The following is a 71,037-nucleotide window of genomic DNA, read 5'->3' as shown; positions in this document are numbered from 1 at the left end:
TTCAGTTTTCAGTAATAAGCGGTATCCAAACAGACCCTTAACTTATTTTTGCTATTATTCATCTTATTTTTGCTACAATTCATGGGTTTCATTATACTTTTAGTATAATTTATAGATTCTACTATATTATTTCAGCTTCTTTTTAGCATTATCTACAGTACTTTTAGTTTTAGTTAAATAAGTTATTTCCAAACAAACTCTAAATACACTCAGAGTCTGGATTGAGTTTGAGAGCCACTTGGATCTAATAGTTAAAAAGGTAAAAGTTATCAAAAATAAAAATAAAAAACAAAAAGAGTCGAAAAAGTTGTTATAAAAAATTAAGTTAGAAAAAGTAAAAAGATGGAATAGCTATCCAAATCCACCTAAGCCTAACCCTTAAATAAAATAAATAAATAAACCTTTTTAATCACGGTCATAACTTCAAATTTAAGAGATTCTTTCTTCTAAAAATAAAATAAAAGATTCTCGAGAAAAAAAAAACTTAAATTTAAAATAAAATAAAATAATAAATTACAAATTTCCCTCACTAACTTGAATAAAAATATGGGTAAAATTGTTGTGAAAATATTAGTGATTTATTGAACAAATTAGGAAAACACTTGCAAGATATGGGATAGGTTCAAGTTTAATTCATATTATTATACCCTATAATAATCTGCAAGATATGTTGGTAGGTTCAATGTTACTGGGATGTTACGACATTTTAAAGCAAGTGTACATGCTCTCATTTGATATATATTCAATTTCTGATATGTTGGTAGGTTCAATGTTACTGGGAAAGCAAGTGTACATGCTCTCATTTGATATATATTCAATTTCTGATATGTTGGTAGGTTCAATGCTCTCTCTCTCTCTCTCTCTCTCTCTCTCTCTCTCTCTCTCTCTCTCTCTCTCTCTCTCTCTCTCTCTCTCTCTCTCTCTCTCTCTCTCTCTCTCTCTCTCTCTCTCTCTCTCTGGGGAATAGTTTTACTTCTTGAGGGGTGACAACAATTTTAGCTAAAGTGTCATTGATTAATTTCTATGTGTGCTTTATTCAAGTGAATCTTTTGTAATCATTCATTTTCCTAGAGTAAAAGATTATTATAGGCCAATAGGGTAATGATTATCACACATTTGCTATTGTACACTCATCATACACACACTGCCACATGAACTGCAATTGTGTTTTGAAAACACAATTTTAAATAGAGTGTGCGGCATAATAATATTTTCCTTATAAAATAATTCAGGAAACATCATAAATAGGGAATAGTTTTTCTTCTTTGGAGGTGGCAACAATTTGAGCCAAACTATGATAGATTTCCTTTTCAAATCCCCTTTCGTTGAACCAAAAACACAAATTAAGCACAAATTTCAGAATGTCACTGCCCACTACCCAAACTTTATTTTAAATTCTATTCAAACTAAAAGTCTATTATAATTTTTTTTTTTTTTTAACTTTCTTCCCTAGAAAAATTTTTTTTTAAAAAAATTCTACACTAAAACCCAAAATCCCACATAACACAACACTTTTTTCCCCTCAAGTAGCATCTTATGTTTTATTAATTATTTAAAAAAATTATTTAATTAAATTTTAGGATATATTTCCTTGAATCTAGAGATAATATTAAATTATAATTTAATTTAGCTAAAAATTTATCATCTAAGTTTTAGAAATTTAAATCCTGGTCCAACTAAAAATCTATTATCAAAATTTTCAAACTTATAATATATTCACTAATGGTCTTTCCATAGAATTCTTCCTGCACCCCACGTTTTTTTTTTTTTTTTTTTTTCAAGTTGGCAACTTACTCATATATATTTGTATATGATAGTTTTGATTAAATAAATTCATCTTACTTATTGTTATTTGTTCTCAAATTTTCATGTATGGATATTATGTCAAAGGAAGTCTACTATAAAGAAGCAAAACAAAGAACACCCATTTAAGTTCTTGGTTTCTGTTAGCTAAGGTTTTTTTAAATATTTTTAAATTCTCAACTTTTGAACTATTTTGTTTGTTTTAGGTTTTGGTTATTCTATGTGAATGTTCAAATAGTGTATAAAACACCTTGAACATTTAGACCTCCAATTTACAAATTATCAATTCAAGCTTAATATCAAACAATATATGTGCGGAAAATGAACATAAACTTATAACAGAATTGATAAACAATCTAAACCAAATAAAATCACATCCACAGCAGAAATTAAATGGCAAAGATTAAGAGAAGAGAGATGCAAACACAAGGACAACACAACGATGTGTTATCAAAGAGGAAACCGAAGCCCTCGGCATAAAACTTTTCCGCCGCCTTCCAAGCGGTAAATAATCCACTAAAGAATGAAGATGGGATACATGAACAGCAGAAGACCCTCCAAGTCTAATCTATCCAGTGTACCTAAACCCTCCAAGCCATAGTTTTCAGAACTGGACCGGACCGAGGGGTTGGACCGTGAAAATCGGGAACCGGGATGAAAACCGGTTTTTTAAGCATAAAGAATTAGATTTTTTGTTAATTCCGTAAACTGCTAAAACCGGAGTTGGACCTCCCGAACCAGTGAGAACCGTGCGATCCAACCCCTTAGCAATTTAAAAAAAAAAAAAAAAAAAAAAAAACTTAACACAATTTTATTCTACTTAATTAAATTATCCATCTCTTACAATGAATAAAAAAAATTATAATTAAAATTCTTCAAAGATATTCAACTTTACTTCAAAAATTAATCATAAATTTTAATATTTTCATGGTTATTATTTTATTTTATTAACTTTCTTATTTAATTATTAAATATATGCTTAAAAATCATTAAATTTCCCTCACATATATAGATATATTGTCAATTTTGTTAGTTTTATAAATTTAATATCTATATTTAGGCTTTAATTAATTGTTAAATTAATTATGACGTCATCACGGTTTGACCTTAGTTTGACCTCAAAAACCTTGAACCTCTCCCTTTTACAGTTCAATGAACGGTCTGGGTCTGAAAACTTTGCTCCAAGCTTCTTGTTCCAATGAGGTTACGTCGAATCTTTGTCTTCTTTAACTTACCGGATTCCGCTATAACCCATAGCATCAACCAATATCAATTTGTCCCTTCTTAATTGCTTCCCAAGCACCAAATAGCCTTCTCACAGATATAGGTATGGTGAGAAAAGATTTTGGCTAATGTACCTCTCAAGGATGTAATAATGGAGAGGGTAAGAGTTGAGGAATTTGAAGAGTCACTATGTAAAAATTGTGAATGAGTCAATCTTGTTTTTCTCTAGGGTTTCACTCTCAAAATTCTCTCTGGAAGCTCTCAATATTTCATGGGTATAAGGGGTATTTATACTGAGGTGAGAAAGGAATGCGATAAGTTAGTTTTTCCATAACAAAGTGAACTGGTGACTTGGCCTCGTGATTTGACTGAGTCGCGAGCTAACTAAATGGTCAGTCTGGATTTTTTGTCCTGTAGTGCTACAGTTGGCATGACAATTCAGCTTCTCTTCATGCTTCACTCGTGTGCATCTTCTAGCGGCTTGCAAGCCATGAGTCACCCGCGAGATCCAACCGCGAGTCCCTGCTTCACTGCATAGTCTTGAGCATTTCTTCACACTCTCTTACACACTACCCTTACATGATTCCCACCTAAACACAGGGTTACTAATTACTAAATTACAAGCAAATTTGGTATAGAATAAAGCCAACAAGATGGTTGATTAAATTCAACCTTACACTATGTATTTAGTTTGTAAATGTTTTGATTTTCTTCAATTGACTATCACAACAAAAAATTTGGTTCAAAAAATTTTAAAAAAAATTAAAATTGAGACTATTTTTCAGAAAATAATTTTTACATTATACATGTTTGGCTCTCACTTTTAAGAACAATTTTTAAAATACTAAAAACAGAAAAATGATGTTTGGGAGACCATTTCTATTTTTGAGAATTTTTTTAATAAAAAAGAACATGTTGAACCTATAGATTACTGTTTTTTGGGATGATGATAAGAGAATAGAGCTAATGTATTTATTTATTTATTTACTTTTAATAATAATAAGATTCAAATTTGAAGTATGATTTTTTTTTTTTTTTTTTTTGGTGTGATAAAGATAAGCTCCTTAATTTAAGAGATAGAAGGGTTTGGACAAATCTGTGGGGTCCAATGTTTTCAATTTATTTACAATTATACCATTAAAATTTTTTTATATATCTTGAAAACATCATCTCTGTCATTTTCAAAATCCTGTTTTGAATAAAGAAAATAGGGTACAATTTTATGAAAAATGTATTTAGAGAATATTAGCCAAATAATATATTCAAGTGTGGGACCTACCATTTTATAGCTTTTAAAACAAGAAATTATATTTAAATTTTCTTACCAAACAGGCCCTAAGTTCTTAAGGTTGGAGTAGGATTCAACCAAACGTTGGACAGTAACAATACTATAATTAATTTAATAATTAACTAAAATATAAATTAATAGAACAAATTTGTAAGAATGAGTAGTCTTTATTTATTTATTTTTGTAAAAAATATTTATCCATATTTTCACAACTTACATAAGAATAATAGAAAATTATAAGGCATGAGAAATGAAAATTAAAAGTACTATTAATCCACCACTCCACAACCTTTGTGGCTACTGTGAAAGAAGAGTAATGTTACGGTCACAAATTATTTTACAATATTTTTACAAACTACTGATATGACCAAACTTTTATTGGTTTTCATCTAGGCCCACTATTAATATCATTTTTTTCATTTACCAATAATCACTCACTACATCAGCAGTTTGTAAAAATTTTTGTAAAATAATTTGTTTCTCTAGCATTATTTGTGAAGGAAGGGACACGTGTACATCTACTCCACCATTTTCGCAAAGTTAAATTTTCACATGTAGGAAGGCAAGGGAACAAGATTGCACACTTATTATTAGCTAAACATGCATATGGCCTTTTAGATTTTATAACTTAAATAGAGAAAAATCCATGTTTCTTAGAGCATGCTCTTGCTCATGATGTAGTGACTTTATTTTCATCTGAATAATAGTTACAAGCTTTTAATTTTTTTTTTAAGTACCATTAATCCTTCAAGTATATTACATAAATTAGTGAAAATAAATTATAATTTTGAAATTTCACATTCAGTCATGAGAAATACATAAATCCACAATGAATATGCTATTAATTATAATTTCTTGTATTCTAATCCATTGGGATTTGAATTCTCTTGCAGCCGAGTTGTATGTTGCTGTATTGTTGGCTAAAGCATGTGGTTTGTACTTTGTATTTCTGATGCTTGTATTTGGTTGGAAGATTTGGCTGTTAGTTTTATACAGGCCATACTTTCTAATGTGCTATTAATAATATATATTTCTAACCTTATATATATATATATATATATATATATATGAAAGCTATTAATAATATATATATTTCTAACCTTTTCTAACAAAGATTTTTTTTTTTTTTTTTTTTTTTTTTTTTTTTTTTTTTTTTTTTTTTTTTTAAGAATCAGCAAATGATATGAAAGCTGATTTTAAGTTTTTTATTAAGATTTTTTTTTTTTTTTTGAGAAAGCCTTTTTTTTTTTTTTTTTTGATAGTAGTTTTTTATTAAGAGTTTTTTTTTTTTTTTTTTTTTGAGAAAGCCTTTTTTTTTTTTTTTTTATATTAAGAAAGTTTTTTTTTTTTTTTATAAGATAGGAAGAAAGAGTTGATTTTAAGTTAAGTGTGCCATCTTATTTTCCTAACATAATACGCATATCTTTTTTTTTTTTTTTATATATATATTATAAAAATACTTATAAATTAGATCAAAAAATATTGGGGTTTCATTAGATCAAAAAATATTGGGGGTTTCCTTATTAGAGTTCTTTTTTTTTTTATGAAAAAAGAAAAATGCGGTGAGCGTGGATCGAACACGCGACCTTCAGATCTTCAGTCTGACGCTCTCCCAACTGAGCTATCCCCGCCGCCTACGTTCCTTATTAGAGTTTAGTGAGTGAGGAATGAGGATGGGTAAGCTTAGTGCAACGCGTGGAATTCCTGGGTTCGACCCCTGGCGTAGGATATATATATATTATAAACACGGTATCAAAAGAAACTAGCCGTTGGTTCAAAAATTCAAAACGGCGGTGCTAATCCTAATTAACAGATTTGGGAAACTATTTTTTTGCCAATCAATCCTAAACAGATTCGGCAAGTTGGGAAACATTTTATATATATATGGTACAAAGGTTGTAGATTTAGCCGACTTAAATTTGTTTGTGCTTCTGGTCTGAATTAGTGTAATTGTAGAAAAAAAACTGGTTCTTGGTTATGAGCATTGAGATGGTTAAGGAGGACATGGATCTAAATCTGGATCTGGGTGTGGGTGTGGAGGAAGAGGAGGAACATTTGGTGCCCGGTTCTATTGTTGAGGTGTTGTACGGTTTTTCTTGGAAATCAGCAATCATCATTGCAACACCCAAAAACGAGGACGACGATTGCTTCTTGGTTCGGCTACTTGGGGACGAGTTTGGGGGCTTTTCTGCAGTGAAGGACGTGCAAATCAATAAATTTCTTATCAGGATGTGCAGGAGAAAGGTGGTCCGTGAGTGGCTGACATGCTTGCTATGTGTTTGTGAAAAGTCTGATTACGTTGATGAGGATGAGGACGAAGAAGAGGAGGATGGCTACCAATGCCAAGAGGAGAATTGTGGGAGTTACATAGTTTATGCTGGAAAAAGAAGAAGGGGGGCAAAGAGATCAAAGTTACCATCTCATACACATTGTTCTCCGCTCAAAAAACCCCGGAAGGAGGAGGAGGAGGAGGAGGAGGCGGCGGTGGAAGAAGAGGAAAGAAGAAGAAGGCTGCTGGTGTATATATTATCATTACCGCGCTCAAGGAGAACATGGCTATGGGATAATGAGATTGAGAAGTATACGCCTTCTCGCTGTGAATGCAATTTATTTTCTGGGTCTCATATTCATGGCAGTAGCGATCACAATTTACCATCACAACCAGTGATGGATGACAAGTACATACCTGATGAGTCTTATTCCTCTGGGTGTGCATCTTCTTCTGTTGCTAGCTGTTCAACTTCTACCCAAAATGTTTCAACCTGTGGCTGTGTCAAAGACATTGATCGTGACAGTGATTATTATTTTAGTGATGCCGAATCTTCTTGCTGGTGAGGATTTAAGGGATCTGAACAACTCAAGTTAGATCTTCCCATGTTAACACGGCATATTCCTATTAGTTGTTAGTCAATTTTGCACAGTAGTAGTATTTTTCTTTTCTTTTCTATTTTTTTTTTTTTTTGGGGGGGGGGGGGGGGGGGTGGGGGGTCTTTTTTCAAGAACATGGAATAGAAGATTGTGCCTTGTTTCTTTATCAATTAATGGTAATGCTATCTTCATTTTTTAAATCCAAGGAGGATCTTTACCTCTCATTTTATTTTTTGTTCTGTCCATGTCCACTACTAACTTGTTTGAGGCCATTTTTATTTTTTACTTTCCTGGTTCAATTCAATGATTATACATATATGGAATGGAGCTTCAGTCTGAATTAGTTTGTGCTTCTAGTCTGAATTAGTGTGATTGTGGAAGAAGACTGGTTCTTGGTTATGACTTATGAGTTGGTTGAGGAGAACATGGTTCTAAATCTGGAACTGGGTGTAGAGGAAGAGGAGGAATATTTAGTGCCGGTTCAATTTATAAAAGTTGCAATCTTCTATGTATTTAGAATGATGTGCACAAATAGTATCACATGGCAAGTACCAATTTGTCCATCACATAACATATTTGACATGTGTCAATGTATTTAATATATTTGCCATGTTTCAATAATAAATGGACATAAAAAACTCACCCTTAAATGTTCCCCATTAACCTACCAATTTGTTCATTCATGGAGGTTTCTAAAAAAAAAAAAAACCCTAATGTATGCCAATAAACGTCTTGTATGACAACCGGTTAGCTCTATGAATCTATAGTACAATTGTAGTGGAAAAAAACGGGAGCTATAATTACCATGATCAAATAGGAAAAACCAGAAAACAATAAAGTAATTGTTTATGAGCCTGACAATTAATTGCTCTTATAAAATTCAAGAGAACAAAAAAGGAAATAAATAAAACCTTTTTTTAGAAAGAATAAATACAGCTTAAATGGGTCTTATTCATTTTATTTGGGAATAACAAGTAATTATATATATAAAAGCTAGATCTCATAACTGATAAATGCACACAATGATGACAAGTGATGCAATCTTCTATCTATTTAGAATGATGTGCACAAATAGTGCCACATGACAAGTAGCAATTTGTCTATCACATAACACATTTGATATGTGTCAATGTATTTAATATATTTGCCATGTTTCAATAATAAATGTACATAAAAAACTAACCCTTAAATGTTCACCATTAACCTACCAATTTGTGTATTCATGGAGGTTTCTTAAAAAAAAAAAAAAAAACAACAACAACAACAACTACTAATGTATGCCAATAAACTTCTTGTATGGCAACCGGTTGGTTCTATAGTACAATTGTAGTGAGAAAAAAAAAAAAGAGCTATAATAACCATGATCAAATAGGAAAAACTGAAAACAATAAATTAATTGTTTATGAGCCTGACAATCAATTGCTCTTATAAAATTCAAGTGAATAAAATAGGAAAGAATAATGCTAGAGATATAAATTATTTTACAAATTGCTGATGTGGTAAGTAATTATTGGCAAAAGGAGAAATGATATTAATAGTGAGCCTAGATGAAAACCAATAAGAGGATGAAAACCAGTAAGAAGTTGGCCACATTAGTTCTTTCTCACCTCTCTCCTTATATTGTATTTTTCCTAGTCATGCCTCTCACAGTTTTTTTTAACAATTGCTCACTGACTGTTTTCACACATAACACGCATACACTTAGCTAAATTGAATACTCAACTTGATCTAAAAATTGATTATTAATTTTTAAGTTCTGTACATTTTTAGTATATGCTATTTTTCTTGATCTCTAAACTGCTGAAAATTAGAAATAATTTTTTTTTTTGGAGAGATTGAGTTAATAAAAAAAAAAAAAGTGCAAAATGAAAATAAAATCACTTTTGATTTGTCGAGGGCGAAAAAGTTTCATTTTCGACAAATGAGATTTATGTTGGGTTGAGGGGTCTAAACCAAAACTTGACAATGGGCTTGCTTGGGATTGATAAGAGTAGCCCATAAACAATCCCTACAGCAAACACGTCAGCACGGTTAAAAAGTATGTTGTAAGAAATAACCCAGCAGTAAAATGTTTCTGTAGAAAATGACCTAGTGATAAGGTGTTTCTGCAGAAAATAGTCTAGTAGTAAAGTGAGATAAAACATGATAAATCTCTAGCTGTTAGCTACTTTATAGATTAAGGAAAATATCTACACTTTCAGACTCATCATCTGTTAGCTCTGGAGAGGAGTCTTCTAATACAACAATATAAGGGAAAATTCTATAGTAACAGTTACATCATAACCATTAATAGTAAATGAATAAGTAAATATCATAGATTCCATTATGACAAATAATGAGGAAAACTTAGTGTGAGATGAAGGGAGAGAGAGAGATCCCAACTAGCACAGCAAGATCATTATGGTGCCAAGACATTCTCGTGAATATATAGTGAGTAATGAGTAGAGAGAGTTATTTGTGAGTAGTATGAGTAATGAGAGGGAGAGTATAGTAAGGCTACTGGAGCTTTCTATTGGGGGTAGATAAGTATTTATAAGTAGAGTTATGAGAAGTGTCTTTGAGCTAGGAGTTGGGGACTTAGTTTCTAGGCTTGAAACTAAGAACTCAATGCTTTTTTCAGAGCTTAGAGAAGGTTTAAACAGAGAAGTTTAGGGAAAAATCTTTTCTGGTGTATGTCTTAGTGTATCTTGGTGTCCTTAGTGTGTTAGTGAAGCATTAATGGAGAGTTTCATTTATATTTGGGTTTTATATTTGGGTTTTAGGGAGTAATTAGTAAATAATCTCTGCTAAATCTTTCCCAATCCTCAAAAAATCCTTAGAGAATCATTCCTGGGATTTTAGTTAATAGTGGTAAGCTCAACTTTTAAAAGGTTCTTGTTGTTTTGGGTAATAACAACTGGGATTCTGACTTAGCATTGAATGCTGATTGGCCTTGGCTGATGGGATTAGAGCATGCTTTAAGCTAATGATCTTGGTTATGCTATAACTAGAATCAGAGCTCCCTAGGGCAGATTGGATCACCCTAAGCTAGGTGTCAACCTTGGAGCCCTTGTTGGGAACTCTGCTGAGATCCCCTTGGTGCCCTCCAAATCACATTTTCCTAAGTTTCCCTATTTGGGATTCATGTGCTTGTTCCATGAACCAGAGAATACACGTTTTTAGTATGAAAGTGAATTGATTTCAAGTTGTTTCAGGAGCTTTAATGGCCTGGTCATGGCTACTCTTGGTTCTTGACTGAATGGGTGGAGAAAAAAGAAGTGACAGCTGGTTGAAACTTCCCAACTTTCTGTCACATCACTTACATCTTTATGTCACTTGAGAAATGATGAGATTTCAGCTTGTGAAGAAAGGGTTTAACCCCTGATGGACATGTGTCCTCTTCTGATCTGATTGGATAAGTTGGGACTTAATGGGAATGGACTTCAGCTGTTTAGTTGTGCTGAGATTTGTTTGGTCACCTCATGTGAGCTTCAGCTACTGGAATTTGTGTGTGAGCTGGGCTAGCCCAGTTGGGCTTTGTAGTTAAGCTTCTTTGGGTTTAGTTATTCCTATAAAATGAATAGTTTTGTCATGGGTGATATATATGGGCTTTCATAAATCTTGTAAGAGAAGTATTTTTTTAAAGGATGAGTAATTATATTTCCCATGAGTGAGGGATTTATATATGTAAAACAAGTGTAAAAAAAAATAGTATTTGAGCTTTGTAAGTATATGCCAAAATAGCATTTAAGCTTTGTAAAGTAGTGCTAAAATAGCATTTGGGCTTTGAGCATAAAGTAATTGTTTTTGCCAAAATATTGCTTTGGTCTTTGTAAAATAGTTGCCAAAATATATTTGGGCTTTTGTAGGAATAGTTGCTAAATTATTATTTGGGCTTTATAAAATAGTGCCAAATTATTATTTGGGCTTTTAGAGATAGTTGCCAAATTAATATTTGCGCTTTGTAAAAATAGTGCCAAATTATTATTTGGACTTTTAGAGATAGTTGCCAAATTAGATAGTTGCTAAATTAGAATTTGGGTTTTGTAAAATATGAGCCAAATTAGCATTTGGGCTTTGTGAAAATAGTGCCAAATTAGCATTTGGGCTTTGTAGGATTTTGCAAAAATATTGCCATGTAGCAACGGACTTAGTAGAGGTGCCGCATCGTAGCGGGTTTTAGAGATGCCACATCGTAGTGGGCTTTAGAAGTGTTGTGTAGTAACTGGTTTTGTAAAGATGCCGTGTAGCAACGGGCTTTAGAGGTGCCACATTGTAGCAGGTTTTAGAGATGCCGCATCGTAGTGGGCTTTAGAGGTGCCGTGTAGCAACGGGCTTTGTAAAGATGTTGTGTAGCAACGGGCTTTAGGGTGCTGTGTAGCAACAGGTTTTGTAAGAGTGCCGTGTAGCAACAGGCTTTAGGGTGCCGTGTAGCAACGGGCTTTTCAAGGGTTTTGTTGGGCTTTTTGGATTTTCCCACAAGGTAAGTGCTTTTGGGCTTTTTATAGAGACGGTATAATTTTGTGGTTCAATATGGTAGCAATATGGTGAGTATTTTTGTGAAAACCCAAATTGGATAATATGTGAGCTATACTGAGTAATATTAGTGAGAGGGCCCAAGGCAATTTATGGGCTTGTGTATGGAATATTTGTGAGAGCTCAATAACATCGAGAATATTTGGGTAATATATATATGAGGAATATTTATGTGAGTTTAAAATAATGTGCGGGCTCATGTGGATATTTTGTGAGTGGGCTAATGAAATTAAAGCCCGAAAATTTATACCTCAACATGATTCAAGTTCAAAAATCTTTGATTGACTTGAAAACCTTGGAATTTTGATTATGTTTTTGTTCATAGCTTTTTCTCTACTCTTGAGGTTGATTTGAGTTCACAAAACACCTTGACACATGAAAATACTTTGCATGCTGAATTTTTATATCACGAGATTTGAGATCTATATTGTATAGTTTAAATTGATCATCCCTAGAATTGTTTGCATGCATTTGTTCGTGGATCACATAATGTCAAGTTTGCATATATTGAAAGAGAGAATATTTGTATTTATGTGAATCCTTACTTATTTAAAATTTTAGTTTGTATTTCTTTATTTTTTCTCCCAACTCCTAAATTTTTCCCCAAAATTGTTTTTCTGAAAAATTGTTTTATCATTCCTATATTGTTATAGGGGGGAAAAACTGTTTTTAAAACTATGTTTTTATTAGGAGGAGTTGCCTCTATTTTCTATAGAGCTTATTTCTTTTATTTTTCATTAATTGTCTATTTTCTCTTGACCTCTTTTGTGAATGTTTTCTATCTACCCTCTAATTAGGTTGTCTTTGTCAATATGTGACAAAAAGTGGGAGAGAATTGGAGAAATTTGGGATTCATGTTTGAAAGTTAATTTTTAACAGGTTTTAACTTTTTTATTTATTTAGGGGGAGATGAAATTGTATTGAAAGGGAAAGAAAAGAAGTTTTTGATGTATCTAATTGAAGGGGAGAGTTAGTTTGATTTATTGTTGCATATATGCTATTTCAATAGCTTTTGTAGGTTTATGTACTTTGGGATGTTTGTACCCATTGCATATGGTTTATATTTTCTTAGTTGTGTTCAACAAGTTAATATCAAACTATTTGTTGTATGTCTCACATGCTTCATGCTTATATTAATTACAATGTATGTTATAGCATCATGATTCATATTATATATCTGTCTTTATTTCCAAACATGCATTGATGTGCTCTCTTGACTGTTTTAGGAAAAGATAGGTACATTCCAATCAAGATCTTCTGCCAACTTATGGGTTAGGAGTCTTAGATTGGGATTTGTGATTTATTTGGACATTTTATTGTCTATGGGAATTATATTTCAGTTACTGAGAGTGTAGCTCTTGCCGACTTAAATTAGCGTGTGCTTCTAGTTTGAATTAGTGTAATTGTGGAAGAAGAATGGCTCTTGGTTATGAGATGGCTGAGGAAGACAGAGATCTAAATCTGAATTTAGGCGTGGAGGAAATGGAGGAATATTTGGTGCTTGGTTCTATTGTTGGGAAAATTATTGAATACATCCTGAGTACCATAAATGCATACTCCCCCCTTCTCACATGAATCGTGGGTCCCACCATGAATTTAATTTGTGGGACTCGCAATTATGTCAGAAGGGGGAGTACGCATTTATGGTACTCCGAGAGTACTTAATAATTTCCCTTATTGTTGAGGTGTTGTACGGTTTTTCTTGAAAACCAACAAAAATTAAGGTTTTAAAATGCAAAAAATTCAAGAAATGGAAATAGATGTATTGAACAAGCTCTAATCCAGGATTCTGTTATTGCTACTATTAATTGAATAAAAGTGCCATCTTCTTAAAGAATTGGTTTATATATTGATACAATATGTTGTAGATGTTCCATAAAAGAAATTATTGGTACATGTTGATGTGGTTAGGAATCGAAATCTATCAAACACATTTGAAGAAAAGTTGCAAGAAACTTTTGGAATAGAATGGGAATTCTGAGGAAGCATCAGGATTTTTTTAACCTTCCTTTGGAAGATTGGCTTACAAACAACTGTTCTTCAATTTTTTTTTTTTTAATGAAAACCATATAAAATTTTTAAACATACCCTACATCATTCATTTGTGTTCAATATCATTCTACCTTAGTTTACTCTTTACTTTCTATTGATTTTCTTTAAACATTCAAATGCAATCTTAAAGCATTTGACTTATTGTAATGGTTAGACAATTATAGTAACTTTGCAAGATAGCCCCTAAATTTTTCGGAAATTTATTAAATACTCTCAGAGCAATGCTCTCCCCTTTCACATAAGGGGTGGGACCCATGTGTGAGATCCACTTTTCATGTGAGAGAAGGAAGCATGGCTCTGAGAGTACCCAATAACTTCTTGAACTTTCCTAGTTTTGAATACTTTGGTAAGATTCTAGGTGAATAATGTTATAAAATTATATATATATATATAGAGAGAGAGAGAGAGAGAGGAGTTCAAGTTACGTCTATGTAATTTTGCAAGAGTTACACCATGTTTAGGTTGTATATTTCTGTGAGATCTGTTAATTTTTATTTATGTTGACAATTCATGAGCAAAATATAAGTTTTAAGTATCTTTAGAAGTTTATTTTTGAAGACAAAATTGCTGCAAAGTTCTGCAATTTAATTAGGTGCAAATCTAGAAATTTCAATCGATCAAACCTAATAAGTTTAACCAATTGAAAATTGTAGAACATACCAATCTGTAGATTTCAAGCCTAACAAGATCTAACAATTAAAAAAACTAGTTGTGGATCCCGCGCGTTGTGCGTGATAATATTTTTAGTGTGGACTAGACATTCAAACAATGTCTTTGTACCACACACATATATACAGACAATGCTATATACAAAAAGGAGTAGTAAAGAAACAAAGTTTAGGAAACAACAAAGTAATACTATATACAAACAATGTACAAAACATGTAACAGTTGCAAATGTATAATATGTAAGTTCAACAAAAAAATGTATAATATGTATGTTCAACAAAAAAATGTATAATATGTATGCTACTGTATCACACTAATCCAAAAAAAAAAAAAAAAAAAAATCAAGACATGAGTAGGACTCCAAGATCCTCATTGTCAAACTCCATCAAATATCCTGGATCTTGACCTCCATTGCAATCCTACCTCTTCTTCTGTAACTTTAATATCCTCTCTTCTATGGTATCTCTAGCAATTATCCTAACTATCTTTACTTCCTCCTTGTGGCCAATCCGATGAACCCAATCCACTGCCTGATTTTCAAGAGCTGCATTCCACCATGGCTCTAAGAAATAGACTCTAGAAGTAGCTATTAGGTTTTTCCCCATACCTGAGGCATGATGACTTGCAAGCAAAACTGTAGGTGCATTTGGTCTTGGATCTCCAAATTCTTTGATCACTTTAACCATTACCTCTTCATTAGTAGTCCCATCTAAAGACAAACTTCTAAAACTAGCAACTTTTAGCGGCTCTGCAAGTAACATCAGCATCTTACGAAACTGTGAAAATATTATTGACTTTGTAGCTGGGTTATCATCTCTTGATTTCTCAAGAAGTTATAGAAGTGATGAGACTTTCAAAGATGAATTACCTTTTGAAGAGGATGGTCTAGCATCATTAGCATCAGAAGTTTCAGGAGTTGCTGGAATTACCAGTTCTGATGGTTGAACTATTCTGCGACACATGGGCAAGTACACTACACCAAAATGAGTTTATTACATCAAGTATTAATACAACAAAAAAAAAAAAAAAAAAAATATATATATATATATATATAGTAGTATTAGACAAAATATTGCATTTACAGGTTAAAATTGTTGCAATAGTAACTCAAAAGTGTTAAATTATTGCATCAACAATAATAAATTGCAAGGACTTATCATTTTTAGTTGCAGTAGAAGCTTTAATACATAATGGAAAGTTGTTGCAATAACTTAAAATGAAGAAATTGTTGCAATAAATTGATATTAATTTATTGCAACAAAAATTTTGAACTAATAGCTTATTGCTACGAAGTTATAATTGCAATAATTTAATATAAATTCTTTTACAATTTATTGCAATGACAAACATGAAACTGCAATGAAAATATCATTGCAATAACCTTATATCAATTATTTATAATCTATTAGTCTATAACAATGGTAAAATGAAGTAGTTATCTATTACAACGAAGATAAAATTACAATAATTTGATCTAAATTATTTTTTTTCCAATTATTTGCAATCTATTGCAATAAAATTCGTGAAGTAATAGTCTATTACTACATGATATTCAAAGCAGTAAATTGTTTATTGCAACAAAGTTGTAATTGAAATTTTTGGAGTTTATTACAACAAATTTTTGTTGTTGCACCAACCTATACTTCAAATTTTATTGCAATATATTGTGTCAACTATTGCAATGATTCTTTTCGCTACAATAAACCCTTTTTCTTGTAGTGATATACTATTTGTTGCCATCACATCTTTTGCCTATACATGTAGTTACAAACCTGTTTCCATCGGAACACTTCTATTTCTTACGATCATCATCAGCAAGAGTACCATATGTCATCAAAACTATACATGTTGAAATGGCTTGAATTTTAATGACAGTGGATTAACATTTCGGCTAAGCATTAAATGCTATGTTGTATGAATAGTCAAAGAAAATGGCAAGGAAACAAAACCGACTTGAACAATATTCATGCATGGCTAAAATATTTGACTTCTATGTTGAAAGAAGTATTGCACTATTCTCTCATGTTCTGGAACATTTTAGATGCATCCATGCTTCACCTTTTGGCCGAAAATACATGCAATCCAAATTCATGCATAGCCGAAATATGTGACTTCATTGAATTCATGAATTGTCAAGAAGAAGTGTGCTAGCCGAATTGTATGAATTCTTTGGCAATAAATGCTTAGCCACTATTGTTGACTTCCTTAACAATAGAAGTCTCTAGTGTGCTGAAAGTTTTGGTATTTCGGCTGGAGCTTGGTTATAAATAGAGATGGAGCAATTGAGATCAACAAGGCTGATTGGAAGTAAAAGGAGAGTTCCTACGTGAGCTAGGGAGATAGCAAAATAGCTTCTTCTGTGTGTGTGCACCAGAGCTAGGAAGTTGTGTCTTGCAAATTGTCTAAATACAATAGGGTGTTCTCTATTTATTTGTGAGAGAACCAAGGGTGTATTTGGGGTTTGGGTTTGTGTGAGAGTGTTTTCAAGTCATTGTTGTAATCTCCACAGTTATAGTGAAAAAATTATTCTATCGCCTCCCGTGGACGTAGGCATATTGCCGAACCACGTAAATTCCTTGTGTCATATTATCTTCTCTCTCTCTTCTTTAATCTTGTGTAAACAGATTTATTCACCCAATTTTCACAACAATACATTATCCTGAAGCACCTCAAAATCATTTGTTCTAACCTTTCCGTTATACTCATACACTCTATACTCATACACTCTGAACATTTCTGGACAATGTTCTTCTATTTGAAAAAGACTCTAGACAAATTCAGCAAGCCCTTTTAGGATATAATAGAACAATCTATGATCCGCATTTGCAAAACGATGGTGCCACTCGCTCTTGTTGTAGTAGCATTATTACATTTCATATACCTATTTTTGCTAGGGAGAATGTAAATAATGAACTTTTAGATAAACTTTTTGAGTAGAGTATATGGAAGAATTCTGAGCTCCATAGGTAGGGTTTGTGATGATGGAGGGATTGGTTAGACTATCTATTGTGAAGTTTTTAATTTTAGTGTACTCCAATATTTCATTATCTTTCATCCAATATCTTGTTTTTTGCATCATCTGTTGAACGAGTGACACTAAAAAATGTTTAATTTAAAATAAATAATCATGCAAAAATAGTTTATAAATAAGTCATTCAATTTTACTACATTCACAAAAATATTGCCAAGAATCTTATAACTTAATTGGCACCTTCCTATACACAAAGTGCTTGAAAGTTTAAGGAGAAATGATTTGAACTCCAAGATTAACAACATATTGTGGATAGGACATGGATTGATGGATCCTTAGATCATTTGGAATATGCCTGAGATTGTTATTGTTATAACCAATAATAAAAATATAGCTTTATATGAAAGTATTAATTTGTTCACAAGAACTTTGAGGTTGATCACATTAAAGGATGACAAAAATTTACCTTCGTGCTCGACTCATTCTCCCTTATGTGGATTCATCCAGTCCTAAATAAGTGACGAGGCCAGGATGAGTTTTTGTTACATCACCCTGCCCCAAATGTGTATACATGAATTTTGATTTGATATATACTTAAATTGTTTTTGATATATAATTTTAATTTTTTATACGTATTTATATATAATTCTTTTTTTTTTTGGTACATATTCTATTGTCATCTAAAAAAAATTGATTTCTCTCTCTCTCTGTTAATATTCTCATGGATATCATTCATTTTTTTTTCTTTTATTTTTTTACTCTCATGGCTATCATTCATTTTCTCTTATATTTTATCTCATTAATGTCTAAATCACCTAATTAGAAATAGCCAAATACGTATAGTTAACTTGTCCTCGTCCCTACCTGCCTTGCTTTTGCTCTACACAAATTTTGGAGGTGTGGTATGAAGTATAAAGACAGGAACTATTTTAGTCCTATCCATCGATTCATGTGTTAACTAACAGACCCAAACGACATCGTTTTCAAATCCAAGCAGGCAAGCACGCTCACATCAGCATATCATGTCGTTTGGGTCTGTTAGTTAACACACACACACACACACATATATATATATATATATATATATATATATATCATACTCTCTAACTTTACTAAAATAAAATTCGATCATGTAATTTCTAATTTATTCATTTCAATCCTAAAATCTTGCCTTTTATTTAATATGGTCCTTTCATCCACTTTGTTAAGTGGGTTGTCATTAAGTGCCCCTAAAATGATGTTTCAAAATTTGATAACTAGCAAAACAATTGTGTTTAAGACACTTATTGAATATTGACACATTGTACTAGAAGAGGATAAAAAGACTCCATTGAACATGGAAGAAAGATATTGGATTTAAATGAACATTTGAGACGATCGTGTTTAAGAGTTAAGACACTTCATGACACATTGCACCAAAAGAGGATGAAAGGACTTTATTGAACATGGAAGAAAGTTATTGGATTTAAATGAATAGATTATAAGTACAGAACTCAATTGAATTTTGGAAAAGTAAAAGAGTGTAATTTCTCATTCAGCATTCTTTAAGTTATGGCTTAAATTTATATATTTACTAGTATATTAATTAAAAATTATATATAAATAAATTGAGATATATTAGTAATTAATGAGCCACCAAAAACTTTAATAAAGTTTTAACTAAAGTAAATTAACTATCTTAATGAATCATGTTAGGGTTTTAGACTCCAGTTGTCTTAGATTTAATAAAGTTTTAACTAGATAATTAATTAAATTAACTAGCCACCAAAAACTTTGATAAAGTTTTAACTAAAGTAAATTAACCATCTTAATGAATCATGTTAGGGTTTTAGACTCCAGTTGTCTTAGATTTAATAAAGTTTTAACTAGATAATTAATTAGATTAATTATGATCTTGATTAATATATATATATATATATATATATTGCTAATATGATTTTTTTTTTTTTTGAGGGAATGCTAATATGGAACTTGGTTTGCTACTTTGTATTTGGATTTTTTTTTTTAACAATTCGATTTTTTAGGGTTTTATTTTTAGGACTAATGCAAAAGCTTGAGGGGCCAACTGTAAATTGCTATGGTTTAAATCCTAAAACTTGGTAACACGCACCACCTTATTCATGAGACTCATGACACATATCCGACGGGGTAGAGGAACACTATATTTGGAATGACCGAATCACCGACTTATCCACTATATATGTTGGTAAACAAGGATTTCTTTGCAATCAGTAATATTAACAGTGTTCATGATCAAGAACACTATATATACTAACCCACATTATATAAGCCTTTGCACACCCATACACTACAGACCGAGATTTTCCTTGCTTCTTCTCTTTTGTTTATTGTAGGGGTTGTCTTTTTGGAAGACAGCTAGAACAATGGTGATGAGGGATTCTCTAAGTGTAAGAAAGTGCTTGCATTGTGGGCTCAATGTTCACAACTCCAGCGGTATTGCCACTGGCAAATGTGTCAAGCTTTTTGCTGTGTGTTTGCGAAACAACGGGGATGATCATGATCAGGATGCTATGAAGAATCGCGTTAGCATGGAAAATCCATGCTACGAAAAGGTCGAGAGCAAAGATGGCGAAGAAGATGATGCTAAGGATCTCGCTAATGGCATTAATCAACGTAAGGATGTTTTTGTGAGAACGAAGAGTTTAATTATACATACATATTATGCCTAAATCGTTGTTGTTTTATATTATTTGTTCTTATATATGGGTTACTGCTTGTAAGTTTTTTTGTGTGTATATTTGCTTATTTGGATTTTGGATGAGTTTTGATTTAAAAGACTTATGTTTTGTACATGAGTGATTTGTTTATTTTGATTAAAAGTTGTTTTTTAGAAGATTATGGTTTGGCAATATATATATTTGCTTGTTCTTTACAAATTATTACTTTTAATTCATTAAAAAAAAAAAAAAAAAAAAACCTACTTTCAGTTTTGGTTTCTGATAGAATTCGATCACCACAGTTTTTTTTGGTTGTTGGGCTTTGTTAGGTTAATGATCTTCAGTAAAATATATCCATTGATATATGATTTATAATAATATATGAGAGAATTTTTAATTTTTTTTGCTCTTTTGTTTTTAACTGTTTATTGTGGTAATTTTTCACGTACAATTTAGACTGAAATCTGATTTTTGTGACATGAAAAATTAGCCACGACAACGGCACACGTATATATATATTATGGTAGATATATTCCCTTCATATTTCAGTGTGTGTTCTATATTATAGTTAGTACTGCTGTTATTGTTACTACTTTTAACTTTTTGTGCGTCTTAATTTATAGCGTACTGTGTTTTGTGTGAACATGGGATTTATTTATTTTTATTTTTATCTTTTCCTCTTTTTTTTGGGTTAAAGATTAGAGTTTGGTAATCTATATATTTGCTTGTTCATTACAAATTTTTACTACTTTAATTATTCACCCCCCCCAAAAAAAAAAAAACTACTTTTAAGTTTTAGTTTCGGATGGAATTCATCACTGATTTTCCTTTATATTTGGTTTTGTTGTTGGAATTTATCTTCAGTAAAATCTATATATTTATTTATATAAGATATTATAATTTTAATTAGATGGGGGTGTTTTTCTCCTTTTGTGTATATTTTTGCATTTTGTCCAATATATTTTTGAATGAAATCTGATTTTCAAGAATTTATGAATCCTTACATGCTATAATTACTCGAGAATATATACTTTCTAGATTGATTTGTGGAGAGTAAAATTGGCTAGCATTTATTTAATTATTCACTAATTAAAATTTATGAATTTGAATTCCTAAATATATCTAGGCTTGTAGCACAACAACGGCTAAAAACAAGAAATCTCGTATTTTCTTTTTTAAGAAAGTAAAAAATTGTCTCAATATGGTGTTTGCTAAAAATTAGTTATTGTTGGACATAATTGTTATTAGTACTTTGTAAAATACTTTGTTGTTTGTTTGTTTAGGGAGACGATGGACTGAAGAAGAGCATAAACTATTTCTAATTGGGTTGAAGAAGCTTGGAAGAGGTGATTGGAAAGGAGTTTCAAGCAATTTTGTAATCACTAGGTCCCCCGCTCAAGTTGCTAGTCATGCTCAGAAACATTTTATGCGACAACTTGTAATTAATAAGAGAAAACATAAACAAAGTGTGTTTGACCTATCTTTGAATGAAGCTGTAATATTTCTCTCCCTCTTCCTTCCTCTCTCTCTCTCAAAATAACACACACATTTCATAATGTGACTATAATATTCATGCACCTACAGGAAGTAGCTCCAAATGATTCCCCAATTTCACATACAGAGAAAAGTGATACTGAAAAGGCAGTAAAGGTAAGTCCATCCATCCCAAATTTATTCATATATTGTATAAAACAGCATGTTAAAATAAAATGCCGTTTTTCTCAAAAATAAAATAAAATAAAATGCCGTTGTTAACTTTGTTATGGCTTCTACTCATATAGAGGTAAAGTCCATATATCAACAACCATTGTTGTATCTAAATACGGTTGAAATTTGTAAGTCTTTAATGGCTTCCGTCAATGATATAGGCTACTACAGCATATCAGCATAATGAGAATCGATTTCCACACATCGCCATGGGTATTCCACCACTTGCTCAAATGCCGCCCCCAGTATTTGGTGATCCAAATTGTTGTAGGATTCCTTCCACGGTAAGAAACAATTTGATTTTTGCCACATTTTATTTACTAAATTGAAGTTGATATTTTGTATGGTAGTAAAATAAAAATTGATTTAAACCGAGTCTAATTTCACAGCATAGTATGTGTTTTATCTATAGTATTGGATAATTGGACGATAACTACGTATACTATTAAGCTAAAAACCTTGGTTAACGATCTTTAGATGCAACTTGTCCTTACATTGTTGTACCTTGTGAGGAATTAGACCATCGTTGGAACACTGCTTATAAGTTATAACAACCGAAATTTTAATGTCTTGAAGTGCTTTTGTTTTTTTAAATTATGAGGTTTTGGGTGAGGGATTAATATGAAGAATTCTCAATGAAACAAGATTACTTAATAATGGGGCTGGTGGAATCTACATTCTTGACTAATCACTGTTCTCTTATAGAATTCTATTGTGAATAGGACAATTATTCTTGACCTCTATCATGATTAATTGCAACCTCAGATGATTCTAATAGCCACATATGGCTTGTTACCAATTATATCTATTTAAGCATGAAATTTAATTTGTAACTTCTCATTCACCACTAAATGTGAATAGCAATATCTCTTAGCATAAATGTAGTATGAATTTCCATCTGTTTTCTGGCTAGATTTATCGAATATTTGTTTTCATTTGAATATTTCACCTTGCCAAATTGTTGAACCAACTGTTGCATGATGATATTGCTGGTTTAATAGGTGAATTCTGCCAATCAAAGTTATTCATCCCGGTTACCTGGAAGAACCTTGCTGAATTATGGTACTTGTGCTCCTGATCTTATTGAACCATCCAAATATCCAATATTCCATCACCACAGGCGTTCCTCGCACACAGTGATCATTCTCGATTAGGTCTTACTAGGCTTTCAATGATTGCAAAAATGCAGTTGAGCATACAATTGGACTACCTCACCCTAAAGCAAAGTTATCCTCTCAGACATCTATAGTGACATGAAAATTTTGATACGTTGAAACTTATTTTTGCATTTTGATTTATCAGTTGGTGGCTATAATTTTTTTTCTTTTTTCTTTTTTTTTTTTTCAATTTTTTTTCGGAGATATATGATAGAAATCTTATTTAAGAAATCAAATAAGCATAGCTATATTGACCACATCTCTAATTTTTGAACCTTTAGATGTTTTACACTATCTACCCTTTTGCGATCAATAAACCTGTAGCAAGAGTACTATTTCTGTTCTATTGCTAATTATATCAGTCTACAGGGTAACATAACCTACACCATCTTCTTTAAGTAGGTGTCAATCTTAATTAGCGATTGTATTCTCTGTCTAGTTCATCTAGCTCATAAACTCAATTCATATTATATTTTCATCTTCTTGATGTTGAAAAATAATATAGGTGACATCGTTGGTTTTGAAGTCCTTTTCGCAAAAATGTTCATAAGGAAATCCCTCATCTCTCTTCTTAGTTCTCAGATCCCTTAAGTCTCTACCACCATTGGGTTTGTATTTGATTTTGATTTTGGGTTTGGGTTATGGGTTTTCAGCTAATGGTTTAATTTTGAATTGATTTTCTGTGGATTTTGGGTTTGATTTTAAGTTGATTTTGTTTTGGGTTGATTTTGAGTTGTGTTTGGGATGGGTTTTCCGATGGGGTTTGAGTTGATTTTAAGTTGTTTTGTGTTGATTTTGAGTTATTTTTGGTTTGATTTTGTTGATTTTGTGTTTGGAATATCAAATTTTGAAATGAGTTGTGGTGGTAGACCGGTGATAATTGGGTGGTGCTGTGTTTGTATTTGATTGATACTTTCTTGATTGGTGTTGGTCTATAACAGAGGAGCAAGAATATGAGGGATAAGAGAAAGGGCAAAGTTAGAGTTTTAAGTAAAAGTGAGGGCAATTTGATAATTGAACCAATAACCCAACGGATAGATTCATCAACGCACAGGAGCTTTTCCAAAATGCACATCAGATCTCCATTCTGCGAATGTGCGTTCTCTTCACAAACCCAAAACGTAACTTTTTGGAAAAAGTTGCGTTTTATACCTAATCAAACGGGCTTTTTGTATTTGCTTTTTTCAAAACGGGCTTTTTGGGTTGGGAAAGCTGAAACAAACAGGCACTTTGCCTGAATGGTATACATAGAGGTTAGTAGTTTGATTCATGGGCTTATATTACTATTTTCTAATTAAACAAATACGGAAGTTAAAGTTGCATTAAAAAGAGATGGAAGTTAGAACTGCAAACCCAGACTTGGTATTTTATTTATTTATTTTTGGTTTCCTTCTTGATTTTTACTTTTAAAACATCAACGGAGATTCGAGAACTTAAGGAGGAAGAAAGAATGGGAGAAAAAAGGGTACAAGTAGTAGTGTTTGAATTTTATCAGTTTTTAATTTAAGTAAGTGTTTTAAGTGTATAAATTGTCTGTATACAGAGATCATGCTTTTAAAATTCCATAAATAAGTACACATTTTATAATCTTGAATGATAATGTGAACAAATAAAAAAATAAAAAATTTACCATCTAATAAGACAACCAAAACACTTGCACACATATGTTCATGCATAAATTTTACACATATTCTAAAAGATGGAGAAGAAGAAAGAGTACCTAAAGGAGAAATTGAATCATTGATTCTTGAGAATCGGGGAATACCAAGTTCATATGCAATATATAATACCTACTACGAGTACAAATTTTCTAACTAAAACGTAGATGATTAGTCTTAAAAAAAAATATATTGTGCCTAACTTATTAACAAATTATATACTGAGTATTTGTGTCATTTTTTGAAATATTACGAAGGGGAATTATTAAGTAAAATTGACTTTTAATTCAATTTTTAATAGAAAAATAGAAGGGAATGAAAGGATTGTGAGAAGAGGCAGGTCCGTCATCACTTGACAAAACTATTCTTCAATTTACATTATGTATAACAAAAAATGAAGTCATATTATTGGTTTGGTTTGTGCGTTGTAAGGTTGCGTTTGGATCAAAATAGTCATTTCCGATTCCTTTCTCCTCTTAAATTTTCAAACATTCCTACATGTAATTACAAATACTTCAAGAGAATCCAAATGCCTACGCGCCTAGACTCTCACTTTAAGGGTTTATGAATTCCCTTTTAAATGGTCAATATTCACATTCTCATGCTTTGTAAAGTTTTATATTATTAAAATCATACCCCCATTTAATACCCATTGATTAGAGGGTGCAAATTGTATTTTTACTAAAAGAAAAATAATTTATTTAAGGTTGGCCTTTGGGTCTGGTGAGATAGGTGCTTAATATTTTTGGAATCCCACAACATCTATTTTAAATGATAATCACTTTAAACAATGCTACATACCTTTTTTTTTTTTTTTTTTTTTTTTTTTTTTTTTTGAGAAAGAACAATGCTACGTACCTGAGAACTTCATATTGGATTAACATTTTGAAAATCCCACTGGTAAATAACATATTCTTTATGTTCTTAAAACATATGTCAAATTTCATGTCAATTGGATGCTATCTATTATTTGATCCAAAACCTCATCTTTCATGTATAATTTTTAAATATAAAAATTTAAAATTTAAACATTTGATCAATCAAATAATCATTGATTTTTTTATCATCTTAAAATTTGGAAGCATGTAAATTATAAAAAAGAAAATGTAATCTAATGATAGATTTGTTAAAGTTTATATTAAAAAAAGTAGTATAATATTGTTTAAAATTACATTAAGTATAAGTTAAACCTAATTTATACTATAAATGTCGTTTATTCAACAAACTAACAAAAAATGATAATGATCCTTTTGGTGTATTCTAGAAGTTTTATTTGCAAGTTATTAAGATTAGTTTTTAAATAAATCTAAATTGACTACATACTCAATGAATTAACATATTACTTCTATATCAGTGATTCTTAGATGTAATTATAGGCATGTACAATTCTATTTCAAATTACATAGTTACCCGTTACCATGGTATGAAAAAGAAATTTACAAAAAAAAGTTAATTTCTCTTTTAAGCAAAAATTTAGCATATCTAACAAAATATGAAAAAGAAAAAAAAAGTATAATTAATATGTTAAGGAGCTGGTAGCATCAATTACTTATTTAGGTATCGTCCCATAATTATTATTATTTTTTTAAAAGATAGGGAGAAATACATAAAACCCCATGTTATTTTTTCATAAAACACTAAACCCCTAAAGTTTTGAGTTGTCTACTTATGTAGGTTGTTATATGTATAAATCGTTTAACATTTGTGAATAAAAGCAATGAATTGCTCATGCATTAATACGGGCCCATATTATTTTCACATAAACCATTATCAGCAGGTTTTTCTTTTTTAATTTTTTTATTTATTACACTCAAACCATTATTTTCATCACCTAATTTGTTTCTAGTAAACCTATAGCGATGAAATTATTCGTCACCAAAAGGTTAAACTTTTAGCAACGAAAAAACTTGTCGCTGTAAAGCAATCAAAATCTGCGCCCCACTTTGAGTACAATTAATAGTGACCAAAATTTATTTTCATCACCAAAAGTTATTGGTTTTTTATAAATGACGACGAAATTTGTATTTCATTGCTATACATTACCTTTCGGTGACAAAAAAAATGTTGTCACTAAATTTCATCACTAAAGATATATTTTGTTGTAGTAACTTCACCTTGATTATATTATCCCTTAAACTTTGGAAATGTTTGATTTATCATCCCCCAATTTGAGAATGTTGCTACAATGTCTCCTATGTCGTTTGTATTGGTGTTAAGTTCAACAAAAAATACTTACACGTGTAGGACACATGACTTCTGGACCCACTGAACGAGATAGAGTCTTCAATTAATAAATTTACTAGTAGAATTTTTGTTTAATTTTATTTCATTTTACTTATTAAAAAAAAACTAAAGCCCCTAAACTTTCTTAGGAACTAAACACCAACTTTAGATAATTGCACTCAATTAAGCCCCAAGAACCAACTACCCTCACCATTAAATACAAATTCTATAAATCTGCAATCAACCCATACCTACCCTTAAAACACTCCCAAAAAATTCCTTAAAATCAAAAACACTGAATAAATCAATCTCAGTCAATTCGAACCAGCGAAAGCTTGATTCGTTATGTTATACACAATGTTAAGAGCTTTTTGATTAAATAGTGGATTATTGGGAAAATTGTGATGCTGCTGTGGGAAAATTTGACTCAGCTTTTGTAGGAAACTAAGTATTTAGCTAGTTTAGTTCCATAATTCTTCTTTTAACTGGGTTCCTAGAAAGGCTAACAAGGCTGCTCATGTTCTCAGCCGTTAGTCTCTTTCAAATAGATTTTTTTGACTTCTTTGGTCCTAATTTGTATCTTGTTTATGTAAATAAAAGTTTTATTCTCAGAAAAAAAGAAAAAATTGGATATATATGACTACTTCGAGGGAGTCAATCCTCCTTAAGAGAAATATAGATAGAAACAGACAGAGAAAGAGAGAATAAGGGAGATAAGAGAGAAGGATGCTAAAGACATTTTATTACTTGCATAGTGTCATACAGATTACAACTTCCCTTATATAGTTTGTTCATGTAATCTAGTACTGGAGGTTACATGTCCTGACAACTTCATAACCAACTAACTCTTACTGCCTCTAATCACACACATATCTAAAATCAACTATCCACACCTGCAACTAACTTGCAACAGCCAAGTATTTGGGGTCTTAAAAAACAAATGTAGTCCTAATACTCACCCCTTCTTCACGCACACTCTATCCTGAAAATATTATTATTCTCTCTCTCTCACTTGATTTTATATTTTTTCTTGCAACTTCGCTCTAGGTTGATGAGTCATTATGTTTTTAAAAACTCTATTTTGGATTAATATGTTTTGGTGTTGTATTTTTTGAGTTCCTTGTCACAAGTAGTCTCTTTTCCTCTTATAGCTTTAATTGGTTTGATTTTTGTTTAAGTTAATACTTAGTTATTTTGTAAGTGAGAATTGAATTTATATCAAAACACAATATTGATTATGCATTTGAGTGTAACTATCATTTGAGTAATATTAAGTGCAATTTTGTTGGTATTGGACTTAATTCACGCACCCACCCCCCCCCCCCCCCCCCCTCTCTGTTGAACCAAAAAGCAAGTCCAAGGACAAAGCCATGGACCCAAAACATAACTCACCTCCTGCTAGACCAAAACGCAAGCCCGTGGAATAGTCCCATGCACATGCAACGTCCATTGACAAGAAACAGAAACTTGAAGATGATACACATACTTTGGAAAATTCTGTGCTAGACAATTTAGGATCGACGGTGGTTGCCTAGCAGCACCGCCAAGTCCAATGAGTGTACTAAATTGGAATTGTTGCGGGCTTGGGAACCCCCGAATAATTAACACTCTTAAGAGAGCATGGAAACAAGAAGCTCCCATCTGTGTCTTTTTAATGGAGACAAAACTTTCCACGGCTCAAATGAACACCAAGAAACAAAACTGGGACTACAATCAGGCTCTCATGGTCTCTAATAAGGGTCGTAGTGGTGGCTTATCAGATACAAAGGTACATGTCAAAAATTTTTCACGTTGGTTTATTGATACTCATGTGTTTTGTGAAATGACAGGAATATGTTGGAGGTTGACAGGTTTCTATAGGCACCTCGAAACTAGCAAGTGTGAGGAAACTTGGACTCTTCTTGAATCTCTCAAACAAACAATCACCTTCCCTGGCTCTACATTGGTGATTTCAATGAGATTACAAGCCAGTCCGAGAAAATGGGTGGTTGCCTACGGCCAACGCGCCAAATGGATCGTTTTTGCACTGCCATTCACCATTGTAATTTCATTAACCTTGGATACGTTGGCTTTCCATTCACATGGTACCGTAATCACCCTGTGGAAGGTCGTATTCATATCAGGCTAGACGGAGCTTTGGCCAACACAACCTGGAAGTCGCTTTTCCCCAATGCCACTGTCCATCATGTTTCAATGTCATCTTTGGATCACTCCATGCTTACCATCTAGATGCAGCACTCCAGACCTAGACAACCACGTTCCCAACCCCTCTTTTGCTTTGAAGGCATGTGGCTTCAAGACCCACGGTGTGCCGATATCATCCAAGAAGCATGGCACAAAGGTCTCTACAAGCTGGATGGTGCTATAATCACCAACTGTCATGCTAGCTGCCGTGATCGACTGACTGCTTGGAATAAACTTGAATTTGGTCACATAGGGAATAAGATTACGAAACTAAACCAAAAGCTTCAAGTCCTCGAGCATCATCCTATCCGCAACGATATTGAAATCAAGGAGGTACGAGCGACTTTGAATCGATGGCTAGATGCTGAAAATACAATGTGGCACCACACTTCCTTCTTCCATTAGAAAACATCAAACCAAAAAGATAGGAGCTCCATTCAGGGCATCTATGATGCAACAGGGCAATGGCAGGAGGATGATCACACTACTAAGATCATCACTCTGGATTATTTTGAGACCATCTTTCGCTCTAATGGGCCTACTGATACCTTAGTCCTGGTTGATGCTATCCAACCTGTGGTCACGGAAGAGATGAATGCCTCTCTCACTTGGACTTACACAGCTACAGAAGTCCATAAAGCTCTCAAAAAGATACATCCCAAAAAATCTTCGGGTCCCGATGGTATGCCCCCTCTCTTTTATCAACACTTTTGGTCTCTTACTAGTGAATGTGTCACCAAAACTGTTCTAGATTTCTTGAACTTGGGTATTATTCCTCCAAATTTTAATGAAACACATATTGTTCTCATTCCAAAGACCAAAAATCCCACCAAAGTAACTCAGTACAAATTGATAAGTCTTTGTAATGTTATTTCTAAACTCACCTCTAAAGTCATTGCTAATCGGCTGAAGTGCTTCCTACCCCATATTGTAAGTGAAAACCAAAGTGTTTCAATGTCTAACCACCTCATCACTGACAATATTATTATTGCCTTTGAAACTATACACCACCTTAATAAAAAAAGAAGTGGTAAGGTTGGTGAGATGGCCTTAAAATTAGATATGAGCAAGGCCTTTGATCGTGTTGAATGGGGTTGCTTAGAGAAAATCATGCAAAAAATGGGTTTCAATGATAAATGGGTGAAACTTATAATCAATGTATTACCTCTGTTACATATTCTATCAGGATTAACGGGAAACCCCAAGGTCACATAATCTCGTCTAGGGGTTTGAGACAAGGGGACCTTATCTCTCCCTTCATGTTTCTTTTATGCGCAGAGGGACTTTCAGCTTTTTTAAACCAATCTGTAGCTGCTGGACAACTTCGGGGTGTATCACTTTGCCCACTTGGACTGAGGATATCTCATCTATTCTTTGCTGATGACAACATCATTTTTTGCCAAGCAACACCAGAACAATGCAGCCATCTTGAGCATCTTTTAACTATATATGAGCAAGTCTCTGGCCAATAGCTAAATAAGGAGAAGATAGCTCTTTTCTTTAGCAGGAACACCCCATGGGACACACAGGAAGAGATTAAAATTTGCTTTGGAGCAGAGGTGATCAGGCAGCATGAGACTTATTTGGGCTTGCCATCCTTAGTGGGCAGATCAAAGAAGCACATCTTCAGAGCTTTAAAGGAAAGCTTGACAACAAACTCTCTGGCTGGAAAGAAAAACTGTTATCCCAAGCAAGTAAAGAAGTTCTCATCAAAGCAGTTGCACAAGCTATTCCCACATACACAATAAGCATCTTAAAAATTCTAGATTCCTTATGTGATGAATTGGTTAGAATGATTCGAAGATTTTGGTGGGGCCAAAAGGAAGGTAAAAATAAAATGGCATGATTGAGTTGGGGAAAAATGTGCACACCAAAGGAAGAAGGAGGATCGGGTTTCCATGACCTTAAGGCTTTCAACCTAGCTCTCTTAGCTAAATAAGGCTAGTGTTTATAGATAAACAACTCATTGGTCCATAGAGTACTTAAAGCCCGTTATTTTCCAAATATAGATTTCCTACATGCTGAGTTGGGCATGAAACCATCGTTTGCATGGCGAAGTATTTTGTTCGCTCAGTTTATTGCAATCGGGCTACCGCTGGCAGGTAGGAGACGGTAAGTCCATTGGAGTGTGGACGGATCGTTGGCTGCCAAGACCTTCCACCTTTTGTGTCCTTACACCCCCAACCTTACTGCTTGTAAATACAACAGTGGAATCTCAACCTGATCAATCAGGTTTTCTTCCATAAAGATGCCACATCCATCCTAAGCATTCCTTTAAGCCACCACAAGCCAAGGGACCACATGATTTGGGCTTTCACTCCTAGGGGGCATTTTATTGTCAATAGTGTATACAAAGTTGCAAGAACCATCACTCAGCTTTCTACTTCAGCCGAGACATCTTAAAGCAATGAGCAAACCTGGTTTTGGCACCATGTTTGGAACCTGCACATACCCAACAAGATAAAAAATTTTACATGGAAAGCATGCAACAACATACTTCCCACAAAAGCCAACCTCTACCATTGACAGGTTATTAACGACCCCACCTGTGAGGCTTGCACACTAGCACCAGAAACGGTTGGACATTTATTTTGGGAGTGTAATGTTGCTAAGGAACTTTAGACCTTCTCGAACATACCATTGGAGAGAACTGGGATCATTCATAGGTCTTTCATGGATCTCATCTGGTATCTACTCTTCAAACAGCACACGAACACCACACTTATTGAACTGGTAGTCACAATAGCATGGAGTGCATGGTTCAACCAAAACAAAACCCGCTTGGGGGAAGCACGACAAACTCCGCAAGGAATTCTAAGATGAGCTCACTCCATATTACATGACTTTCAGCTTGCTCACCTACGGCCCATTTAGCTCAAAGAAGCCATGGATGGCCATTGGGTCCCACCTGCGTTTCCCTGGTACAAGGTTAACGTAGACGCTGCAGTCTTCTCCCAACTCAGCATGATTGGCGTCGGTGTGATCATTAGGGACCACGTTGGATCTGTCATCGCAGCCTTAAGCAAATGCCTCCCTCTTCCAATGGATCCTTTGGAAGCGAAAGCAAAGGCAATGGACGAAGCCACTATTTTCGCATGGGACTTAGGAGTTAGAGATGTCATTTTCGAGTCAGATTCCACGTTGGTTTGCCATGCTATGGAGAACCCCACTGATGCCCTGGTCTCTATCTCTACCGTGGTCTCAGGTTTTTGCTTTAGACTTCCTGTGTTTCGTACTTTCCAATCATCTCACGTGAGGTGATAGGGAAATAAACTAGCTCATACTTTAGCTGCTTTTGCAAAGAATATTGACTTTTTATTAACTTGGATGGAAGAGTGTCCACCTTTCCTCGCATCTTCAGTTTCTCAAGATGTTATGTACTGTTTCGCAACTTAATAAAATGAGAGTATTTCTTATAAAAAAAAAAAAGTGCAATTTTGTTATGATTTTTTATTATCATGATAATCTCCTTTAAGAACGAGGAATTAGAATAATACTTAGAAAGTATAACATAGACCATTTCATAAACGAACAATATCCATCAAACACACCCAAAATAATAGAATACTATATTAGTATAGATAGAAAGATGAAATAATTTTAGAAATTGTTTAATTTTTAGGGAGAACAAATTTATTTTAACAAATTTTAGAGAAAAAATTATACATTATTCCATAATTATAATCTAGTTAACTATTCTCACACATCGCGTGCATTTGCAACTAGTAACAATTAATAACTCAAATTGAAAATATGAGAAAATTATCCCATTCCCCATCCCCACCTCCACCACCCCCCCCCCCCCAAAAAAAAAAAAAAAAAAAACTTATTTTGGAATGTTGAACACATTGTAATTTTATCAAAGTAAATTAATAAGACATGGTTTCTCAAATAATAATAATAACACATGCATACCTAATTTATATATCAAGATAGAAGCCATCATACATGTAGAAAGGTTGACTTGCAATTGCATTTCCATTTTATGAAAATGTTGTTTTCTAATATTGGAGGTGTTTGTTGACATATGTCTGAGAGTGCACTTGAAGTACTCGATAAGTTAACGTCTATTTCTAGATATGTTCGATAAGTTTTGGTGTGCATTTGGAACACGTTGAACGTGCATTTCTGTGTTTTGCTGAAAAATGGTGGGTCCCGCGCACTATTCACGGGACTCACAAGTACGGAATTTAGCAAAAAAACCTTTAAAATTGGGTCCCACGGCATTATTCATATATTTAAAAATTATTTCGCTACAGTTTTTTCAGTTTTCAGTAATAAACGGTATCTAAACAGACCATTAGATACACTTAGGGTCTAGTGATTCACACGCTAAGTTATGGAGAATTTAGAATGAATTTTAAAATATTCAACTCTTTTTCCTTTCCAACACCAATATTTGATTGGGTGTGTCATAATTAAACTTTAAGAATAGTCAAAAAAAGATGCTGCCAAACTTTGAGTTTTTAAGAATAGTAAAATTATTTTCTCCTTGATCAAAATATCTAAATATTTTGTATAGTTTTTTTAATTTTCAGTAATAAACAATATTCAAACAAGCCATTGGATACACTTAAGGTCCAGTGATTCACACGCTAAGTTATGGAGAATTTAGAATGAATTTTAAAATATTCAACTTTTTTTCCTTTCCAACACCAATATTTGACTGGGCGTGTCATAATTAAACTTTAAGAATAGTCAAAGAAAGATGCTGCCAAACTTTGAGTTTTTAAGAATAGTAAAATTCTTTTCTCCTTGATCAAAATATCTAAATATTTTGTATGTTGGCAAACCGAGAACAAAAAATTGTCTAGGAATAGATTATATAGTCTATGAAGTGTTTTAGATATAGATCAAGTTGATAGAAGTCAAGATTCAAGAACATACAAGTTGTAGAAAGAAGAATTGGAAAACTGTCAAGCTCGACCAATCAAGAGAGAGATTTGATTAATCTCGATCGAAGCTATGAATCTGCAAAATTTTAAATAAGGCCCAATAGCCTACGAAACGTTTAGGGTTTGAGTCCAATAATACTTGGTATATAAGGGAAACCCTAATACACTTTTTTCAAGTCTTGAAGAGTTACTCTTGTGAAATCTGTGAGGTTATTGTCAGTGGCGGAGCCACGTGAGGACTGAGGGGGGCCTTGGCCCCCCCAATTTTTTTTTTTTTTTTAAATATCTTAAATAATTTTGTCATTTTGGCCCCCCCATCCTTGATAATATACCAATATAAAGTCTAAAAATAAATACAATTTTCATTTCAATAAAATATAATCCACAAATACATGTAAACAAATTACAATAATTACACATTTAGCATCTTTAAAACGAATACAGGTATTTTAACAATTACCTCAACAAATTAGGCCAAAAAAACAATTATCTCAACAAATAAAAGAGAAAAAAAAATTCTAATTTTCATACGGCTTACTTGTACACGGCAAAAAAAATTGAAAAGTCTGAAACTTTGTCTCTCCCACACGCCGCCACACAATTGCAGCAGTCTTGCAGTTGCAGAACAGAAAAAATCTTTCAACAGGTGACTCTCTCTCTCTCTCTCTCACTCTCTCTGTCTCCGTTGAGGACCTGGGCTTTGCATTCTTCTTTTTCTTCTTTCAGTTCTTTCTCTTTGCCTTCAGCAGTTCAACCTCCTTCAGTCCTTCTCGCCACAGCCATTGCACTGCCGTCTACCTTCGCCCTCTTCTTCTTTCTTTTTTTAATCTTTTCAGATTTTAGTTCTTTGCTTTTCATCCCTTTGTTTAAAAGTAAAATTTTTGTCTCTTTGTTTAAAGGTAAAGATTTTGTCTCTTTGTTTTGCACTTTCCAAAATTGCAATGGTTAAATATATGTACTATGTTCAATTTTTCTTGGGTAAACGTGATATGTGTTGAATTTAGACCATAAAAAGTGACTAAATTTGTCCCTTTCTCATTACAATTGTCAGTAAGCTATTGCTGTGGGCCCCTCAATTTGTGACTCAATTTTGTGAAGCTTCTGTGCTTGTGCTTGTGCTTGACAGCTTATGCTTGTGCTGTGTCACCGTGTGCTCCAGGTATTTGTTTTTTTTTTTTTTTCATTGCTTTCTTTTTTAAATTTCTTATAATATATTATTTATTATTATAATAATCAATATATTATAGACAATATATATTCATGTATTTAGTTGTTGTTTATTCTATATATATATATATATATATATTTTTTTTTTTTATGTATTGACATTTAAATGATTGTTTGTCTTTTATTTAATAAGTAATAATTTAGGTCATGGGCAAGTTTAGGACTATTGACTCATTCTTCAAAAAAATTGAAGACAGTAATTCAGAAAATAGTACACTTTTAGGTTTTAATGTTGAAGCGTTAACTTCCAATGAGCGTCCTTCCAAATCTCCAAGAATTGATCCCAAAAAACATCCTTCTAGACCGTCAGTGGTGGAAGTGGAACTTGAAGAAATTCATTTAAAATTTTCACCATTTAGTTCCAATGAAGTTGATGTTAGAATTTTAAAACGAGATCTAGGAGAGTGCATTGAAATGTATAACTATCTAGCCAATATACGTGATGAAGTTAGACGTGCTTATTTAAAAGCTAAACCATATCAAATTCGTCTTTCAAACTATCCATTTTCTAGAGAAAAGCATCCTCGTTGCTTTCAAGCTTCTTGGTTCACTCAATTTTCTTCTTGGCTGGAGTATTCTCCTACTAAAGATGCTGCATATTGTCTGCCATGTTATCTCTTTACCATGGAAAGAAGTAGATGCCCTGGCTGTGATGCATTTACTTTCACAGGATTTAGAAATTGGAAAAAAGTCAATAATGGAAAGAATTGTGCCTTTTTGAATCATGTTGGAGAAGATCCTTGCTCACCCCACAACAATGCTGTGAAATATTGTGATGATCTATTGAATGAATTAGTGCATATAGATAAAGTGATGAATGTGCAAAGTTCTGAACAAATTCTAAATAATCAACTGCAGGTGAAAACTTCTATTGATACTGTTCGGTGGCTCACCTTTCAAGGGTGTCCTTTTAGAGGTCATGATGAAACCCTTCAATCAAAAAACCGAGGAAATTTCCTTGAGATGATTAGAATTTTGGCATCTTATAATGATAAGGTTGCACAAGTTGTTTTGGAAAATGCTCCTAAATCTACTAAGTACACTTCACCTACAATTCAGAAGGAGATTCTGCATGTTATTGCAAGTAAAGTGCGGAGTAAGATTCTTGAAGACATTGGGGATTCCAAATTTTGTATTATTGTTGATGAGTCACGTGATGAGTCAAAGAGAGAGCAACTGGCTCTTGTTTTGAGATTTGTTGACAATGATGGCTTTATACAAGAACACTTCTTTGATCTTTCTCATGTTAAAGAAACTGTTGCATTGACCCTGAAGAACGAAATATATGCTATTCTTTCTTGTCATTGTCTTGACATTCAAAATATTTGTGGACAAGGATATGACGGTGCTAGCAACATGTGTGGTGAATGGAAAGGATTGCAAGCCTTAGTTCTTAATGATTGTCCTTATGCATACTATGTGCATTACTTTGCTCATCGATTACAATTAGCATTAGTTGCTGCATCAAGAGAGGTAATCCCTATCCATGAATTCTTCTTGAATTTAAATTTCATTATCACTACAGTTGGTTCTTCTTGTAAATGTAATGATGAACTAAGAGCTACTCAAGCTGCAGAAATTGCTAGAATGTTAGCTATTGATGAACTTGAAACAGGAACAGGAGCAAACCAAATTGGAACTCTAAAACAGGCTGGAGATTCTCGTTGGGGGTCTCATTTTAATTCTATTTGTAGCCTAATAAGGATGTTTGGTCCAACTTGTTTGGTGCTTGAAAATATAAAGGAAGACGGGTCCACCTACTTGCAACGTGGAGATGCAAATGTAGCTCATAAAATGATTAATTCATTTGAGTTTATATTTAGTTTACATCTAATGAAGGAAATCATGGGTATTACTGATGTTCTTTGTCAAGCTTTAAAGCAGAAATCTCAAGACATCTCAAATGCCCAAAATTTAGTTTCAACAACAAAGGCACTCATCCAAAATTTAAAAGTAGATGGTTGGGATAATTTTCTTGAGAATGTCATAGGATTCTCCAAAATATTTGAAATTGATATTCCAAATCTAAGTGCTCAATATGTTGAAGGTAGAAGTCGTAAGAAAAGGGATCATGTTACAGTGGAGCATCATTATCATTTTGATATATTTAATGCTACAATAGATGTTCAACTACAAGAGCTTGACAATAGGTTTGGTGAACAACCAATAGAACTCTTGACACTTTGCTCTGCTTTGGATCCAAAGGATGCTTACAAATCCTTTAATGTGGATGATATATGTTGTCTTGTTGAGAAATATTATCCTCTTGATTTTTCTGAGCGTGATAGGACTAGTTTGAAAATTCAATTGAAGCTATTTGAGCATGATGTGCAAAATCATTTGAAGTTTCAAAATTTGTCATCTATGGCAGAATTATGTCGAAGGTTAGTAGAGATAGAAAAGTCACAAGTATATCCTCTTATTGATCGATTGATTCGCCTTGTTTTGACTCTTCCAGTGTCCACAGCAACTGGTGAGCGAGCCTTTTCAGTTATGAAAATTGTTAAAACAAGACTGCGCAACAAAATGGAGGACGAGTTTCTCTCAGATAACTTAGTTGTCTACATTGAAAAGGAAATTGCTGAGAACTTCACTACTGACTCAATATTTGATGACTTTAGATCTCTTAAAGAGCGTAGGTTATAGTTTTGAACAAAGATGTTTAGCTTTTATGTTATTGTATGTTTTAAGACTTTGCCCATTTTATAGTTGATTAAAGATATTAAATCATTTTTTTAATTTTGTCTCATGATTGTTTAATTTTAATTAAATATACTTTGGTTTATACATACTCAATTATGAAATATTATATATTACTATTTTACATTTCATACACACAAAAAAAAAAAAAAAAAAAAAAATTATACATGGCCCCCCCAAATATAAATCCCTAGCTCCGCCACTGGTTATTGTACCTTCTAACTCTTTCAAGCACCTATTGGAGATCACACGCATATTGCTAGTACTGGTGGAGTAAAAGTTGCAACAAGCTTCAACTATCAAGCATACTGAAGATCAACACATGAACTGGAGGTTCATGTTCGAGAAAGTCCACATCAAAGAAGTCTGAGGGGTTTAGAGCTCAGTTTGGTAACTATGTTAGATTTACTGCAAATTGGTATACTTTACTACAAATCTCAATTTTATATAATGGATTGTTCTGTAGGGATAGTTTCTTCCATGTTTTTTTACCTTGAAATTAGTTTGTTTCATTAGTTTTCTTGGGTCATCACATCTTGTGTTATTTATATTTCCGTTGTGCATGATTTTTGTGATGAATGTTTAACTTAGATCTGAATAATTAACCTAAGCAACTACTTGGCTAATAAATTAGGTTAAACACTATGTTTTCTAGGGGTTTTAAACTTTACATCCCCCAATTAATGAATTATAAAAATAAAAAATAAAATAAAACTGAGTTTTTGACACATAAGAAAATCTGTATGTACTCTGCTCTCTAGTCAGTGGAAAAGTGGGATAGGATAGGTTGAACAATTTTGTGAAATATTGAAGGCACAAGTGCACAACCACCATTATCATTGTTGCTAATTAAGACCTTAAACTCAAATTGAAACACAAACACCCCCCCCCCCCCCCAAAATTTTTTTTTTTTATTGTATTAAAATCCCACGTCATATCATAATATCTCATTTTTCTTAATATGCTCATGTCAAATTTTGTACCAATCAAATATTATTTGTTTTTCTATTTATAAACTCGTGTCTAGTGCATAATTTTAAAAAAAAAATTATCATTTTATAATCTTTTTATCATCTTGAAATTTTGCAAGAAAAAAATGTGATCTGATGATATATTTTTCAAAATGCACATCTATAATATCAAGTGATGTAATATTGTCAAAATTTAAATCAAGTATATAATTTGAACTCAATCCCTATTTCAAAATATCTAAATAATCAAACATTAAAATATATATGCCTAGTTTTGTCTTGAAAATCAGCCATACTAAAATATGTCCTTTTAATGAAAAGAAGTGTCTGTCTTGGTGATTATATAATTCATAGTCCTTCGATGATTTTTTATATTTGTTGGTTATGCTTTTCATATGATAATATTCTAAAAAGAGGACTATTGCCTTACTGCACGCAACTATGAGAACATCCAGGGCCCCGATTGACATGCCGTGTAATTGGCTTCCTCGCTAGAATGGGACACTGCTTGACTAGCACCAAGTAATTTTGAACATAAAGCTTGTCTAAAAGGAAGAAAAGAATCTTGCTTAAAGCATATATGGCATGGAGTGCTGGGGGAGACAGTTGTGAATATCTAGTTGCTTTTGAGTCCAGATCAGGCATACTTTCTAAATATATACATGAGGTCAATGAAGGGAATCCAAGGTGAAATGCTTTCTAGATATGCTTGTAAGCTTTTAAATGATATTTTGGAGGCCTTTGTTTTTATGTAATGGGGGGCTTTGGGACCCTTTATAAATTTTTTAGATAAGTAAGGTCTTAGGCGTAGGCCTAAGTGCTTACAGCCAGAGCCGTATCTCCAACAATCCCAATCATAAGCCTCCACACTCACCATGAAATTGCCTCTCAACCCCATGTACTCAAGGAGGTCAATTTTGTACTATAGATTGTTTTAGTTTGACCAAGAGAACGATACGTTTCAATACCGATCAATACCAAAATCTTATTTAGGGGTTATTATTATGTACACACACGCATGCACAAGATTATATATATGATGTAAGGCATAATGTACAATTTAATTTATTTTTATGTAATTTTCATTATTTTAAGGTTTAGGGTTATTATTTTCTTTTTTTTAGGGGCTTTTAATGCTTTTTATGTCAAATTAAGTTCACATTATAATTAGGTATTAATTAGGATTTATTTTTGAATATATATATATATATATATATATTTATCTATCAAGTTTTACGGTATTTTAAATAAGCCTCATGTTTGTAAAAGTTTTTGGACAATTGATGATTTAGATTAATAAAAATTTAGAGTTATTCTCTCTTTTTTTTTTTTTTTTTTTTTTTTTTTTTTTTTTTGTGTGGATTCTTGACCCTTTTCTTCTTGTGGATTCAAGGACCTTCATTAATTCAAGGTTCTTTTTTAAAAACAAACGTGTTTCATTTTTTATTTTCTAAAAGTATACGTATTCTACTTTTGATCGCTTTAAAATCCACATACTACATAAGCCCAACTATTAACCTAAGAATGTTAACTTAAGAGAAAATGGGTATTTGTTCATAATTTGCAAATTATGTAGCAAAATGCTCATCTTTTGAAACTTTTTAGCAAAATACCCCTATTTTTTAAACTCGATTTTAACAAAATTGAGTTACAGGTAGAACTCGACATTAGTAATATCGAGTTGCATGCATATTTTGTCACTTAAATTTTTTTGAAAATTTAAGCAGAACTCGACATTGCTAATGTCGAGTTCCACTTAAAAATATACAGAGAACTCGATTTTGAGGATATCGAGTTTTATGCAGAACTCGATTTTGTTAAAATCGAGTTTAAAAAACAAGGTTATTTTGATAAATAATTTCAAAACAAAGACATTTTGTTGCATAGTTTTTTGTTGCATAGTTTGTAAATTAAGGGCAAGTACTCATTTTCTCTTACTAACTCAATATATTAGAACTTTTTATAAAAATTTTAATTTGTTTAATTATTTTTTATTGTACCAACTGATACTAAAAAAACCCTCATTATGACCGGTATAGCCGATATTAACCATCTTTTATGCACCACTGTTGTCACTCTCTATTCCGCCTTGTGATGGTGTCGACTTTCCTACCTTGATCGTTTCAGGACACAAGGAAGATGGCAGTCCTAACAAAAAATGGCTACTGTCCAATTGTCATATAGATTATATTTATTATATATATAGAAAATATTTTCATTTTTAATATTTCACTTTTTTTTTTTGCTAAATTTTTTTAATATTACACTATGATTACATCAATTGATTTTAGTAATAAGATAGATTCAAAGTATAACTTGCATGAATCTCTGCTTTTTTATGCTTTGTTAAGTTATGATTTTTCTCATAACATTAGTGTTGGCTTATTCCATGATAAAAAGTGTTATAATTACATAAATTTATTTCCTTATATTTTTGTGGGATTTATTTGTAATGGGTTTAGAATTAAGTGGTGAAGATTTGATCAAGACAATTAAAGGTTACATGAGAAGCATATGCAAGAAGGTGAATAGTCAGGCCAAGTGTCCAGCTCAGTACAGCCTGTCCAGGAGGTTAACTCACGACTTGGATTCGCGACTTGCACCAGTCGCAAGTGACCTGCGAAGTTCCCCTGTTTTATTGAAAATTGTGACTTTTCGTATTCCCATCACTCACATTATATATATCCTCATTACCCACAAAAATTGTAAGGAGCTTATTGAGAGAAAGACCCTAAGAGAGGTTTCTACAACACACCCATCTTATTAGAAAGAGAGCTACTCATTCTTAGAGAGAAATCTTTGTAGTCTCTTCTCCTTCCCTCTCCCATTATTATACCCATTGAGAGGAGATTTGTACCCAAACACTACTCACACCCATTCAAAGTGTTGAGAGGCGTTTTTGGAGCTTGGGAAGTATTGGAAGATGCCAAGGATGGTGGATGCAATATGGAGCTTATTGCGGGATCCGGAAAGCTAAAGAAGACACAGTTTAGCGTAACCTTGTTGGAGTAAGAAGCTTGGAAGGCTTACATGCATCGAATAGATTAGGCTTGGAGGGTATATTGCTATTCATGTATCCTAACTAATTTTCTAGTGGATTATTTTATTGCTTGGAAGGCGGCGGAGAGATTTTTCGCTGAGTTTTTCGATTTCCTCTTCGATAACACATGCTAGTGTTATCTTTGTATTTGCTTCTCTCTTCCCTACTCTATTCCTTTTAATTGTTGCTGTGTTTGTGATTAATTATGATTTAGAGTGTTTTGCCTATTTGGGTATTGCTTATATTTATCATTCCGCACATCAATTTTTTGAATATAAGCTTCGGATTGGAAAATTTGAATTTGGGGGTCTAAATAATTACAAGTATTTTACACACTAAGTATGCGTTGGGATACCGCTTATTTTGCTGAAAACTGAAAATTATAAAAAAATAATTTCTGGATTATTGTTTGCTGCTGGGTTATTGTAGTTTTGCCTTAATGCACTGCTCATGTCCCATGAATAGTGCAAGAGGCGCTAATAAAAAAATAAATAAAAAAAAAAAGCAAAAACATAGAAACGTCCAGACGCAGACGTAATCCAAATAGGCTTTAAGTGAGCTTTCATGGTTAATATAGATGTTCAAATTCTAAGAATTTAGAACAATATTATAAACATCTAAAGCTAAAATTTTAAATTTTAACTTAGCAACAATATCAAAATTTGAAGTTTATTGCAATTATTTTAAAATTTTATTACGTTTACACATAATTTTTTTTATATAAAAAACCATAAATTATTACATGAAAAAATTAAGCTCGTATAATTACTGTTTTTTCCTTCTTCATTTTTATGCCTGCCCTTGTATTCCTTATATAAACTTTGAGCCTTAAAAATATATTTTCAAGGAGGAAGGTATTCTTTGTATATTTAATGAAGTTTTGACGTATAAAGAGAAAATTTTCCATTATCTACAGTATTAAAATAAATGTATCAATTAGGAATAGAAAAAATTCCATGTCCCACTTGACTCACTTTATCTTGCATGGATTTTTCTTCTTTCAAAGAGGTTTCCGGGCATGGACGAGTTTGCTTACCTCACCTCATGTTGCCTCGAACCGTGTGTATATATGTTTTTTTTTTTTTTTTTTGAAGAAACAAATACATAGAAGGGAGAGAGAAAGGAGTTCTAACACAAAGGCACATTACAATTCCACTCAAAAGTCATGATAAATTTTAAGGGAGGATGTGGCAAGTTATACTACACACAACACACTCTCTTAAGCAATGTGGGACAATTATCCATTCTTTTTTTTTAGAAACAAACACACACACACACACACAAGGGAGATGGAAATGGGTTCTAACACAAAGGCACACCACAACTCTACTCAAAAGCCATGGTAACTTTTAAGGAAGGGTGGCGCAAGTTATACTACATACAATACACTCTCTTAAGCAATGTGAGATAATTACCTATTCTTTTATTTAATATGTATTTAAATTATTTTATATAATGTAATGTTTTTTATATTTTTGTACATATTCTATTACCATTCATTAAAACACTTGTTTCTTTACTGGGACTCTCCCAAAAATATAACCTCTATCTTTTTCATATCAATCTCATAAATGTTGAAACCTCATTATTATAGAGGGAAAAATACCTTGAGCTAGTCTTGTTCCAACCTTGTGTGGGTTTATTTTTTATCCTAAAGAAGGGACAAGGCACCCATGATCGAACTCTACCTCACCTTGTTGCAATCCCTACTATTAAAAAGAAATATATAAAATAAAACTATTATAAATGGAAACAAACTAGAGAAAAATATAATTCAGACATCACCTAATTGCAACTTACCTTATATTCATCAACTTTTCAAAACTACATTTATTTTTCATAGTTTTTTAATGGTCCATACTATGTTTTTGGAGGTATGATATCTACAATAATACAGTTACTATTCTATAAAATTTGATTTGTTAGTGAATATGACAAAATTATTGTCATGTGTGATCCTATTATTGAATGACTTTCTTTTTTAAAGAAAAAATGGGTATCATGTTACGTGGCAAGACTACCATTAGACAGATTTGATAAAAACACTAGCCTATTTGACCTTATTACATTATAACTTGAAAAATAAAACAAAAATATTAAAAAATTAACTGTATAAAGTGTATTTACTGTATACATTGAGTCAATTAAGTGCTCTAATTAGATGGAAGCAAATTTTCTCACAATCAATCTCTCTTATATATTATAGAAATACGAGATTGAAGAAGTAACTCCACCTCTCACCCTTGGCTCACCCCGAAGGAGACATAATTTGATTTAAAAAGCATTACCCTTGTGTTTGATATGATTAGATTGTGACTAACTTCTTTCGTTATGTTCTTTAATTTCCTACATCCCTATACTGTTTAGCCATCATTAAGATCTCATAAGACTAAGTGTCCGGAGATGTTTTAACTTTTAACGCCACAATGTGCATGAGTGATGCTAAAAGAAATTCCGGACGGGTCGATATCACATTTTAACTTCACAATTGAAACAAAGAGTTAAAAATGTAAAAAGACAAAGGCAGTTTTTTCAACTTTAAAAAACTTGATCTTGCTCCATGTACTTTTAAAGTAATAATGCATTCTGTCTGTAACCAGAGAATAATTACGCTCTTTTAGACTGTTTATGCTTAGTGGAATCAATCACTATTTCCCAAGCTCCCCACCTTAAATTAAAGTGAACTTTTTTTATTTATAGAAAAAATTAAAGTGAACTTTATACATATATTTTTTTGAATCTCTTGATGACCTAACTTGAGAGGAATATTGTGTTAAACCTTAAGCTCGGTGGCATGTTTTCAATTGCCCATTGGATATATTTTGCTTTGGTTGATGCTCAAGAAACAAGAATGCTTAAAGTTCTGCCAAAACATTTCTTGGACCACTTCATTAAAGCAGTCTTCAATTAAAGTTAGATTAGCTAGTCCCATCACATTATCAGTCAGTCTAGAGAAAGAGAGAGAATCCTTTTGAAGTTCATGCACATCATTTCTAGTCACGAAAAAGAGGTCGAAATCAATTCCATTATAAAATAAAAACCATGCACCATACAATAAATATAAACTCTTACACAAAAGATATATAATCGAAAGCTCAAAACACTCAAACTACATTGTTATACTTTTTTTTATGGGAAGCTTAGCAAAATGCTGAGGAATGTAGCTGCATGAGAAGATGGGTCTACCATGTTGACCATAAGAACCCTAGCAATCCAAAGAAATAATGTTCGAAAAGTAATGATAGCCTATGATATGCTCTCTCTTGCTTGACTGCATTGCCTGCAAATAAAGCAATAAATGTCACTATTAGCATAATTAAATGAGATTGATGTATATAGTGTGTAATTAGTCATAAATGTCAATTACCTACCCAAAATTTTTAATGTAATTTTATAACTTTCTACATCAACAACCTACAATCTATAATTAGACATGACAATGTAGGTTTTTACTCACCCAAAATTGGAATAACATGTCTAGTACGAGTCCCTTGGGGCATTGCATCTGAAACATTCCATTCTGCTCGCAAAATTGTGCTCGTTGCATCCAGACCTGTCCAAAAAAAGAAAAAGAACGCCCACATAAAGATTACAATTAGTCGTGCTAGATGGTTAAGCATGCAATTACTTTTGGCCACTCAAACACTAAAGTATCATGCTAACATGTAAATTAAAGCAGTCAAAGATATTGGAATATTCAGTACCTAAAAGTAATGTCTTTTACTATTAATGTCTTAATATTATTCACATACCGCCAAAGAAGGGCGGCCTAACCAAAAACAAAGTTGTACATTTATAGCCAGCCATTTTGACATGGAAAATTAACGTGCTACTTCAATAGTTTCACTAAGAATTTGTTTATTATCATCTTTTTCTTTTATCTTTCAAAACTTTTATTATTATTTATATATAGTTTATTATTATTATTTATTTTTTAAGGTAAAGAACAAACAAGAGTATTGATTCTCAACATTTTTAAATGTGAAAATCAATAAAAATATGTATATCATATATGAAAATATGGACGTTATATGTACAAAGTATTCAAAATCACCTGCTGCAAATCCAGTCACCAGATTTCCATCCAGGTCTAGCACCACTGCCACCGCCGCCGCCTCCGCCGCCACTCCCAATACCAAAGCCTCGTGAGCGAGAGAAATCAGAGTCATAGCCACCGGAAGATGAGTCATCCTTGAATGCTCCACACTTGAAGCAGCTTGAGCGGCTAGCAAAGTTGTGTGCTCCACAGGCGCTAGCAGCGCAGTACCAATCACCAGGCCTAACATCAGAACCAGTACTGAACCCATACGAGGACCCTCCTCTCCCACCAAAGCCCCCAAAGTCACCACCTCTATCACTTGACTTGGGATCCCCGCAACGTTGGCACGAGTCGCGCCTCTGGAAGTTGAGGTGCTGGCATGACCTGCAGTTCCAATCTCCTGGCCTGCTCATATTTCCTGCTTGATCACTCAATGAATTCAGTGGCTTTGAATAATTTAATAACACATTAGTTTTCTATTTATATATTAAGACTTGATCTAAATTAGTTGCTCTTTAGCTAGTTTTTATTTTTTGTGTTTAATGTAAATGTCAAGAACTCTTATGAAATACCTCTTTAATTTCAAGGTTTGTATAATTTTTCATCTCATACATATCAGATAATTACAAAAAAGAATTCCTTAAAAAATGAACCCCAAAGTATTGACTAACTTATTGGGCATGATAACATATTTTGATAAAGTTGGTGAGATAAATAAGGAATTATCAAATGACCCTTTTTTTGGCATGTAAAATGACTATATGTTTATGTGTGTTTATATAAAAGTTATGATATGACTAGATGTTTTTGTGTGTATATAAAAAGTTATGATATGACTAGATGTTTATGTGTGTATATATAAAAGTTATAATATAAAGAAAAAAAGATTGCATTAAAAAAGTGACATGCCGGTTCAGCCTCTATGATAGTTCTCCCACACGTAGTAGCTTTACTAAATGTACAACTATATTAAAAGAAATTAATCACTTTGTGTTACTAGAATTGCATTAAAACAAGTTTTTTTTTCCTAACAAAGGAAAAATAATGCTTAAGAAGAGGCCAAGATTCAGAAGTAAGGCCAACAATAACTTCATTTGAAGGAGCTTTCAAAGTGAGAAGAAAGATTAAAATGCATTACTAGATAAGGAAGAAGGAGCTAATTAAGCTAAAGATATGAAATTAAGAACGAACCTCAAGAAAATGTAATAACTTGAAATATTATAGAAAGTGAGGATGTAGAAGTGGGTTGCAGAGGTTGGTGAAGGAAATATGTGAAATGAGGGTATTTATATAGGAGCTTAGTGGATAAAGGGAATAAGTGGAGGGCCGTGTACGTACTTTTTCGTGTTCTCAACTGGCAACCTTGATAAATGGAATCAAGAAAATCTAAAGGAGGAAAAAGAGAGATAAAGGAACAAATTCCAGCTACGATTCCAAAGGATATTTTGAATTCTGAATAAATACTTTGGCTACAGCTTCTTCTTTTAAGGGGTTTCGATCTAAACGTGAGGGGGTACTGCATGCATGTAGACACTTTCAAATGGAATTTTTCATTATTATTGCTCTTCTTTACATGTTTTTCTCCCTTGGAAGCAATTCCTCGTTTTATATTTCTTTTTTCTTTTTCTTTTTCTTTTTTCGTTCCTCTTTAGACGGTGGAAGGCTAGAGTGGCTTTGGGATATTGCAATTTCTTCTTGCTAAGAAGTTTTGAGAAGTTACTTAAGTCATGTTTGTTAGAGCACATTATATTACTTACTTGTATAGACTATTAATTCCTACCATAAATAGGTCTATTTGCAGTGATTTTTCTCGTATACAATAAATGATTTTTTTCTTTGGTAATTATAAAATGTTTCCACAATACTTAATTTGTACATCTTTCTCTATTTGTAGTGTTTTTTTAGGGTAATTATAAAATATTCTAGAAATATAATAAATGTAGTAAATCTAATTAGTTCAATTAGTAAAAAGTTTTATCATTGTATAAGAGATTTAAAATTCAAATTCAGTCTATATAAAAAAAAACCATAAGTTGAAATTCTATCGTATTTAAATAAATAAATATGTTTTTTGGTAATTATAAAATAATCCTATGAAAGATGTGTACTTCCTCTTTTCACCTAATAATGAGTCTCACTAAGTATTATATATTATTTCTTTTTACTTATAGTTGAATAATTGAATATGAGTGATACTAAATATACAAAAAAAAAATTTATACTTAAGTCTTACAAATTGATGTGTCATAAGTAAAAAAAAGGTAATCCTTACAAACTTAATTAATACTATTAATTTTTCTATACAATAATTAATGTGTACTTAGCTTCCTTCTCTATTTGTAGTGTTTTTCTACGATAATTATAAAATATTCAATAAATATAACAATTGCAGTGGGTTTGAGTTAACACAATTAGTAAAGTACCTAATCATTAAATAAGAATTTGGAATTGAATCTTGTCTACACCAAAAAACCATTGATTAAAATTCTATATATTGTATATATTAAAAAACTAAATAAATAATGTGTTTTTAGGTAATCATAAAATGTTTCTATGATAGATGTGTACCCCCTCTTTTCACCTAATTGGGATCCCACTAAGTATTCTATAACTTTTTGTTTTACTCATAGGTGAGTAATTGTATATGAGTGATACTAAGTATACAAAATAAATAAATAAATAAAATTATTATACAAGCCTTACAAATCAATGCGTCATTGGTAAAAAAGTAATCCTCACTAATACTATTAATTTTTCTATACAAATTAACTAATAACATTCTAACCGTATTAATTCTAATAAGTTTTCCTGGGCCTAACTCTTACCACCAAAACCAATGTTAAGAGATCTATTACCCTTCGATTGTATTGCTCAATCAGGTCGAAATGAGTTGAACTAAGTTGAGGCGATGGAAAACTAGGCAAGTCAATAAATTCAATCTTTTCTATTTTTAGAGGTAACCCAACAAATCAAGACCCACAAAAAGAAACAGTAGTAGTCCTGCAGCCTAATAGCCCAACAAACATCATCAAAAATATACTCAGTCAAGTAAACCATGAACCCTAGAAAGGCCATTTGACCATGGCATTTGGGACCCTCATTCACTAAGTCACTAAGTGGAAATTCTAATTGCAGTCTCCACAGGCAAAATATAACACATTAGACCCACCACCTAAAAAGAAATAAAAATGAAGAATGTCACGTCGCTACAAGTTATTGGACAATGTGGTATCTTAATCACAAATTTTCCCTTGTAATGAATATTCTATGCATAAAAACCATGAGCATGGCCACAACTTATCCCAATATAACCACGAGGGGTCGAGGGGTCAAGTCCCTTTCACCTGTTCTTTGGGAATCACCATATTGACAGTCAATATGTTGGAAAAATACTTGTTGCTTTACAATTATGAATATTCCCTTATTCGTACTCAAGTCCATCAATTGGAATTAAAGGAACCCCTAATTTTTACGCACGAAAAGAAAACAAAGTTAGAGTTTTAATCATTAACACGACCATTCATGTTCCTCAATCATGCATCTGTCCATTCAAATGTCAGAAAATTATTTTAATATGTTTTTTTTTGTTTTTATTTGCCAACACGTGGAAATACAAAAGAAATATGAAATTTAGAAACTCAATGTCGATGTAGACGTTCCTAAAATTATAGATTGGATTCTTTCACTATCTCTTAAATTAGAACTAGAGCCCAAAGGTTACATATGATCATAAGAAACTTTTGGTGTTGTGGGATATATAATAAGCACGCATCAAAATATGGTGACATGCTTAACTATCAAAGAAATAGAAACACACATCTTATCTAATTGCTAGATCAATATAGCTACAAGCAAAGCAAGATTCTTTTGTGTACCCTTATGACCTTATGGTCTCTATTTTTTTTTTCCGACCCCAAAGACTATCAAGGATTGAGCCGAATGTTGCAGCTGAGTTGCTTTTTCCTTTTCTTTTTTTCTTTATATATATATATATATATATATATATTTTTTTTTTTTTTTTTCTTACTTGCTGAGTCACACTTTTTATTTCACATAACATAGAACTTATGTGAAATGCTTTAATTTTTTTTTTTCCTTGGTGCAAGGAATTGATAATATAGGAGAATAATTTAAAAAGGTGAAAAATAAGACAAAAAAGAAAAAGAGAGGCCAAATGGTGAGTTTCAATAAAGATAGTTGAAGCTTATGATGGAATAGCAAGTCTTCGAGGTTTCATTTTGACCATCTTTTTTTCTTTTTCTTTTCTTTGCTCCTCTCCCACTACTGCTGCGGCTGCTATTCCAATTTTTCTCTCTCTACTAACCCTTTTTATCTCTCTCTCTCACTGTGTCTAAAGAACAAATGAGGAAGATCTGGCCTCCATTCTCTTGGAGAAGGGTAAAGGAGGGCAGAGGCAAACTGTAAAGAAGAGCAAAGAGAAGTGGGCTGATCTGATTCGCCTCGGTAATCGCTTCCATGCATGACCACGACCAACTTATTCTCCCAAATTTGTCACTCTCACCTAACCTTTGTGTGCGTGCATGCGTGTGTGTGCATGTTTTTTTCTTTTAAAGAAAATAATGTTATATGCATTTTAAATGAGCTATATAAATGGTTTTTAAATAAATAAATGATCAATTTTGTTAGTGGATGTTTTAAGGATATTCATTTAGAAATATTTTTAAAAACTTTTTATTGGAAAGGAAAAAAAATTGATTTTATATTTTTCATAAATATAGTATAAAAAATTTCCTAAAATGATTAAATGTTAAATAATTTAAGGGAGTCCATTAACCAAACCCATAAATGATATATGTCAAACTCATCCCCAAAGAAATACTTTAATGTTATATGTCTTTTATTGCTAATAGATTGATTATTGATAACATCTTAATAGCTTTTGAGTCTTTGCACCATATGAAGACTAATTGCATAGGAAAGAAGGGTTTCATGACTATGAAGTTGGATATAAGCAAAACTTATGATAGGGTGGAGTGGGTTTTTCTTGAACGGATTCTCCTCAAATTGGGTTTTCAGGAATCATGGGTGACTTTAATTATGGAGTGCATCACCACGATGTCGTACTCTATTCTAGCAAATGGTGAGCCTAATGGTATGATTACTTCCTCTAGAGGTCTATGATAAGGGGATCATTTGTCTCCTTATTTATTCATTTTTTGTGTAGAAGGATTAAATGCTCTTTTGTGCAATGCTACTATAAGAGAAGATATCCAAGGGTTTTCAATATGTAGAAATGGGCCCAAACTAACTCACCTGTTTTTTGCAGATGATTGTTTAATCTTGTGCAGATCTACCTTGGAAGAGTGTAATAGAATTCAGGAGTTACTTGCTTATTATGAAGATGCTTTGGGGTAGATGATGAATAAGGAGAAAGCAACCCTTTTCTTTAGCAGAAATACAGATGAGTAGACTCAAAAGGATATAAAGGTAGCCCTAAATGTTCCATCCATTCAACATTATGAGAAATATTTGGGGCTTACTTCTTTTATTGGCAGAAATAAGACAGCTTACTTTACTCATATCAAAGAACGGATTTGGGCTAGAATGCAGGGTTGGAAGGAAAAGCTCCTATCCCAAGCTGGAAAGGGGATCATGATTAAGGCGGTGGTCCAATCTATCCCAATTTACTTAATGAGTGTTTTCAAGCTGTTAGTTGGCTTGTGCAAAGATATTGAAGCTATGATTCGAAAGTTTTTGTGGGGTAATGGTGACTCGAAGAAAACTCATTGGATTAAATGGAGTTCTCTCTGTTCTTCTAAATCTATTGGAGGTATGGGCTTTCAAGATTTCCAAAAGTTTAACAATGCTATCCTTGCAAAACTGGTTTGGCGTCTTCTCCATCACAAAGAAACTTTATTGTACAAAGTTTTTAGTGCTTCTATACATCCGAAGTGCTCTTATGTGTGGAGGAGTATTTTGCAAGCGCGTGATGTTATCAACAAAGGAGCAATTTGGAGGGTGGGGAATGGGGAATTAATTGATGTTTGGAAACACCTATGGCTACCCAATCTAGCTTGCAGCAAGATTGTTTCTCCTAGAGCAAATTCTCCAATGACTCAGGTTTGTGATTTATTCTATCCTAACACTAGGATTTGGGATCTGAGGAAATTGGAGAGGTGTTTTTTGCCATGGGAAGCGGAATTGGTGGGAAGGATCCTTGTTAGTGAAGGGTGGGCTGAGGACATCTTGATTTGGCCTTTAACTTCAGACGGTGAATATAGTGTTCGAAGTGCTTATTGGATGCTCGTTGAAGTGGAAAATCTCACCTTGCCAAGCTCTTCCTCTTCGGCTCAGTCATAGGATGTTTGGAAGAAAATTTGGAAGTTTCAAGTTCCAAATAAAATCCGACACTTTCTATGGCGAGCTGGGAAGAACTCTCTCCCTACCAAGATGAATCTGAAGGCACAGAATATCCCTGTGGATGATATTTGTGATGACTATGGCGATCACGCGAAGTCTATTATGCATTGCTTGTGGCTATGCAATCAACCTCGCTCGATATGGTTGTTTGATCCGGGTTTCAGCTTCTTGATTTAGAAGAAATGCAAGTCCTTCGTGGAGATTTTGGAGGCCCTGTTTAGCAAGGTTTTCAAACCCGGACCATTCATTGAACTGTAAAAGAGAGAGGTTCAAGGTTTTTGAGGTCGAACTGAGGTCAAACCGGGGTTGAACCGTGATAACGTCATAATTAATTTAATAATTAATTAAAGCCTAAATATAGATATTAAATTTATAAAACTAGCAAAATTGACAATATATCTATATATGTGAGGGAAATTTAATGATTTTCAAGCATATATTTAATAATTAAATAAGAAAGTTAATAAAATAAAATAATAATCATGAAAACATTAAAATTTATGATTAATTTTTGAAGTAAAGTTGAATATCTTTGAAGGATTTTAATTATAATTTTTTTTTTATTCCTTGTAAGAGATGGATAATTTAATTAAGTAGAATAAAATTGTGTTAAGTTTTTTTTTTTTTTTTTTAATTGCTAAGGGGTTGGACCGCACAGTTCTCACCGATTCGTGCAGTCCAACCCCGGTTTTAGCGATTCATGGAATTAACAAAAAATCCGGTTCTTTATGCTTAAAAAACCAATTTTCATCTCAGTTCCCGGTTTTCACGGTCCAACCTCCTGTTCTGATCCGGTTCTGAAAACTATGCTGTTTAGTGAAGGTTCGGCCTATAGGTGTGCTTTGTTTGCTACAATGGCTTGGTGCTGTGGCAGATGCAAAATAGAGTCAAGGTGCACCAACCCTCTTGGTCACTGCATAATATAGGAGAGAGAGCTAAGGAGTTGGTTTTGGAATTTTGGGATGTTCATCAAAGAGAGTCGCAGGGACTTGCTTGTCGACCTCTAGTGCGTTGGTCACCTCTGCCTGAAGTTTGCTTCAAGGCAAATTTTGATGCTTCTCTCTTCGATGGGACAAATAGTGTTAGGATAGGGGTGGTGGTCAGGGATCATTCGGGCTGCGTGATTGCAGCTTTGAGTCAACGAGTGAACTTAATCCATTCGGTGGACATAGCTGAAGCACTAGCAGCAAGACGGGCTGTGGTGTTGGCAAGGGAGCTGAGTCTTTTTAACGTGATTTTTGAAGGTGATTGCCTCTATGTTATACAGGCTCTTTAGTGCTCGAGTTGGTGTAAAACTTTGTTTGGTCACATTATTGAAGAAGCTAAGAGTCTTGGGTGTAATCTGAGGTACTGTTTGTTTTAGCTTGTTCGTAGGGATAAGAATAGGTTAGCTCATAGTTTAGCTAGAAGAGCAGTTTTATCTATAGACATTGATGTTTAGGTGGAAGAACTACCCTCTGAGTTGGATGCTGTATTCCAATTGGATTTGCCTTAATTTTTTTTTTTAATAAATTTTGCTTATCTTTTTATCCAAAAAAAAAAACTCATGATGTTTCTCTTCCTTGTGTATGAGTGTTTCTTTCTTTAAAAAAAGAAAAGAAAAAGATAATAATAAAAACCCTTATTGTCTTGTCCTTCTACTTAAGGGGCAAAGAGAAGCACCTTTGCTACCGAGAAAGCAAACGGTTAGCATGAAGGTTCAAGACCTAGCTGAGCGTTAGCAAAACTAGATTCACATAGCGAGGCACTTCAAGTTAGCAAAACACTGTCTATTACCGAAGCCCTGTGTGCTATAATGTTGAGTCAAGGACGCTCCACCCTATCTATAAAAGTAGACAATTGAGTTTCGAACAAATTAGCTCCTTGGTAATGGTTCAATTTATAGATAGAAAGCTCAGGAAAATCTTTTTAGAACTATAAAATTGTGTAAAATAAAGACACAAAAACAAACATGTGAGCAAAAAAACATAAAAAGGATGGAGTATTAAGAAAATTACCTCGGCTTATGCCTCAGAGAGAATATAGTGATGGAGGGGAGGGAGGACATTTGTTTTGGCATTTAAATATGTGCTAGAGTAGTGGGTTCCAGTTAGCTCAACTGGTAAAGTCTCTGATGGTTGTATAAGAGATTTGGGATTCAATCTCCGCCTACACCAAAAACTAATTGGTGTCTTGATCAAATGATAAAAAACTATTATCAAAAGTGAACACCATAAGTTGAAACTCTCTAAAATATATATATATATATATATATATATATATATATATATACATGTGTGTGTGTGTGTGTGTGTGTGTGTGTGTGTGTGTGTGCTAGAGTATAAATTTATGTATATGCACTTTAATTTGGCATTTAGCATTTTTTTTTACCTCTTTTTATTAAGTTTTTTTTATTGTTACCCAAAAATTCACATGAATTTATTTTTATTGTTATCTTATTAATCTTGTATTAGTTGCTTGAGTTTACACCACACATTTATCTCTTTTTCATATCTTTTAGCAGACTCACTATTTTCGTATTAATTAAAAACAAAAGAAAAAAAAAATAAATAAATAAGGACTTATAATAATAACTAACCAAATAAGACCCTATAGAGAAACATGAAAATGTTGTGGACTGTTAAATGAAATGCATTATTTCACGATTACCAAAATAAAAGGCTTGAGTTTCTCCCAAAAAAAAAAAAAAAAAGGCCTAAGACTGACAAAGCATTTGTAAGAGAGAGAAAGAGGAATCTAAGGGACCGCTACCTCCTTCATACTAGCCTCTTACCACCATCAAGCCAATGAAACCCCTATGGGTAATTCCTTTTTCTTTTTCTTTTTTCTTTTTAAATTAGGGGTTAAATATGATTTTGGTTTGGGAATTTTGGTTGGATAGTTTTTGTTTTGGGTATATAAGTAGAGAGAAAATATTTGGTACGCAATGTTAAGTCATATTTTACCATGGTTTTAAATCATCTATAAGACAAATGTATACGCATTTGCCCACACCATGTCTTAATATCACACTATCGATGAGAGAGTTGGGGATACTTTCAATTCATAGTATGCAATCTATGAACGCAATGCAAATTAGTTGATTTTCATGGTTCTGTTACTTTTTGCATTTATTTTTGGTTTCATGACTTTTTTTTTTTTTTTTTAAATTAGTATTACCTTGAGAATGCGACAAATGTGTAGTGAAGTTACTAAACTAATTTTTAATTTCTCAAAATGTTTATGTTTTTTTACTCTAATTTAGTTTACTTTTTTTATATAATATATGTACAACATTTTTCAAAACCGTCTTACATAAAATATCACAAAATTATCTATGCATCGCACGGGCAACTTAGTAGTTTAAAATAAAAGCATGAGATTAGGAAAAAGGAAACCGTGGGATTAGAAGAAAAAAATTAAAGTGAGATTAGGAGTAAGGAAACAGCAAATTTAAATTAAAAAAAAAAATTTGAAAATTGATTGAAAGAATATGGGAGAGTTAACTGTTCAAATCTTTGAATACATTGATCTGTATGAAAACTAATAGGAAGGTGGTCCAATTTTGTAGGTCATGTTTAGAGATACTTTGACGGACTGCCCTCCAATTTTGTCTCTGCTAGGGTTCAAATTTAGGGAATAGGGGCATTTTGAACCACCGAAATGCATCTTAAAATATAGTAGTTAGTATATATATATATATATATATATATATGAATCACGTTAGTTATTTCATTATATTTTACATTTATACTTGTATACTCTACTAACTCATAAGATGTTTTTTCGGTGGAGACAAGGGCAACCAACATCGAGTTTAACGACATCTCGTGATGCCTGAGACAATTACAAGTCATGCATTACTTATCATTTACTACGACAACAAATTTTAAGTTAAAGTCTAAAACGTTCTTTAAAATGAGAAAATTCAAGGAACAAGATAGGCCTTGGAATCCAAGGATCGATGTAGCCTCGCCCCAAGCCATGTTAGATCATAAGAGTGGTCGAGAAAGTCAATCAATATACAAAAACCTTAGAGAAAGTGAACTGCATAGACTCTTGAAATAGGGTAGGCTAGACCATAAGAGTCATCGAGAAAGTTTTACAAAATACAGAAACGCTAAGGGAAAGGTGTAGCCAAACTATTGAATTGGACAAAAACTTTGAGCAAACTACAAACACCCTTGGGAAAAAGGCAAGCAAAATTGTAAGATTGGATGAGAAAATCGAGTAATACCTGAGTAAAGCACGAGAAAGAGCCAAAGGATCCATTGAGTCCAGCAAAGTCTTGAGACTAACTAAAGAAAGAGCACCATGGAATTGATCCAACTTACGGTCTTGTTGGTTAATCACACCTTGTGAATTATTATTATTATTGTTATTATTATTATAAACAAGAGTATTCATACCTCTGTTTGACTCTTCATTTAGGCATGTGCAGTACTTTTGAGTTATTACAGGAGAAATCTATTAAAGTGGCTCGAAGATGCTACTAAGATATTTTGAATCCAGGATCTCATAAATATCACGAGACCTTATGAACTATTTAGTATTTATTTAGGAACATCTTATTTAGTTTTTTACTGAAAACTTTTTTCTGAAAATGTGCTTAAGTATACTTGTACTTTGAAAAAATTTTAAAAAGTGAGAAAAAAGGGAAAAAATGAAGTTATAAAAAACTATACATAAAAACTACAAGATGAAAATTGAGATTGGAATTATGCTTTATTGGTTATAAGTCAGTACTTGTCATTTACCACTAGCAAAAAAAAAAAAAAAAAAAAAAAAAAACCAGAGGAAAATAATGGAACAACTTTGCATAAGAAACTCCTAAAATTACTTGTCATTGCTCTGAAATTTTTATAAAAAAAGTTTGATTTCTGAGTTCTGACTTAAGTTTCTGAGCGCCAATAGCTAACACTACACTGTTTGAAATTCATGCCTTGTTTTTATAGGATCTATTGCAAGATGTGCTTGCAACCAACTGCATCAATTTTATTTGTTTATTTATTTTGCAATCAAGAGGCTAAATTTTTCGTTTCAGATATCAAAAATTAATTTTGGCTTATAAAATTTGAAATGAGGGATTGCTTCCATTTGATTGATTGATTGACCCAATTTCTCTATGCCCCTTCAAAAAAATGAGTTTTATGTCGGTTTTGTTTTTGTTTTTGATTGGTTGGAGTTGAATTTAAAAACAAATGGAATTCCATAATTCGAAATCTAATAATTAGAAATTGAAGATGGCCTGTATTTTTCGGTGATGCTGTGGAGAAGGTGGGTAGAAATAGTAAAGTAATGTCATGTCTCAAGCGCAAAATAGCTTTCCGGTCAGCATCAAAATTTCCTCCTCAAATTGCATTTCCCAAGAAACCATCTCAAGATTCTAATAACCAAGTTATTCCTCTTCAATTCTAGCGGTTACCATTTAAAAATAGATAAAAATATCTAGAACAAGATTAATTCTAGAGTTTACCTTTCATCAGTCAAGGACTGGTGCATGCATGACACGTTGTATTTTATTCCTGTTCCAAGAATCATATGATACCGAAAATAATCATAATCCTAGTATAAATTCCTTCTTACAGTCATAGCTTTTATTTCTCTAAAAAATAAATAATAAAATTATTATATTTTATTTAAAAAAAAAAAAAAACAATTACTGTGAAAGTGAAATGTTATTAGTACCATATAAACAACATAATAAATAAGTAAAAATTGACACATCAATTTTTGTTTTATTTTTTATAAATATAAAGTTTGACACATCAATCTATAAGACTTTCATTTTATATATATATAAAAGGAAGGATCTACCGTCTACCTAATAAAATTTATAATAGACAAAATAATTTGGTAAAATTTGTAGTAATTTTAACCATTTTGCGATTTGTAATATTAATATCCAAAGTATTATTCATCCTGAGAGTACGAGACAGAGACATGAACACATTGGCCTAGGCCAGTTAGAGAATTTACAAACAATTAATAATATCCCTACGTTGTATTTACCAAAAATTGCTTCACATTAATACAGTGAGTGGTTGAAAATACGAAAAACCATTCAATCCTTTGATGATATGAAGTAAGTAATGTGATGTGCTAGATGCAGCAACATAATGCTTGAACTCAAAAACCTTTTTTGAAATAAAAATAAATTTTAACTTTAGGTAGGCCTTCAGTCATCTTCTACAAATTATGCTTACCTATTCATGTATACTGTCAGAATTCGAATGTATTAATTTATAATCTTGAATGAGAAAATGAAATAGACCCATCATGATTTTGTTAAATACAAGCATTTCATGATTCAACATTTCAATGTATCCATGGTTTTTTTGGTAAGTAATGTTACCACGGTTGTAATTTCAGCAATTACCCCAATTAAAGATAATGAATCTGATTGATATAATTAGAACATGCCTAACTTCAAATATGGTCAACAAAAATAGTGTTCGAAATATCATATCCATCATACTTGGATTAACTTCTTTGAACTTTATAGCATTATATGTGCAAAAAACAATTAGGATGCAATTTGCATTGTACTTTTCTTCTCTCCCACTCTCTCTCTCTCTCTATCTTATCTTTTAGTAATAATTTGCATCCTACTTTTACAAATGTCTTTTGACTCCAGAATCCTACACAAAAAATGAAATCTCTGGAGCCAACATGCCACTTTCACAACACATTCCATACACACTCATTTGTGCAAGAAACTAAACCCCAAAAATCTTCATTGGAGTTCGAATTACAATTTAAACACTACATTACAACATACATTGGGAAGAGGCTGTATTCTGGAATTTCATTGATAAACCTTTCTGCTCCGGCTACCAGAACCAGCAACACTCCTTGTGGTCGTGGGCTCAGTTGGACTATACAAATCCCTATGACCAGATGAAGTATTTCCTCGGAGACCATGAGAAGGAGCTTGACGAGGAGATCCTGAACTTGATTCAACCCCTTTAAGGGCTTCTGTCTCCAAAGACTTGGCTTCATTGGTCAGCGTTTTTAACTGTTGAGCAAAAGCAGGTCAGTTTATACACAAACTGCAAATTGATAATGAATTTACTAATGTAATGAGCAACTGAATAATGATCTATTAGCAAGGTTCTTTACACCCTCTAGCACCAAATGGATGGAACCTGCCATATCATCATAAATGTGCTATGTACAAACCCCTACAACAAATGTCCAAGAAGCAGGAGGACAAGCCTTGCTAAAATGGATAACAAAGGGTCACAACTTGAAATAGCACTTCATGAAGATGAAGATTGGAACTTCAAAATTGCTTGAGCTCAAAACAGTTTTTTTCATATTAATCCTAATTCCATTGAAATTGACAACTTGCTACGAGATCAATAAAGCATCCTTGCTGTATGAAACATAGTTAGTTTTGTTCTATACCCGATTTTCATTCTCTTTTAAGCGGTCCTGGAGTGCCTTTATGGCTGGACTTAAACTGCATATGATTACAAAGAAAAAAAAAGAGTGAGTAAAATTAAAAAAATCCAGGCACAAACAACTCAAAAAGTGGTGGCCATTTGATTCTAACCAATACTCAATTAATTTGCACAAGGAAGCCTGATAAGTTGAGGTATGATGTATGAAAGAAAGCGGATGCACTTTCCCATCCCTACGAAAAATGTAAGAAATTTAGAATAAATAGTAAATTATTAGAAAAACCACTATAAAAATAAGAAGTATAGGTCATGATAACAAGTGGCAGCATATCACTTTATCACCTCATATTTTGCAATATGGCTTGGTTATATGCTGCCCGCTCCTCTTCATATAGCACACGCTGCAGGTCTGTAAACGACGTTAAAGGGGATTCAAGCTTAACAAAGGAAGATGACGGCAAAACATGAAGAGGAACTTCTTTCCTGACATACTCTGCACCACTGCCAGAAAACAAAAGCAATTCAAGTTTTAAGGTGCCTTTTAACAACCCCAGACAGGATAAGCCACTTGATTAGAAAAAAAACATTGAATGTGAAATGAAACACAGACAGATATACAAGCTACACAGGCACTGACATGCACTGATACACACACGACAAACAGCCCAAAACAAATGAAGAGAGGAAGATACCCAAGCCATACCAATGTAGAATTTGGCATAGAGCACTCTCATTCAACACCCCACCCACCCCCAAAAAAAAAGGAAAAATAAATATAGAATATTTATAAATAAAAGACATTATAAGGCCCCATGGACATGGAATACCACATGCAGCACAGTAGACTTATAGTACTCTTCAAATGCCAAAAATCTCCACCAGCCTCAGTTCATGATAGACACCAACAGTTTGATACTTGATAGGAATTAGTCATGAGAGGGACAAAAGACTACTATTTTTTTAAGCATTAGTAACACAGTGAGATCAGCACTAAGCAGGAACAAAATTTTCCACTAAAAAAAAAAAACACAATGAGTTAAAACTTTCTATTCCTTCACAATGAGTTGTAACTAGGTTATTGCAAGAAAAATGGTAATAAAATCAGCAAAGAACTTTTAAATCTCAGGTATTTCAGCCATTTCATTTTTGTAGAATTCATGGTGCACTATGGGTATTTTCATGTCCTTAATGGGTAGTTTAGTAATGCATTTAAGTTTAATCACCAGTATTATCTATCATATAATTAATTGATTGAGCTAGTCTCTCTCAATTTCTAACCACAGCATGCATAGTTATGAACATCTGTGAGCAATTATATTGACCTAGAATGTGAGTACAATCAATGGAGTTGACCTGTAATCTCTATATTCATAAATCTGAACAAAGTGACTTATCTAGTTATCTTCACTCTAACTCTTTGGAATTTTGCTCCATTTCAACCCTACCTAAGATTTGTATGACATTCCTGCAGCAAAGTTTCTTGTTTCATTCTCCATTGCAGCTGTTAGTAAAATCAAATATTTTATGTCCACAGAGTCCTCTTTTACTTTTCTATAAACATCTGAAGGGAGTAGATCAGCAGAAAGCTGGAGTTCAGCAATAGGTTAAACTATATGACAAAGCACCAGGATGCCTGATTCCCCACTATCTTTCATGGAAGAAAATTCCGGGGCACCAATCATTCGCACAGTGAAAATAGTAGACAAGGACAGCTTTAAAATTTTGAATTCACAGGTACCAAGAACAAAAATAGCATAATATACAATGGAAAAAAATGTATTTCTCATCTAACAGGTTCAAATTTGAATGTGACATGACTTTGTAATGGACAAACAAAAAAATTTCTGCATATTTAAAGAACTCTACCATTTTAAACAAATGAACAGCATTGTTATGTTTGTAAACACCAGTACTTGAGGTAAGAATAAAAAAAGATGCCAAGTGATCAAGTACATACTCATATATACCTCATTTCCAAATTCGAACGGTGCATTGCTTCTTGCATACTTTCTGACATATCCATGGGGTCTATGTCAACAATGATGTTGTCTGAACTGTCAGCACGGTGGGTTCCTCCCATCCTCTCTCTTCCTAGATAGTTGGCATCTGCATTAGCAAAGAAAACCCCCAACTCCGAGGATCTTCCACCACCCTAGCCAATTATAAAATGATTACTCATAGCATATGTTGACAATTGAAAAATCTGTATCAGCCTCACATATAAACCATAAACACAGGAAGAGAAAGGGGGGGGGGGGGGGGGGGGGAGAGAGGGAGAGATCATGTTAACTGAATGTATAATTTCATGGAATTGAACAATTTATAGTAATGTTAACATATAATTTTTTTTTCCTTTGCTATTGGCTATACTCCCCATGATCTAGAATAGCTTTTTTTGCACTTTTTTTTTTCATGAAATTCCATTACTGAAAAAATTTAAAAAAAAAAAAAAAAAAATTTAAACACACACACACACACAGACATCCTAAGTACACTAACTCCAATTTCAGCATCAGTAAAACAAAGCAACAAAGAAAGCAAAACTTCACTATTTCAGATGGGTGAATTGCACAAAGATCCCCTTGACCCTTTTTTTTGTTCCAAATTGGTACGATAACTTTGGCACTACCAAATAGACTCCCTCTGACAATGTACCATTCATTTGTTAATGGAGAGATCACATGGCTCTCACATGCCTAAGAAAAACTAAAATCCCTCGCTCACTTCATTAATCAAAATCAATTGAAATCACAATGAGCTAGGACTCGTGATGATATGAAGTGTGAGTGAGGTATTATGTTTTCTTAGGCACACAAGAGCCATGTGATCTCTCCATTGACAAATGAATGGAGCATTGACAGAGGGGGTCTACTTGGTACAGTGTCAAAAGTCATTGCACCAAATTGGCAGGGAAAAGTAAAAGTTAAGGGGGTTTAGAACAACAGCATAAAGTTCAGGGTTTCTTAATGCAATTTATCCTTTCAGAGAATCTCAAATATGCTAAATATTTAAAGTGAACACTTTTCAAATATGTACTTGTGTCATTCCATTCCCTAGCCAATGTGCACCTAAGAACAAGAAGTTTGGATAAAAAGCAATATCTAGCAAAATTATATAGTTTCATTATTATTTACTACAATTCTATTTAAAGGTGATAGGAAGATAGCAGGGAAGAGAAAGTGGAAGAGAGACAGTTACTCTCATCCAAAGCAGGTTCAATTCAACAAAAGAGGCAACATTGCAATAGTAGTACCCCTGAATGATTTTACCAAAATAGGTTGACTCATTACACATAATAATCTAAGGAAGATAAGATAGACTGTGATTATAACCAATACTCCTAAAATTTGTGAAGAACTTGTAACTGGATAAATTTTGAAAACTTATCTCAGGTATGCATCTCTGTTTGTTTAGGAATGCATTCTTTATTTTCTTATATAAAAGGGAAAAATACACCAAAATCCCCTCGTAGTTTCCTCAAATAACACAAAAGCCCCTTGAGGTTTTGGGTGTAACACTTAACTCCCATATGGAATTGTTTTATGTGTAAACCATTAGTTTTTTACTATAAACCCCCTGTTTTATTGCTTTACATGAAAAATGCAACTCTAAATATGGGCATGTGTCCTTACATGAGCAACTCACCATTTATTTTTTTGATAAGTAATTGTAATTTATTAATATTGGAAAAGCATATACAAGAAGTATACAGAGATTTGAAAAATAGAAAGAAACAAAAGAAAGAAAAGAAAGCTAAAAGATTAGCGATACAAGTGCAGAGTCTAAAATAAACTCACCATTATTTTAACAGATGTTTAACGATTTACACATAAAACAATATCACAAGGTGGTTAAATGTTACATTAGAAACTTCAGGGAGGTTTCATGTTTTACAAATAAACCACAAGGGGGTTTTGTGTACTTTGCCCCAGATAAAAAAGTACCCCAGCTTTATTGGTTAACCATACAATCAAACAAACTCATTAAAATGATACTAAAACATTGCCACACCAGTGTTGTATATATGAAGTCATAAGATAAGAAACCTCAAGGGGCAGCACAATTGGCTGGGGACCACGCCTCATGAAGCGGAGGTCACTAATTCGAATCTCCCCTTCCCCCTCCCCATGGGACCAAAGCTTACTTATAAAAAAATATTTTTAAAAAAAATTAGAAAAAAATGAGACAGAGAGAGAGTATTAGGAATTGCTAGATACATAGGCCACTAGATATCTGCAACAAGGGCATAAAACCTAGTTTTACACATAAAATTAAATGATGGAAATGTCTGAGAGACTCATGATATTATTTATGCACTATACAACTGAAACATAGTCACGCAGAGAACAAAACTCTGCACAAGAAACCCCTTTTTCTTCAAATGTTCATCCACTTCCGCAAAATGTAAGCATGAAGCAAATATGTAATCCACCGTCATTTTAAATATCTAACATTTTTGCAAAAACATTTCTATAGTTAGAGCTCCATTGCCCAGATCAAGAAATACGTCAAATTTTAAGTTCCACTTAAAGAAGCTTATTTTTTACCTTATTTGCTGCAGCTGTTCTTGAATCACCAGTGTCTAGTTCAGGGCTCTCTGCCCTTCCAGAGCCAGATCTTGCTGATAAATTTTCTGAGGAACTTAAAGATGATTCAAGATCTATAACTGAACTTCTATTTACAGGAGAAAGAGATATAGGTCTTGACACATTATTCTGCTTCCCATCTGAGGACTGAAAAGCAATGACCTGGATTCTTCCAACCTAAAATTACTCCACATAAGTATGACAAACAAACAGGTTTACAGGGCTACATCCTGAATACCATGTATATCAAATATACCTTGTTTGCATCTTCACTAAAACAGGAAAATATCAGTCCAATAAACCCAGCATCTAGAAGTTGATACATCGCTTGAGTCCGCACATCTGCAAAAGTAGTAGAAAGCATAATGATAATTAATTTCCAGTGACCAAAAATAACAACAGCATGTCTAATGATAAGCAATTCTACATCTGATATCTAGACATGAGAATTAATGGATTAGTAGAAAATCATTCCACAATTCAACTCTTCAAAAGCATAGGTTAATATAATCATAAACAAGGTGAATTAGAAAACCATAGACCTGAGATGCAAATCAGGCATCATTCTTTTACATTGGTTATAAAATAGAAGGGTAAGTATGTAGTATAGATGTGATGGTTCACATATAGTTCTAAAAATTGTGAAGCAGAAAGGTAGGATGGTTATTTGAAAAGTTGTAGATGGAAGTGGTGATAAGAAAATTGGATGGGTAAGGTTTCAAGGGAAAGAACTACCAGTGCACTTGAACTACATTAATACAAGGGTATTGGACATTGAGAATTCTAATCTTTCAGATTATCCTTTTTATTTTAATAACTGTAATTGATAAGGGAATAGCTTTATGTACTCATGGTGTATGCATAAAACTATCGTAAAGAATTACAAAGACAAAGAATTATAATCTAAAAGGTATTGAATTTAAAAAATCTACAAGCAAATGTTGCTAGTGCCAAGGATACAAAACCACTCAAACAAAGATTTTCACTCAATAACTAAGACCTCCACATCATTAACAATACAATTATTATTTTCCCTCCATATTGCCTACATCAGAATAGGGAAACTATATTCCAAGCAAAGGAGCTACCATGTTTATCAGACCAATTCTTCTAACCAAAAAGTACTTCTGAAACTCTCTTAGGCATTACCCAATGAACTTCAAACATAGGAAATACTAAAAAGTCATACCCAATGCACAAAGCTCCCTCTTTTTGCAAAGTCTGGGAGAGGTCATGGGAGGCAGCCACGCAATGCAATAACAAGTGATCCATGGTCTCACCACATTGCTTACACATGCAACACCAGTTCACTACCATTATACCTCTCCTAATAAGATTCTCACCAGTAAGATTCTTTCCACATTTTGCTGTCCAAACTAAGAATGTTGCCTTCTTAGGAGCAACATTTGATGCTCTTCGAAGGAATGTTTACCCCATTGAAAACTATTAAGGCCTTATGGTAAGATCAAACATCAAACTTACCATTACTCATCAACCTCCATCTAAAACATTTTTTAAGTTTTAACCCTCACCGCTTGGTATATTAGGGTACAAAGCATCAAACAACAAATCATTGAAAGTTCATACAAAATGAATTTTCCATGATTGTATCAGCATTTACTATCTCCAAATATGAATGAACAGAACCGTCCTTGTCTAGAGCAATAGAATACATTTTTGGATAAAACTACCTCAAAAGTTGAATCCCAGACCATATATCATGCCAGAACTTTAGTCTAAAGCCATCCCCAACCACATATTAAATGTAACCCGCAAATCTCTCCTAGTCTGCCGTAATGCTCAGCCAGAGGCTGCATCTATGAGTACTTCTGACTACCTTCGTAGTCCACTATCCCAGTCTTCCTTGTATTTTACAGCAATAACCAGTTGCCATTGATGGTTACCTTCTGCCCAAACTGGTAGAGCCATTTGCCAAACAAAGCCTAGTTAAAAGCTCAGATTATCCTTTGTTTCAAGACTATTTACAACTCTTCTCTATAAACTTGGGCAACCAACTAATGTTGGAGCATCTAGTTTCTAAAGTGATATTGCACCACTACCTCTCATTGGCCGCCAACTAGAGAAAGAGGCTTGCTGTCACACCCTAACTCATCACTAGCAAGATATTTTCCTCTTTGGGAGTGACACACAGTTTCATCCCTCAAGGTTTTAAAAGGCTTCTTACCAATTAGAGTTTAAAGCCTCCATATAAAGCACAACAACTCCCTCTACCTGAGCCATGTGGGACTCAATCAGGATTTTGTTCTCCCTCACCTCCCACCTAAGATGTCTTTTGGTTGGGTCCCAACAATCCCATATAAAGCGCAACAACTCCCCCTACTTGCAATTCCCTCCCCCACCCCCTACCCCCCCCCCCCCCCCCCCCCCTTTCTTAGTTTATCACACTGCATATCTTTAATTTCTTAGGGCTTTTCCTGCTTTGTTGACACCCTATCATATTCTTGATTTTTAATGTCTTTTGCTATTCTAAGAATGCGATGCATTGTTTCAACACTTTTCCTTAATGCACTTTTTTGTTATTATAGATAAGTACGTTAAGAAATATAATTAAACCTATAATAGGCATCAGTACTCATGTAAGTCAGCCAGAAACTACATATCGTAACAGCCTTGTATTATTATAGTGAGAAAATGCTCCAAAAGATACAGTAGTTTCCTTCCTCCAACTAGTGTTCCATGATTCCCATGGTCCCCAAAACCTTTTACCCTTAAAATATTCCTTAACTCTGTTCTGTTCTACTGCTAGCCAGCTAAACCTAAAACAACTGCAACTCCACCCATAATCAAAGATTCAATTGTTGGATGTTTGATTTTGAGTAAGTGTGTTGATTATGTTAAGAAGTCTGTTAGTTGCACAGGTTTTGCACAGGTCCCTCTCTTTTCGTTATCAATAAATCCTTATTACTTATCAAAAAAAAAAAAAAAAGCTTGGCTACTGACTTGAAATACTATGGTAGAAAGTAGTTATAGGATAAGTATCAACTTCCTTTTCATTTAGAGGAAAGCACAACTCTCATGTTGTATAAAGGACATAATAGGAAAACATATACAACAGTTTTCCTATGCTAGGATATTTTGTTATAATATCATCTTTTTGTTGTTTTTTGCTTAGATGTTGATGGAAATTGTAGATGGACCTTAGTTAACATCTCTGTTTCAGCAATCCACATATTAAAAAGGACATCTAAAAATAATGCAATAACAGAAATTATCTATGTCAATCAGCAAAACAAAATTCAAATATCAAAACTTCTTAATTACATCAAACATAATGGATTGCAAGATTGAAAGAAATAAAATCAAGAAAATGTTGTAGATAATCAACACTTACCAACGTGAGAAGGAAGAACTGTAATATGAGGATGTGAATGATACCACCCAATTACTCTTGTTGTTCTTCCAACCAATGTGCTCATTCTGTGCTCTAGGGTTAAGTGCACAATGTCACATAAAATGTGAAGGTCATTCCCATAGCATGCATGGAGCCAATATTCCAAAATGGCTCTTCCATTTTTTAGCAAATCGTGTTTGCATGATTGACCAGGAAAATTTTATTTTGCGGGGGGGGGGGGGGAGGGGGGGGTGGCGGAGATTGACCAGATAATAAAGGCAGAGCTCATCTGATGAATTACAAAGCCATTTTTCCTTTTGGATAAAACATTTTTCAAAATTACATATCATTAGATAATGTCATTATATGGTACTCATGGGAAAAAAGCCACAGATAGTTTTGCTGATCATCAATACCAAGTTTGAAAACCAGAAGGGGTATATATATGAAGGCTATGAAACAAAGAATTTGAAGCAGATGGATTAAGCACATAAAGAAGAATTAAGGATATCTCAGCCTTAGCTGATGCAGCAGCCAACTGTTCAGGATTAGTCTCCACACGGTCCTTTCGCCGATCAGATCTTGTTTGAGGTGACGCTCCCCAAATTAGTGCAGTTACACTCCCATTCTTAGAGTACTGAAATTCCCAACATCAGAATTAAAGTTATCATAAACATAAAAACACCAGACAAAAATTGAAAAACTAGAAAGGAAAGTAGGAAACAGAAACAAAAATAAAACATCAATTAACAAACCCATATTAAATTAATGCATCTTTAACTCACAACACTTTTGAATCCTGCCAATTCAAAAATTCATAGATCCGGATCCATCATCTGTGGATCATACAATTAGAAAGACTTAAATGCACCATTTGTCTACAGAAAAATAAATGCCCAAAATTATAATCAGAAACATTTTTTTGGTAACATAGTCAGAAACATTATTATTGATTAAAGAATGCTGAAAATGATTAAGAATCATTAAATATTGATTAAATAAGAGTTGTAAATTCTCCAACAGAGAAAATCTCATATTTTAAGATAGACCTCTGCCAGATGCAGAAATCAACATGCTGATGGAACTGAAGGAGCAAGTCAATGATATTTGAAGATCCAGAAATCATATATTTGGAGATCCCTTCAAATCCTCAGGCCAAATCACTGAGGAAGTTCCACCTATAATTTTCACCAAACTTCAGTCACATCATGCAATAACAAACCCAACACAGAGGCACCCGATCACTAGAGCTTGACATCTAGAAGTTCGAGATCAAAGTGGAGGGCCAAGACTGTGGTTGGCAGGACAGGATGGCACTAAAGGAGGCCCTACAATGGAATGGATTTCCGAGTGTATAAGAAACCTAGTATTCTACCCCATTGTCTTGATAGAACGAAACATGAATCATGAATGTCCTTAAGCAGACCATTGTCAATGAGGCACGCGAATTCAGATGGGATAGAAAAGTGTATCGGATTCAAACTCGACTAAACCCAAATGCTATCAGAGGTGGAGCAAGCACATTATGTATATTGCAAAAATATAGAAAAGCAAGCCAATACACTGATTGGTTAGCAAAATTTAGCATGAAAGCTGCAGTCACCTACTTCTATACATGATTTTTTTCCTCTAATGGAGAAACTTCTTCGTATAAATATTAATGGAGATCCTTTCATTAAAGGTGTTAGCCAAGATTTTAACCATATAAACATTAGAAAATAACCAAATGAGTATGTGAGACAAAAATCATCATTCGCATAGCCAATCAAGAACATGTAAAATATCCCATAAAAAAAAAAAAAAAGAACACATAAAATAGAGTTATGAAATTAACTCTAAGCAAGTCCCAAGTCTGAATTTTTAACTACACATACAATTTCTAGTTACACCCAGAAGTTTGAACACCACATTTTTCATGTAAGCGTAAAATTCCATACAAGCATATATTGAAATCAAGACTGAACTAAAATTTGAAGAACCCAGTAACCCAAATCTCTCTCCACTTCATTTACAGTCATGTTCTCAAACATATTAAAAATAGTTCTCTTTTTTTTTTTTTTTAATGCAGTTTTTTCCTGCCAAACAACAAAAGGTACAGTTCTCATTCACAAATTCCGCAAACACCCAACAGTCCAATTCAACATTACCCCACATAGAATCCAAAACAAGACTAGAATTCCAAAAACCCATTTCAGAAATCAACCCAAGTCACACAAATTCCAAACCCACCAAGCAATTTAAACTCTGAGCACAGCACACACACAAAAACACATACATAACCCAAAAAAATTGAAAAATTGAAAAATGGGCAAGAAAGAACGAACCTCAATATCACCAAGAAGAAGGCCCATGATCTCTTCGGTCTCTGTGGACAATGCATGAGTCAGACATGTTAACCACACTTCTTCTGACATTTTCACACATGTTAAAGACATTTTCTCTCTCTCTCTCCAAAAAGAAAGAAAATTTTGGAGGAAGACAGACAGACAGACAGACAGACAGAGAAAGAAGAGATCGCTGAGAATCCTAAACAAAAAAGACCTACGAGGTATTTTGATTTGAAGCACGCCTCGTAAGTCGTATTTCAAGATGCTTTGGGGACAATCGGATTTGGAGCACTAGGCTTTGAGGTTGTGCTATAATACAACTACTTGTACTATGTTATGGTACCTCCTTTAATTTAGTCCGTACGATTTTTAACTTTGTAAATATGTTCAGTAGTTTAGTAGATCACAACCGTTGACATCGGTGTACATGGAACTGTTTGTACTTTATTTGCATTTTCCACACCTTATACGAAATTTTTTTTAATTCTTTTTAGAAACTGAAAGGTTAAAATCAAAATGAATGATAATGACAACTAAATTTAGCAATATTTGTTGAGCCAGTGCTACGTTTATAATATTTTTACAATATTTTTATAATAAATTATATGTGATAAATTGTTATTAATTCTAATTTAAATTCATAATTTAAATTTTTTTTTTAACTCATAATAACCAATAACAATATATAATTTAAAATTTATTAAGAAAATATCGTGACATAGCGTTCCTCACATTGTTATTATCATAATAACAAGTTATGATTGGAGTGATGTTCCTATCATTGTCAGTGACATTATTAACATTAATATAATATTTCCACAATTATGAATAAAATATTCTGTGCATATACACAGATACAATTAAAAACAATCATAATTACATAGTTCAAATTATACATTTTTTTTTAAGAAATTTAAATTATATATGGTATTAGCTTACACGTTTTTTTAAATCATACATTTCTAAAATATGTAATGATTTCTCATTATATATATATATATATATATATATATAATTTAGAATCTAATTGGATTTAGATTCTTCAATTTTTGCACCCAACAATTTACTTGCCACAAAAATAAAAAAATTAGATGGATGAGCAAAATTGAACTCTAATTGAAATCCAATATAGAATCT

The 71,037-nt window shown here is 32.9% G+C and overlaps 6 protein-coding genes and 1 non-coding gene across 7 annotated transcripts; 3 read left to right on the top strand and 4 right to left on the bottom strand.

Moving 5' to 3' along the window:
• Positions 1-5,873: 5,873 nt before the first annotated feature.
• TRNAF-GAA (transfer RNA phenylalanine (anticodon GAA)) lies at positions 5,874-5,946 on the bottom strand. The gene has a single exon. It is a non-coding gene; the product is annotated as a tRNA-Phe (tRNA).
• Positions 5,947-14,838: 8,892 nt separating this feature from the next.
• Positions 14,839-16,246, bottom strand: LOC126728034 (putative SWI/SNF-related matrix-associated actin-dependent regulator of chromatin subfamily A member 3-like 1). The gene is made up of 3 exons (XM_050433917.1): positions 16,192-16,246; positions 15,288-15,392; positions 14,839-15,167 (listed from the first exon to the last, which is right to left on the bottom strand). The coding sequence occupies exons 1-3, from the start codon at positions 16,244-16,246 to the stop codon at positions 14,839-14,841; spliced, it is 489 nt and encodes a 162-aa protein (XP_050289874.1).
• A 3,528-nt stretch (positions 16,247-19,774) lies between these two features.
• Positions 19,775-22,929, top strand: LOC126728033 (transcription factor KUA1-like). The gene is made up of 5 exons (XM_050433916.1): positions 19,775-20,024; positions 21,352-21,506; positions 21,653-21,718; positions 21,937-22,059; positions 22,777-22,929. Exons 1-5 carry the CDS (start codon positions 19,775-19,777, stop codon positions 22,927-22,929), a joined length of 747 nt encoding a protein of 248 aa, XP_050289873.1.
• Positions 22,930-31,883: 8,954 nt separating this feature from the next.
• LOC126728032 (uncharacterized) lies at positions 31,884-32,258 on the top strand. Its single transcript, XM_050433915.1, has one exon. It carries the CDS (start codon positions 31,884-31,886, stop codon positions 32,256-32,258), a length of 375 nt encoding a protein of 124 aa, XP_050289872.1.
• A 3,008-nt stretch (positions 32,259-35,266) lies between these two features.
• On the top strand, positions 35,267-37,765 carry LOC126728031 (uncharacterized). Its single transcript, XM_050433913.1, has one exon. It carries the CDS (start codon positions 35,267-35,269, stop codon positions 37,763-37,765), a length of 2,499 nt encoding a protein of 832 aa, XP_050289870.1.
• Positions 37,766-44,820: 7,055 nt separating this feature from the next.
• On the bottom strand, positions 44,821-47,223 carry LOC126725651 (uncharacterized). The gene is made up of 4 exons (XM_050430462.1): positions 47,061-47,223; positions 45,885-46,287; positions 45,288-45,383; positions 44,821-45,110 (listed from the first exon to the last, which is right to left on the bottom strand). Exons 2-3 carry the CDS (start codon positions 46,280-46,282, stop codon positions 45,308-45,310), a joined length of 474 nt encoding a protein of 157 aa, XP_050286419.1. The 5' UTR covers positions 46,283-46,287; positions 47,061-47,223; the 3' UTR covers positions 44,821-45,110; positions 45,288-45,307.
• Positions 47,224-58,707: 11,484 nt separating this feature from the next.
• Positions 58,708-70,181, bottom strand: LOC126725650 (uncharacterized). The gene is made up of 10 exons (XM_050430461.1): positions 69,898-70,181; positions 68,085-68,210; positions 67,574-67,661; positions 64,478-64,563; positions 64,183-64,398; positions 61,603-61,787; positions 59,978-60,136; positions 59,788-59,868; positions 59,640-59,694; positions 58,708-59,247 (listed from the first exon to the last, which is right to left on the bottom strand). Exons 1-10 carry the CDS (start codon positions 70,006-70,008, stop codon positions 59,038-59,040), a joined length of 1,317 nt encoding a protein of 438 aa, XP_050286418.1. The 5' UTR covers positions 70,009-70,181; the 3' UTR covers positions 58,708-59,037.
• Positions 70,182-71,037: the final 856 nt, after the last annotated feature.

The sequence above is a fragment of the Quercus robur genome, chromosome 5 (assembly GCF_932294415.1).
Source record: "Quercus robur chromosome 5, dhQueRobu3.1, whole genome shotgun sequence".
NCBI classification, from domain to species: Eukaryota; Viridiplantae; Streptophyta; class Magnoliopsida; order Fagales; family Fagaceae; genus Quercus; species Quercus robur.
This window is presented reverse-complemented; position numbering and strand designations above follow the sequence as displayed.

Coding starts and splice junctions, on each gene's coding strand:
- LOC126728031 (XM_050433913.1), top strand. CDS start 35,267: ATGGGCAAGTTTAGGACTATTGACTCATTCTTCAAAAAAATTGAAGAC.
- LOC126725650 (XM_050430461.1), bottom strand. CDS start 70,008: ATGTCTTTAACATGTGTGAAAATGTCAGAAGAAGTGTGGTTAACATGT. Junction 61,788..64,182: donor GAACAGCTGCAGCAAATAAG/GTAAAAAATAAG, acceptor ATAATTGGCTAG/GGTGGTGGAAGATCCTCGGA. Junction 59,869..59,977: donor GCCATATTGCAAAATATGAG/GTGATAAAGTGA, acceptor CATTTTTCGTAG/GGATGGGAAAGTGCATCCGC.
- LOC126728034 (XM_050433917.1), bottom strand. CDS start 16,246: ATGGTACTCTTGCTGATGATGATCGTAAGAAATAGAAGTGTTCCGATG. Junction 15,393..16,191: donor AAGTGTTCCGATGGAAACAG/GTTTGTAACTAC, acceptor ATTTTGGTGTAG/TGTACTTGCCCATGTGTCGC. Junction 15,168..15,287: donor TAGACCATCCTCTTCAAAAG/GTAATTCATCTT, acceptor TGTTACTTGCAG/AGCCGCTAAAAGTTGCTAGT.
- LOC126728032 (XM_050433915.1), top strand. CDS start 31,884: ATGGATGGCCATTGGGTCCCACCTGCGTTTCCCTGGTACAAGGTTAAC.
- LOC126725651 (XM_050430462.1), bottom strand. CDS start 46,282: ATGAGCAGGCCAGGAGATTGGAACTGCAGGTCATGCCAGCACCTCAAC. Junction 45,384..45,884: donor GGTGACTGGATTTGCAGCAG/GTGATTTTGAAT, acceptor TTTTTTGGACAG/GTCTGGATGCAACGAGCACA.
- LOC126728033 (XM_050433916.1), top strand. CDS start 19,775: ATGGTGATGAGGGATTCTCTAAGTGTAAGAAAGTGCTTGCATTGTGGG. Junction 20,025..21,351: donor CGCTAATGGCATTAATCAAC/GTAAGGATGTTT, acceptor TTGTTTGTTTAG/GGAGACGATGGACTGAAGAA. Junction 21,719..21,936: donor ATACTGAAAAGGCAGTAAAG/GTAAGTCCATCC, acceptor TCAATGATATAG/GCTACTACAGCATATCAGCA.